The sequence below is a fragment of the Hylobates moloch genome, unplaced genomic scaffold (genome assembly GCF_009828535.3).
Source record: "Hylobates moloch isolate HMO894 unplaced genomic scaffold, HMol_V3 SCAFFOLD_22, whole genome shotgun sequence".
Lineage (NCBI taxonomy): Eukaryota > Metazoa > Chordata > Mammalia > Primates > Hylobatidae > Hylobates > Hylobates moloch.
The window spans coordinates 37,944,908-38,016,996 of NW_026652297.1; positions in this window are offsets into that span (position 1 = coordinate 37,944,908).

The following is a 72,089-nucleotide window of genomic DNA, read 5'->3' on the forward strand; positions in this document are numbered from 1 at the left end:
CTCTGGTGGTGGCCTCACAAATCTATACATGAGATAAAATTTCATACTATACATTTTTTTAGCGCAGAAAGAAACTGGTGAAATCCAAATAAATCCCGTAGTTTAGTTAATTGTTTGTATTGATGTCTTTTTTCTGGTTTTGATAAGTATGCTATACTTTTGTACATTATTGTCATTGGGGAAGCTAGGTGAAGGATACACAAAACTATATTTTCTACTTTTGCAACTTCTATGTGAGTCTAAAATTATTTCTAATTTCTTAATTATTATACAAATTTTTAAAATTTTTTAATTAAAAAATTATTTTTAATGTAAACATTTTAAAAAGAAAACCTAAACTCAGAGTGCAAAGGAATTTTTTGTATATTTTTATAAGTTTTTGATCAGCTTTAAAACCTCCAAAAGGATATCAAGTGGCTTCTAGAATCTCCAGAGAACCAGGCTCTGAGGCCACACAGCCAGGCATAAGGCTCAAATAATCCCACAGATCTGGTCCAATGAAGATATCACAGCACTGCAGCTTCTAACTTTAGCACTGCAGCACTGGAGACCTAACACTGCCACAAACATCACTGCCCCTGTTGCCTCTGGGAGTTGGATGTAACAGCTTCCCTAGATCCCAAATAAAGCTTCTGCAGAGCTGGGCACGGTGGCTCACACCTGTAATCTCAGCACTTTGGGAGGCTGAGGCGGGTGGATCACGAGGTTAAGAGATTGAGACCATCCTGGCCAACATGGTGAAACTCCATCTCTACTAAAAATACAAAAAATTAGCTGGGCGTAGTAGCGGACGCCTGTAGCCCCAGCTACTCGGGAGGCTGAGGCAGGAGAATCACCTGAACCCAGGAGACGGAGGTTGCTGTGAGCCAAGATTGCACCACTGCACTCCAGCCTGGGCGACAGAGTGCAACTCTGTCTCAAAAAAAAAAAAAAAGCTTCTGCATAGTCTCCACTTTTTCACAAAAGTAGCTTCTGACTCAAGGTCTGTTTGTATCTATCTGATGGATGGCCTCTAGGCCATGGGATATAGCCCTTTCTGCAAAGGACAGCGGGAACAGGGTTAGCTAGCACTCTCAGCCTTCATAGTGAAAAGCAGAATCTCCCTCAAAAGGTGGCTGATTCCCCAAATATGATAAGGAAGTGCCAAAGCTGGGTCATCAAAAGAATGACAAGATCAGAAACTATTAAACTACTAGAAGAAAACATTAGGAAAATGCTCCAGGACACTGGTCTGGACAAAAATTTTTTGTATGAGACCTTAAAAGCACAGGCAATAAAAGCAAAAATTGATAACTGGGTTTACGTCAAGCTAAAAAGCTTCTGCACAGCAAAGGAAACAATCAACGAAGTTGAGAGACATCCCATAGAATGAGAGAAAATATTTCCAAACTATCTATCTGACAAGGGATTAATATCCAGAATATACAAAAGTTCAAACAACGTAACAGAAAAAAAAATCAAATAATCTGGTTAAAAAAATGGGCAAAAGATCTAAATAGATATTTCTCAAAAGAAGACATACGTATCTTCTTGGCCAACAGGTATAAGAACAAATGCTAAACCTCATTAATCGTAATAGAAATGCAAATCCAAACCACAGTGAGATATCATCTTATCCCTGTTAAAGTGGCTTTTTATCAAAAAGACAGAGAATAATGGATGCTGGAAAGGACGTGGAGAAAGCAAACCCTTGTATACTGTTGGTGGGAATGTAAATCAGTACAACCACTATTGAGAACAGTATGGAGATTCCTCAAAAAAACTAAAAACAGAACTACTGTATGATCCAGCAATTTTACTACTAGGTGTATATCCAAAGGAAGAATATCAATATATCAAAGAGACATCTACACTCCTGTTTATTGTAGCACTATTCACAATAGCCAAAATTTGGAATGAACCCAAGTGCCCATCTATGGATGAATACAATTTTAAAATGTGGTATAGTTACACAACAGAACAGAATATTATTCAGCCATAAAAATAATAAAATCCTGTCATTTGTAGCAACATAAATGGAACTGGAGGTCATTAGGTTAAGGGAAATAAGCCAGGCACAGAAAGACATATATCGTGTGCTCTCATTCATATGTGGCAACTGAAAAAGAGGCTATGATGAAAATAGAGAGGAGATCAGTGGTTCCCAGAGGCCAAGAAGGGTAGGGGGAAGGAGAAAATAAAGAGAGATTGATTAATGGGTACAAATATTACAGTTTGATAGAAAAATAATAAGACCTAGCGTTTAATAGATCAGTGGGGCAACTATAGTTTACAATAACCTATTGTATATTTCAAAATAGCTAGAACAGAACAATTTGAATGTTTCTAAGTGTAAAGGAAAGACTAGTATTTAAGGTGATGGCTATCCAAATTACACTAATTTGATCTTTACAAATTATATCAATAGATTAAATTATCACATGTACCCTGGAAAAAAATGACAAAGATCTACCACAAATAATAAGTAGAAGCATGGCCTTTCCCACATCATGCCTCTGCCGACTGAGCCAAAAGTTTATCCTAATAAGAAGGTGAGCCTGGTCCACAGGGGTAACTATCCGTGATGCCAGTAGCCTAAGGTACAGCAGCAGCAAGGTCTCTCAACAGGGATGGCTTAGGAGTGGATATGGGGCAAGCTTCTTAAATTTCCAAAATATATTTTAAAAGGATGTTGCTTCTTGAGGGGAAGGAAGTTAACACTTGCATTGTTGGTATGTGTGTGTGCCAATGTGTGTCAGATGTGTTGAATAGGAAAGTCATTTTTCACCCTTACTAACAAAGTAATCAAATCTCTAGCACAGAAGGACTTATAACATTTTTACTTTTGCTGCTTAGATAATTGGTAACAGGTATGATGGGAGATGATGAAAGATGAGATGCCCAGAAATTTAGATGTAAAGCAGAAAGGGAAGAAGCAGCAGCTTAACTAAAGTGCTAAGACTTAAAGGGAGCAATAAACAATATTATTGATGGTGGGACTGAGACAAAAATCATTAAAATACAGTGTTTGTTTTGCAAACATGAATGACCCATATGAAAATTATTCGAGCTTAATAGCACAGAAATGCAAATATAGAAGTCTGAGTTTCACTGGGTTTCATAAAAATCCTGTCCACTTTTAGTCAACCATCAATCCCCTTTACAAATATGACCTTGCTTAGTGCAAATCCTCTAATACTAAAGCAATTAACAACAAATACATTTTCATTGATATTTCTAAAATAAATAACCTGAAGAATTGCTGATCTTAATTATTTTGTACAAATAAGTGAACTTCACCAAAACTATTACTTCCATACACTGTCAAATAATTAACATTGTGCCACTATTTGTCTCTCCTTCTGTAACTAAAGATAGTACCCCACTGAGAACTAACTGAGAATTTTGACATTCGGGGCAAACGTGTTGCCATACTGAGAATATAAATAACACATATGTAAATATCTTTAGGTAGAGGTTTTAGGAAAATCAAAGAACTTTCAAACTCTTTTAATGTTGTAGTGATATCTAAATATGTTTTGTCTTTTGTTTTAAAATTTGCCAAGAATATTTGCTAAAGGCATTTGCTTCTTCAACTTCTTTTAAAAATAAGTTCTGTCACTGCTAGCTGCTCCTAAAGAAAAATTTTACAATTGCTTAAATTATGGAACTATCAGGAAACATAAATTTTAGAAGGACTTTTAAGATACTTGGGTTACATTCATAGCCTAAATGAGGATATTTAATCACTTTCCAAAAGTATCTTTAGAATCACACAACCCTGTGATTATTTAATTTAACTTTAGGGAAAAAAAAAGTTTGCCAGTTGTCATAAGTATCAAGTTCCAACACAGCCTGAGTACAGAATTGGGAGGTTTTAATGAGAAGCTTGAGGTGTTGCTGAGGGAAAGCTTATGGCTAGAGAACAGGTGGACAGCCGAAGAAAGAACTTGGAGTGGGAGTTTGTAACAAACCACATTCTCCAAGGCATTCTTGAGTCTCCCAACTCCCAGTGGAAGAGAAAGGATGACCCAAGTTACTGGGTGATGGAATTAAAGAACTAATTCAGTTAATACACTGCTTTCCCTAGAGGAACCTAAAATTCCGAATCTCTAATCCTAGAGGAAGAAGTCACTTGAGTCTAACTCAGGAGGCAAAAGGAGAGGACAACAGAATGCTCTACAAAATCTCTAGATTCTAAGCCCAGGAGAGCTCTGTAGCTATTCATAGAGATGTGTCTAGGACTATTAAGCCAGCAGAATGGGGTCCTGGGGACCAAGTTCCATTCTTGAGCAGAGGAAGGGCAATAGAGCTTGGGTTCAAGGTTGGACTCCTGTGCCAGGGATGAACTGCATTGGAAACCAATAATGATAGCTGGGTTCAAACGTCACCAGACCGGGCAAATACACGCTTGCAGTAAAGAAAGCAGAAGTGGGTGAGGAAGAGATCATTTGGATTTCAGATGTGTACACAGATCCTCGCCCCAAATATGCCAGGCATATTCTAGATCTTAAGATGCCTCCAGGCCTTGTTCTTATTGAGTCACAAACTGACTGATTTGTATTGCTGTGAAAAGGCAGGTTCATGATTTAGTGTCATTATTCCAGTAATACCTATTAATTGTAGGGGCATTTGAAAAAATACAGAAAACATTTTAAAAAGAAAATAAATATTCCATTATTCCACCATAAAAAGATGAGATAAGCTCCATTAAAAACTTTGGTATTATTCTTTCAGTATATTTCATATTACATACACACATACACATATGCTATTATTATAAGAAAATATATTACACATTCTTCATCAGATGATCACATTATTGCAATTGCTTATTTAGTCATCTCTCCTGCCAAGAAGGCAGGGACAATATCTTCCTTACCATCATATTTCTACTACCCAGCATGATACCTAGCACAGGAAGACAGACATTATATAATACCACTTACAAACTTTGTAGGTTTTGAAAAATACTGCCAAATGGCCCTTGTGGCAGGTTGCACCAATTTTTAAACCCACAAGCAATTATGAGAGGTTCATTTCCCTTCACTCACAACAAAACTGCATCTTATCACGTTTTAAGAATCTTTGCCATTTTGCTGGGATTCACTTGTCTCTCATTATTCTATATTTGCATTTCTAAGCTATTAAGCTTGAATAATTTCCATATGGGCCATTTGTATTTGCAAAACAAACACTACCCCTTCAATGATTTTGCCCGGCTTCTGCCTTCACTAGTATTTATTGCCTCTTTAAAACACTGAGTTAATAGTTTTATTTGATCCTTTGTCAGCCTCCTCTGAAAATGATGACACTTTTCAAACAGTACCACATCTTTCTGCTTATTTCAATTCAATGCTCATACAGGGCATTGGGCATACTGGCTGTCCAAGCTGTGCACTAAGCAGGTGAATCTTCTCTGCCCTTGGAGCGAGTAATAACAGAACTTAAAGAAGGCTCCTGGGTAGGAAAGTCATGAGTACTGGTAACAGAGAGATATGGATTCAAATCCTGGCTTCTCTACTTAGTCACTCAACAAGACAACCCCCAAGGGTTTCAAATTTTTACTTAGGAGGAATAATACCCATTTGTCTTGCAAGGTTATATCAGTGAAAAGAGTCAAACTGTGTAAAATATTTGAAGAGATTTATTCTGAGCCAAATATGAGTGACCAATAGCCCATGACACAGACCTCAGGATGGCTATGGCTTGGTTTTATACATTTTAAGGAGACATAAGACATCAATCAGTACATGTAAGATGTACATTGGTTTGGTCCAGTAAGGTGGGACAACCTGAAGCAGTGTGCCATGGTTTGGCTTTGTGTACCCACCCAAATCTCATCTCAAATGGTAATCCCCATGTGTCAAGGGAGGGACCTGGTGGGAGGTGATTGGATCATGGGGGCAGTTCTTCCCATGCTCTGCTTGTGATGATGAGTTCTCATAAGATCTGATGGTTTAAAGGTGTGGCACTTCCTCCCAACCTCCTGCCACCACGTAAGATGTGCCTTGCTTCTCCTTCACCTTCTGCCATGATTGTAAGTTTCCTGAGGCCTCTCTAGCCATGCAGAACTGTAAGTCAATCAAACCTCTTCTGTTTATAAATTACCCAGTCTCAGGTAGTTCTTTATAGCAATGTGAAAACAGACTAATACACGGAGGCTTTCAGGTCATAGGTAAATGTAAATATTTTCTGATTAGTAATTGGCTGAAAGAGTTAAGTTATTGTCTAAAGACCTAGAATCAATAGATGGGAATGTCTGGATTAAAATAAAGGGTTGTGGAGACTAATAAGGGGTTGCAGAGCTTTATCATGTAGTTGAAGCCTCCAGGTAGCAGTCTTCAGAGATAATAATAATAATAGATTGCAAATGTTTCTCTTTTTTTAACTTTTATTTTAAATTCAGGGGCACATGTGCAAGATGTGCAGGTTTATTATATAGGTAAATGTGTGTCATGGGGGTTTATCATACAGATTATTTATCACCCAGGTATTAAGCCTCGTACCCATTAGTTATTTTTCCTGATTCTCTCCTTCCTCCCAACTTCCACCCTCCAGTAGGCCCCAGTGTGTGTTGTTCCCATCTATGTGTCCTTGTGTTCTCATCATTTAGCTCCCATTTGTGAGTGAGAACATGCAGTATTTGGTTTTCTGCTCCTGCTTTAGTTTGCTAAGGATAATAATGGCCTCCAGCTCCATCCATGTCCCTGCAAAGGACATGAGCTCGTTCTTTTTCATGGCTACATAGTATTTCAGGGTGTATAGATTGCAAATGTTTCTTATCAGAATTAAAGAGTCAGTTCTATCAATCTTAAGGTCTCTGTGTTGATGTTAATTCTGGTCATCTCTGCCTGACTTCCAAAAGGGAGAAGAGTATAAGGAGGCATGTTCACCTTGCTTTCCATCATGGCCTGAACTAGTTTTTAAGGTTAGCTTTGGAATGCCCTTGGCTGAAGGGAGGGTCCATCAGTCAAAAGGGAGACTTAGAACTTTATTTTTGATTTACAGTTACTGCAAAGACCAAATGATGTAAAATATGAAAAAACACTATATAAATGAAGGTTATATTGTTGCTCTTGTTATTGCTTTCCTTGGGGATAAGTATTATATCCATCACCTGTTTTGAGGCAAATTGCCAAAGACAGTTTCCTTGCCAAGGCTAAAAATAAAACACAAGAGACTCAGTGTTGCCCAGGAAAGCATATAAAGCTATTGAAGTTTGTACTTTCTATGGAAACTAATAAACCTAAATAAGAACTTATTCCATGGACACCTTAATGTCATTCTTAGTCATAACTCAATTTTCTCTACTTGTCTTCCTACAGAAGTAGAGATTGCAAAGGGAAGCACATTCGACTTCCTCTTGGGGTTATTCCAACATGGTGGGGCATTGACTGACATGAAAAAGAAGCCTAGAGCTGAGGAAAGGACTGGGAGAGAATCTTAAATGAGCTAGAGCACTTGGAAGTCTAGCTTTCTTGTTTAAAATTTTAGCAAGCCAAAAAAGAAACTTTTAAGAAGTGCCTCTTGTATCCTGTCTTCCTCTCCAGGCTTCATACAATTCAGACAAATGCTGCCATCTCAATGACTCTCACCCTAGGTATCCCTACTACTTAGGGAATTCTCTAATTATCTCAAATAGTATCGCATAGTTTCTCAAAATGCTTTAAAGCAGATTATGTTTATTTTGTATTCACGTTAAAATACTTAAAAATATGTCTTACAATATTTTTAGAGGAAATAAAAGGGCATTTTGAAATCAATTCGTGAGATGCATTTTTTTCTTATCCAACATGGGGACTCACTTGAAAAAAAAAATCTAGATGATTGTTAAGAAAGATCATCTACATCAGTGTCCTTAAATTATAACACTCAGACTCTTAGAGCCCTATTGTTAGATTATGTAGATGGGCAGATGTGAGTAGGGCAGGATGGAGCCCCAAAGAATGTCAGGTGACTGTCAGGTGATTCTCAGGCAGCTGGTGACATGAAGGGGAAATTTTCCTAACAGGAGACATCTTGAGTTTGTGGGAAACCACTTCCTAATAAGAACTTTAAATGATGGAGTTTGACCTCCTTCTGGGGACATGCCCAGGAGTGTGTAGTAAGGCATAAAATGGCAGAGTTTGACCTGTATATGACTTTCCTCTAAAAGTGCTTGTGATCTAGTGCTAGCAGTAAGGAAAAATTGCCCTAAGAAAGCATGTGCATAGCTTCAACCACCAAATGCCACATGTGGTCCCTCCCAGATACTGGCAAGACACTGCACAAGCAACAATTAGCTAACAACCCACCCCGGGGGAAGGACAAGAGGAAGAGACCAGGAAAAACCAGGAAACAGTAAATCTGTAAGAGCCCTGAGCTAACAACCAGGCAGGGCACTCAATCTTTTGAGTTGCCTGCTTGGTTCCTGATATAGTTTGGCTGTGTCCCCATCCAAATCTCACCTTGAATTGTAGTTTCCATAATCCCCATATGTTGTGGGAGGGACTTGGTGGGAGGTAATTGAATCGTGGGGGCAGTTACCTTCATGCTGTTCTCATGATAGTGAGTTCTCATGAGATCTGATGGTTTTCTAAAGGGCTTTTTCCCCTTTTGCTCTGCACTTCTCCTTGCTGCTGCCATGTGAAGAAGGATGTGTTCGCTTCCCCTTTTACCATGATTCTAAGTTGAGGCCTCCCAGCCCTGCAGTACTGTGAGTCAATTAAACCTCTTTCCTTTATAAATTACCCAGTCTCAGGTATGTCTTTATAGCAGCGTGAGAATGGACTAATACAGTTCCTTCCAAGTGTACTTTTCTTTGCTTCAATAAACTCTCATTTCTACCTTAAACCTACTTTTGTCTTTTGGCTAAATTCTTTCTCCCAAGAAGATAAGGATGAAGGATTATGAAGCCCACCCAAACTTGCCACTGGTAACACTATCAGCTATTTTAAATAGAAATGTGATATTTATATGCCATTAGACTGCCCCAATAATTTTAGCAGAACCTTAATATCCTCTTAGTATCCCCCTCCCTATTTGATCAGACACTCTGTTTGGCTGATAGAATTAATGTAAAAATGGATAATTACTATTCATAAAATTAAAAGTTAAAATGTGGTGAATAACTCAGAAGTCATTCTTGTTGGCTAAAGGGTTGGAAAAAACAATCAAGATCATTGAATTTTATAGAGGAGGAAATTTAGATTCAACGTCACTCAATGAGTTAGTGGCTGCCCTGGGATTGGGATCTCCCGGCTCCTAGTACAGCATGTTTTCCCTCCAGTCAAAAATCAATATTTATGTAGAGTTGAAAAGGGGCTCTCTAAACAACAACAGTAATAATAAATAATTAAAATTCTCAGTCTTTATACCTTTGACAGACAGATATGAGACCCCTACAGTATGCATGCTATGGCCATGTTTGCCTTTGCTGGGGGATACAAAAGTGATTAGGACAAATTCTCTGCCCTTAGAGACCTTTGCACCGAGGGGAAATAATGCGTTGACTACATGAATAAGGAACACAAAAAATTAAATGGTAGGTGCTGTCAGAGACAAAGATGATGCACGACAGAGATTAAGAAAGTGTGAGGTTTAGACTGTTTTGATTTCAGGCCAAAAAATTGATTAGCATATGACAAAGAATGTCCTATCAGGGTGCTGAGCTATACCCAGTATTGGTTACTTTTCACCCATCAGTGAAAATTTCACTCCTTTCATCCTTCCCTTCAATCTCTCATATAAAAATATATAACCTTAAATTGAGGCTCAGTCCAAATATCATTTTCTCTATGTGTTTTTCTTAATCATTGCAGTCCTAAACAACCTCTAAAAATTCTGGGAGCACTGAGCATTTCTATTGCATACATAATAGTTTATTCTACAAAGCCTGATGTTGTACTTATGTCCACATAGGTTTTGTTAAAAGAAAAAAGAAAGGATTCATGACACTTGTTAAAGAAGGTAAGGACAACTTTATTCAGGGGACTGGGAAGTACTACAATGGAGTTTTGTAGTAGAGGAGAGACAGAGGAAATGACCCTCAATTCTAAATGCAAGGACAATGAAGATTTATATCCAAGGAGCATGGTAAGGGGTCAATAGATGAAAGATTACTAAGAGGAAACATCAATGCTAGGGGGATTCTTGCCATACCAACTCAACAGGATTCTTGCTGAAGGCAGGCCAGAGTGACAAGATACCAGAGGTGAAGGATTTTTCCTAAACAGACTCAGTAGGAGTCTTGCAAAAATGAGACTAAATGGGCCAATGACAGAACCCAAGTTTGGGGACTAGTCAGAAAGAGGACTCAGAGGAGCTTGACTCAAATGTGGCCAAAAGAGAGAGTTTTAAACTGTGTTTTGGTCCTGCTTATCTTTCTGACCTTATATACTAGAACCCCACCATATTCTGTCTACATTTGGTCAAAAATAAATAAGTGAGATTCCCAGGTATTTCATCTTCTTCTCATTTTCTTGCCTTCATCCTTACTATTCTTCCTTGCTGGAACACCTTTTCTCCTCTTTGTTTTATGAGCATTATTTCCTCCAGCAAACCCCTTCTAATACCCTACCCAATTCCCCAATTCCCTGTCTGATGGGGTCTGAAATGAGGCAGAGCTCTCTGGCCAATTACATCAGGGCCAGGGATGCAGAGGCAGATCTCCTCTTACGGTTGTCATCATGGCCTGAAGTAAAGCGCCAGGTCACAACCTGGAAATCAAAACTGAGATAAGTGGAAACTGGGTGATCATCACAGGGGAGCGAGCAGAAAGGAGGAACCAAGGAACTGAGCTGAAGTCAGTAGTATAGAAGACAAACCCACAAGGAGGAACAGACAGGGAAAATGTTAAGTATGATGAAGTGAGAGTGAAAAAGGCCCCCAGAAATGGTTCTCCAGTTTTCAATATGAACAATGTGCTTAAGCTGGAGACTAACTAAATGACAAGCACCCTTTTTATGTCCTTCCTCCAGGACATAGATTAGGATAACAAAATCCCATGACAACTTTTGGAATTCCGGAGTTTTCCCCAGAAATCTCTTGGAACACTAATTTCTTCTCAGTATTGGCTAATTTCTTTGGTATGAGGGATACAAGCAGGTACAGGGAAATAGCTGTGGCTGCTGTAAACGGAAGGGATGGGGTTGCCCTGAGGGTGGGTATTAGGCAGGGTTCTCTAGCAGGACAGAATTAACAGGATAGATGTCTATAAGACTGGGAGGTTTTTGTTTTGTTTTGTTTTGTTTTGTTTTTTGAGATGGAGTTTTGCTCTTGTTGCCCAGGTGCATCTCAGCTCACTGCAACCTCCGCCTCCTGGGTTCAAGCGATTCTCCTGCCTCAGCCTCCAGAGTAGCTGGGATTACAGGTATGTGCCACCATGTCCAGCTAATTTTGTATTTTTAGTAGAGACAGGGTTTCTCCACGTTGGTCAGGCTGGTCTCGAACTCCCAACCTCAAGTGACCCACACGCCTCAGCCTCCCAGAGTGCTGGGATTACAGGCATGAGACACCGTGCCCGGCCTGTGATGGGGAGTTTATTAAGGAGAATTGACTCAAACAATCACAAGGTAAAGTCTCACGATAGGCCATCTGCAAGTTGAGGAGCAAGGAAGACAGTAGTGGATCAGTTCGAGTCCTAAAACCTCAAAAGTAGAGAAGCTGACAGTGCAGCCTTCAGTCTGTGGCCAAAAGCCCAAAAGTCCCTGGCAAACCACTGGTGTAAGTCCAACGTCCAAAAGCTAAAGACCTTGGAGTCTGATGTTCAAAATCAGGAAGCATCCAGCATGGGAAAAATATGAAGGCTGGAAGACTCAGCAAGTCTGCTCTTCCATCTTCTCCTGCCTGCTTTATACTAGCTGCTCTGGCAGCTGATTAGATGGTGCCCACCCAGATTAGAAGTGTGTCTGCGTCTCCCAGTCCACTAACTCAAATGTTAATCTCCTTTGGTAACACCCTCACAGACACACCCAGGAAAAATACTTTGCATCCTTCAATCCAATCAAGTTGATACTCAATATTAACCATCAAGTTGACACTCAATATTAACCATCACAGGGTGTTTATGTAGCAAATGAGAACAGGCAAAAGTTGTAGTGTTGAAGTAGGTGAGGCCAGGAGAATCTTGGTGACAAACAGAGGTTCTTCACAAATAATTAATTTAAGCTGTTAAATTAGAAATATGAGATTTATATGATGTTGACTTGAAATGTAGAGGAGTTTTTGTGAATCTAGCTCAGCATGAACACATCAAATCATCTGGAATAGCTCTCATAAAATTAACTCAGGAGAGACCAGGTGTGATTGCTCATGTCTGTAATCCCAGCACTTTGAGAGGCCGAGGCGGGCAGATCACCTGAGGTGAGGAGTCTGAGACCAGTCTGGCCAACATGGCAAAACTCCATCTCTACTAAAACTACAAAAATTAGCCAGGCGTGGTGGTGGGCCCCTGTAATCCCAGCTACTTGAGAGGCTGAGGCAGGAGAATCACTTGAACTCGAGAGGTGGAGCTTGCAGTGAGCCAAGATCACACCACTGCACTCCAGCCTGGACAACAGAGTGAGAGAGTCTTATCTCAAAAAAAAAAAAAAAAAGTATTAACTCTGGAGGATTCTGTTCCATTAAGTAAATTAGGGAAGGATCAAATGTTTACAACTCTGAGGAACAACCACCATTTTTCAGTTCAAATCAGAACTCAGCTAGTAGAGCATCTAAAAGACAGACTGCTCAAGTTCAATCCATGTCTCACTCACTTTCCCAGTGTGCCTGTGATTTCGTCTAGTAAATCTATTGCCAAGCCATAGATATGCACTATTTAATAACCTGCCTGTGAAAGTTGGGTAGACACCTGACTAGGTGTAAGCCATGGAAGACCTCAAATGAGTCCTCTGAAGCTGAAATAAAAGCCACCGATGGAAACCAGGACCTGCAAAGTCTATGAAGGTAAAAGATTCCTTTGGTGAGCAGTCATGGTCATGGGCTTGAAAGACTTTGACCAAGCACTCATGTCTATTACCTGTGCTTGTGTTGGCACAACAGAATGAAGTTTCTATGTGATTGCTTATTTACCTCTATCAAAAGTCAGTGATGAGTGGGAATTTAAGCGATGAAAAATTTCATCCAGTTTCCTGGAGGCAGGGCAGATTTGGGGGTGGCAGGAAGGGAAGTTCCCATAGAGGGTGTGTTCAAACACAGAGGTAGGTGAAGAAGATCAGAATATGCCACCTTAAACTATGCCACTGGCATATGAATTATTTTTATTTCAAGACGATTGAGAAAAAAAAGCAAAAGCAGAGAGAACTCTCTTCCCTCCCCCATCTGCCTAAAAGCAGAGCCTAAGTTTCCCTTTGTGAAGGTGCCCCCTTCCCCTCTCAGATACCAGGAGGAACAGGAGGACCACCCTTATCACCAGAGATAGAGACAGAACTGAGATGAATCTGCATAAACAAACCTTACTAATTAACGCTTATCTATCATTAGTTTCCCCCATATATTTACCTTCCCACAATTTGCCACTCCTGGAAGCCTAAAATCCCATATCCTTTATTTAGTCACTTCTTCACAATTTATCACCTTTTGTTAAAATGATATATAAGGCCAGGCATGGTGGCTCATGCCTGTAATCCCAGCACTTTCACAGCAGGGGTTGCAAACCCTATCTCTGATAAAACAGACTTTAAACCAACAAATATCAAAAGAGACAAAGAAGGGCATTACATAATGCAGCCATAAAAAAGGATGAGTCCATGTCCTTTGCAGGGACATGGATGAAGATGGAAACCATCATGCTCAGCAAACTAACACAAGAACAGAAAACCAAACACCACATGCTCTCACTCATAAGTGGGAGTTGAACAATGACAACACATGTACCAGAGGTACAAAGAGGAGCTGGTAACATTCCTTCTGAAACTATTCCAAACAATAGAAAAGGAGGGAATCCTCCCTAACTTATTTTATGAGACCAGCATCATCCTGATACCAAAACCTGGCAGAGACACAACAAAAAAATAAAATTTTAGGCCAATATCCCTGACGAACACCAATGTGAAAATCCTCAATAAAATACTGGCAAACCGAATCCAGCAGCACATCAAAAACCTTATCCACCACGATCAAGTGGGCTTCATCCCTGGGATGCAAGGCTAGTTCAACATACGCAAATCAATAAGCATAATCCATCGCATAAACAGAACCAATGACAAAAACCACATGATTATCTCAATAGATGCAGAAAAGGCCTTTGACAAAATTCAACAGCGCTTCATGCTGAAAACTCTCAATGAACTAGGCATAGATGGAACATATCTCAAAATAATAAGAACTATTTATGACAAACCCACAGCTAATATCATACTGAATGGGCAAAAATTGGAAGCATTCCATTTGAAAACTGGCAAAAGACAGGGATGGCCTCTTTCACCACTCATATTCAACATAGTATTGGAGGTTCTGGCCAGGGCAGTCAGGCAAGAAAAAGAAATAAAGGGTATTCAAATAGGAAAAGAGGAAGTCAAATTGTCTCTGTTTACAGATGACAGGATTGTATATCTAGAAAACCCCATCATCTCAGCCACAAATCTTCTTAAGCTGATAAGCAACTTCAGCAAAGTCTCAGGATACAAAATCAACATGCAAAAATCACAGGCATTCCTACACACCAAGAACAGACAAAGAGAGAGCCAAATCACGAGTGAAGTCCCATTCACAATTGCCACAAAGAGAATAAAATACCTAGGAATACAACTTACAAGGGATGTGAAGGACCTCTTCAAGGAGAACTACAAATCACCGCTCTAGGAAATAAGAGAGGACACAAACAAATGGAAGAATATTCCATGCTCATGGATAGGAAGAATCAGTATCGTGAAAATGGCCATACTGCCCAAAGTAATTTACAGATTCAATGCTATCCCCATCAAGCTACTATTGGCTTTCTTCACAGAATTGGAAAAAGCTACTTTAAATTTCATATAGAACCGAAAAAGAGCCCACCTAGCCAAGACAGTCCTAAGCAAAAAGAACAACACTGAAGTCATCAAGCTACCTGACTTCAAACTATACTACAAGGCTACAGTAACCAAAACAGCATGGTACTGGTACCAAAACAGATATATAGACCAATGGAACAGAACAAAGACCTCAGAAATAACACCACACGTCTACAACCATCTAATCTTTGACAAACCTGACAAAAACAAGCAATGGGGAAAGGATTCCCTATTTAATAATGATGTTGGGAAAACTGGCTAGCCATATGCAGAAAGCTGAAACTGGACCCCTTCCTCACACTTTATACAAAAGTTAACTCAAGATGGATTAAAGTCTTAAACATAAGACCTAAAACCATAAAAACCCTAGAAAAAAACTTAGGCAACACCATTCAGGACATAGGCATGGACAAAGACTTCATGACTAAAACACCAAAAGCAATGACAACAAAAGCCAAAGTAGACAAATGGGATCTAATTAAACTAAAGAGCTTCTGCACAGCAAAAGAAACTATCATCAGAGTGAACAGGCAACCTACAGAATGGGAGAAAATTTTTGCAATCTATCCATCTGACAAAGGGCTAATATCCAGAATCTACAAAGAACTTAAACAAACTTACAAGAAAAAATCGAACAACCCCATCAAAAATGGGCAAAGGACATGAACAGACACTTCTCAAAAGAAGACATTAATGCAGCCAATAAACATGAAAAAATGCTCATCATCACTGGTCATTACAGAAAGGCAAATCAAAACCATAATAAGATACCATCTCATGCCAGTTAGAATGGCAATCATTAAAAAGTCAGGAAACAACAGATGCTGGAGAGGATGTGGAGAAATAGAAATGCTTTGGGTTTTTTTGTTTATTTGTTTTTGTTTTTTTTTTTTTTTGAGATGGAATCTTGCTCTGTCACCCAGGCTGGAGTACAGTGGCATGATCTCAACTCACTGCAAGCTCCACCTCCTGGGTTCAGCCTCCCGAGTAGCTGGGACTACAATCACCTGCCGCCATGCCCAGCTAATTTTGTTGTTGTATTTTTAGTAGAGATGGGGTTTCACCATGTTAGCAAGGATGGTCTCAATCTTCTGACCTCATGATCTGCCCACCTTGGCCTCCCAAAGTGCTGGGATTACAGGCGTGAGCCACTGCACCTGGCCAGGAACACTTTTTCACTGTTGGTGGGAGTGTAAATTAGTTCAACCATTGTGGAAGACAGTGTGGCAATTCCTCAAGAATCTAGAACTAGAAATACCATTTGACCCAGCAATCACATTACTAAGTATATACTCAAAGGATTATAAATCATTCTACTATAAACACACATGCACACCTATGTTTATTGCAGCATTGTTCACAATAGCAAAGACTTGGAACCAACTCAAATGCCCATCAATGATAGACTGGATTAAGAGAATGTGGCACATATACACCATGGAATACTATGCAGCCATAAACAAGGATGGGATCATGTCCTTTGCAGGAACGTGGATGAAGGTGGAAACCATCATGCTCCGCAAACTAACACAAGAACAGAAAACCAAACACCGCATGTTCTCACTCATAAGTGGGAGTTGAACAATGAGAACACATGGACACAGAGAGGGGAACAAAACACACTGGGGCCTTTCAGGGGGTGGGAGGCTAGGGGAGGGATAGCATTAGGACAAATAGCTAATGTAGATGACAGGGTGACGGGTGCAGCAAACCACCATGACATGTGTATACCTATGTAAAAAACCTGCGCGTTATGCACATGTACCCCAGAACTTAAAGTATAATTTTTTAAAAAATGTAGTTCCAAAAAAAAAGATATGAAAATCCCCCAAGTTTAACCACTTCTTTGGGGGTTTCACTTCTTTTCTATGAAGCCCTCCCAAAACACATATAATTTTAAAAATATTAGTATCAAATATTTTTTATATGCTTTTTCTACTGTTAATCTTTGACAGTTTAATTTGCAGGTCCCAGGGGAAAAAAAAAAAACATAAGATAGAGAAAAAGTTCTCCCCTCTTCTACACAGAGATTCCCTCCTCCAAGTAATTTTCTACCTTGGCTTCACATTAGAATCACCTGGGAAGCCTTAAAGAATTCCAACACTCAAGTTGCAACTAATATAGAACAATTAATATAGAATCTCTGTAGTGACCTAAGCATCAGTTCATTTTAAAACTTCCTAGGTAATTCTGTACAAACAAGGTTGAGAACTAATGCCTTATCTGTTTGGTGTGTGAAATTGTGGAGCAGTGTACAGTTGGCTGGAGGGAAGATGAATGTCAAAGCTAGAAAGCAAAGCCTATGTTTGGTGATCGATTCAAGGTTCTCATTCCAGAGTGGACGCCAAGAGTATCCGGGAAAGTGTAAACACACGATGAAGTGTAGCAGGGTGGACTAAAGCAATGTGGCCCAGAGCATTTCCAAAGGTGGAGTGCATTCCCATACGCTGTGCTTATAGATAGCTGTCACAAAACATGTGCAGGATGCCAGCAAGTAGGACACCTTCCAAAATCACTCTCCTTCTGACTTCCCAATATATCTCATGTTTGTTTGCTTATTCTGATGCCTATCAATTGTATTCTAATTGCTAAGATGCCTGTCTTTCCTACTATACTAGAAGTTTTTTTCTTGAATTAGAGGCTTTTTTTTTTTTTTTTTTTGAGTTGGAGTCTCACTGTGTTGCCCAGACTGGAGTGCAGTGGTGCGATCTTGGCTCACTGCAACCTCTGCCTTCTGATTTGAAGCAATTCTTCTGCCTCAGCCTCCTTAGAAGCTGGGATTACAGGTGCGTGCCACCATGCCTGGCTAATTTTTGTATTTTTAGTAGAGACAGGGTTTTGCCATGTTGGCCAAGTTGGTCTTGAACTCCTGACCTCTGAGGTGATCCACCCACCTCGGCCTCCCAACTTTGCCTACCTATAGTATTTCGCAATGTAATAAATCTTTGTTGATAAATGAACTATTTGTTTGCATGTTACGTAGTATCTTAGTTTGTTCACACTGCTATAACAAAAATACTATAGACTAGGTGGCGTAAACAACAAACATCTATTTCTCACAGGTCTGGGCACCAGGGAGGCCAAGATCTAGGTGTCAGCACATTTGGTGTATGATGAGGGCCAGCTGCCCAGTTCATAGCTAGCTGTCTTCTCACTGTGTCCTCACAGTGTAGACAGCTCTCTGAGGTCTCTTTGATAAGAGGACAAATCCCATTTATGAGGACTCCACTTTCATAACCTAATCACCTCCCAAAGGTCCCATCTCCTAATACCATCTCCTTGCAGGTTAGAATTTCAACATTTGAATTTTGGGATGATATAAATATCCAGTCTATAACACATAACTTTTAGATACAGTATCAAAAAATACTTTCTTTTCAAAGAAATTTGAAGCCCTTACATCAAGGGCATAAAGAAAATGGCATAGGTATTTCTTATTGAGAGACTACAGAAAATCAACTAAAATCCTTCTCTTTAATTAGCTCAGCTTACATAAGGTAAATGCATGTCCTGTATCAGAAGAGGGAGACATTATGTTCAGATGAGGCATGTTTTGGTGCCATGTAAGCCCAAAGGTTAATGACCAGGCAGGAAGATATTTTAATTCTAATCTATGATTTCTAATTAATTTACAAAGAAAAATTTCCATTTTTAAAATTTGCTCTGAAAAATGATCTGCTTAAGGAAGGTGACTACATGAGATAAATGAGAGTGAACAGAGAAATGATTCTGGGTTGAAATATTTTCCAAGGCTGCCTCAGTCATATTCCAGTTGTGTTGGTTTTCTGTCAGATAAAACTAATGTGTGCTCATAAAAAGAATGATCTGCTTACCTGGTTGCTGTCGTTAAATTCAACTGCTTTAATAACAAAGATTGTGTGTATAGAATAAAACTCTGCAGCTACCTGCTTCAATCAGCTAAAGTTCAGTCTGCTCATTCATCCACTCAACATTTGTTGATCCCAAAACAAAGAAATGATAAACGTTTGAGGTGATGGGTCACCTAATTACTCTGATTTGATCATTACTCATTATATGCATGTATCAAAATGCCACATGTACCCCATATATACAATTATTACATATCAATGAAAAATTGAAGAAAGTGTTTGTAGAGAACTCACCATGAGCCATATCTTCACATCCAGCATGCCCAAATTCAAATGAGTAGTTACTACATGCTGTCATAGGTCTTGTTAAAGGGAATTCAATAGATTAGGCAAACAGATGTTAGACTTAAGTGGGACTTGATGCTAGAATTCATTTATTCAATCATTCATTCAACAAATATGTGTAAGAACCTACCATGGGCCATGCATTGTATTAAATAATAGGGATTATTTAATGGGGATACAGGTCACTACAAGATAGTCTTGACTTCTGCTTTAATGGAGTTTACAGTTTAATGGGGGAGAGGGAGACAGAAATTAGGTAAAACAACAAAAAAAAGCAGTAAGTGTGAACTGTGATAAGTGCAATGAAGGAAAGCAAACAGGGGTCTGAAAGATAACAGAAGAGAAACTAGCTTAGACTGGGTTTTCAGGAACAGCTCTTCTGCATAAGTACTACTTCAACAGAGACATGGGAATGGAACAGACCATGGGGATGGGAAGTAGATAGGTCAAAACCGAATCCTTCTAGAGGGTATAAAAGCAGCCAGTCAGTCTGTCCCTGAAGAATGAGCGGAGAAGGCAGTCTTGACATTGACTATGAATTGGATTCAATACAGGGATCAGGAGTCAAGGCCAGTGCAGGGCTTGACTGTAAGACAGAAACACAGCCATAGAGAGTCTAAGGCAGAGTGGAAGGCTGACTCCAGTGACAGATTCAGTGAGCTTTTACTTGATTGGAAACTTGAAAGAACAAGCCTCTGGTCTTCCTCCAGAGACACCTTTGCAGCATGGTCCCTTCTTGATCTCAAAGAGACCAATTCAGTTAAGACTTTGATACTCCTATCCAAAGCCCTGTCTTCATCTACCCAGAGGCCTTCAGAACCCATGTTGGCCAAGAGCGTGACATCCCCTCTGCAGATTTGGAGATCTGCTGGGGAATTCAAGTTCCCTGCAGTCTGGGGAAAGCTGGTCTTCTGGTTCAATGGACTCTCCCACTGGTCTTTCCCCAGAGTCCACATTAGCCTTTACCTTTTGCACTGTAGCATCTTCAGCAGAGATTGTGACCACAAGGCATTTGATGTAGCCTTGTTAAACCAAAGGGAAAGAGAGCTCTGAGTGCTGAAATTGCAAAACTCTAACCCAAATATTACAAGCCCACAGAATAGCATATCAGGTACCTGAATATTTCAATAAGAGTTATTTTTAAAATATTCTGTACAAACAAATGGATGACATTGGATGTAGTTATATGAGTTGAAGAGAAATTTAATGTATTTAAATACACAGCTTTTGGCTTAACTAAGCACCGGAGCACATTTTCTCAGGCTATACTTAGGCTGTGAGTTTCCAGGTTTAAGGAACTATGAATTATTGAAAAGCACTTTGCAAAAATTTGGCAGCAATCCCTGAGCCACAGACTGAATCTGATTTTCAAACTTCTAATATTTCTTCAGTGTAACCATCTATGAAAGGAGTGTTCAAGAGAGATCAGAATGTTAAATGGTATGAGGGTTTTGTAATAACCAAGCCAGTGACATGGTAAAATACAGAAGGAATACAGGCTAGCAGTAAGAAGATCTGTGTTTTGATTCCAATTTTACCTTGAAAGCCATGAAGCCTTGGGTAGCACTGAATCCCTCTGAGTCTTGTTTTTTTTTTTTTTTTTTTCATTTATAAAATGGAGAAAACAATGTCTACCCTTCCTGGACTATTGGCCAGAGTAATTTAAGAAACCAATGTGTGTGTGTGTGTGTGTGTGTGTGTACATATAAACTAAAACATCAAAAATTGTAAAGAATAATAATTGGATGATAAAATATGGAATCAACCTAAGTGTCCGTCAGTGAATAAACAGATAAGGAAAATGTGGCATACATACACAACAGATACTGTTCAGCCTCAGAGAAGAATGAAATTCTCATTTGTGACAACATGGATGAGCCCAGAGAACATGATACAGAAAGATTAATACTTCATGATCTCATATGCGGAATCTAAAAAAGTCAAACTCATAGAAGCAGAGAGTAGAATGGTGTTTACCAGAGGTTGGGGGCAGGGAGATGTTGCCCAAAGGATACAATATTTAAGTTAAGAGGAATAAATTTGATAGATCTATTGTACAACATGGTAACAATAATTAATAACAAAGTATTTTATGTGCGAAAATGGCTGAGAGTATTAGGTTGGTGCAAAGTGTGGCTTTTGCCATTAAAAGTATTTTAATGTAATTTACATTAAAACCACAATTACTTTTGCACCAACCTAACAGCTTTTTGGTGTTCTTAGCACACAAAAAAGCATGTGAGGTAATGCATATGTTAAGTACCTGGATTTAGTCATTGCACAATTACATATTTTAAAACATTATGTTGTACATAATAAACATATGCAATTTTTGGCCGGGCGCACTGGCTCACACCTGTAATCCCAGCACTTTGGGAGGCCGAGACGGGTGGATCACGAGGTCAGGAGATCGAGATCATCCTGGAGTGAAACCCCATCTCTACTAAAAATACAAAAGAATTAGCCAGGCGTGGTGGTGAGCGCCTGTAGTCCCAGCTACTTGGGAGGCTGAGGCAGAAGAATGGCGTGAACCTGGGAGGCGGAGCTTGCAGTGAGCCGGGATCGCACCACTGCACTCCAGCCTGGGTGACAGAGCAAGACTCCGTCTCAAAAAAAAAAAAAGTATATGCAACTTTTATTTGTCAAATAAATATATAAATAAATAATAGGGGAGCTATAAGAAAAACATCAATCTCAGTGGAAGCCTAAAGTTTGGCCAGGCACGGTGGCTCTCATCTGTAATCCCAGCACTTTGGGAGGCCGAGGCGGGTGGATCACTTGAGATCAGGAGTTCGGGACCAGACTGGCCGACAGGGTGAAACCCCGTCTCTGCTAAAAATACAAAAATTAGCCAGGCATGGTGTTACATGCCTGTAATCCCAGCTACTAGGGAGGGTGAGGTGGGATAATTGCTTGAACTCGGGATGTGGAGGTTGTAGTGAGCCAAGATCGCACCACTGCACTCCAGCCTAAGCGAAGAAGCGAGACTCCATTTCAAAAAAAGAAAAAAAGGAAAAGAAAAATATCAAAGACATGCTTCCTTTACTTTAATATTTTCAATTTCAGAGGTGAGTAACCGCCATCATACTTGGTCTCCAGGTAATTTTCAGGTGTGCCCTCTGGGCATGACAGGTGAATAAAGCTAATTTTTTTTTTTTTTTTTTTTTTTTTTGAGAAGGAGTCTTGCTCTGATGCCCAGGCTGGAGTGCAGTGGCGTGATCTCGGCTCACTGCAAGCTCCACCTCCCAAGTTCACGCTAATCTCCTGCCTCAGCCTCCCAAGTAGCTGGAACTATAGGCACCTGCCACCACGCCCGGCTAATTTTTTGTATTTTTAGTAGAGACGGGTTTTCACCGTGTTAGCCAGGATGGTCTCGATCTCCTGACCTCGTGATCCACCCGCCTTGGCCTCCCAAAGTGCTGGGATTACAGGTGTGAGCCACCGCGCCCGGCCAAAGCTAATTATTTCTCTTGTATGCCATTTCCTGAATTGCACAAAAGTTTGCTTTTCTGGCAGCCTTTCTTCATAGTTTCTTTCTTGATCTGTGTAAATCCATCTTTAGTTCTAGAGTATGACTTGAGATGTTTTCTGCTGCACCTAAGAATCTCACATTCACCTTCAACTTCTTGGCACAGAGACTTTCTGTCCCTCCAGGACCCTGCTCAAATTCTGAGAAACAGATAACCCCTTCCCAACATGATAACTTTCTCCTAGTTCTACTACCAGGGAAATCTGTCACTTGTCTCCACCTGTCTCGTGTCCTATGTGTTGGGGTTCAATCAGGCTGGTGGGAAAAATATTAAAGATAGTTATAGTAATAGTCAAAAACTCTCTTGGAAGGCCTGAGAGTTTGCATAGCTTCAGATTGCTTGCCTGAAGGCAGCCAGGTTCTCTTTGCAGGAGCCAGAAACATTAGGGTGCAAGTACAAAGGAATGTGGGAAGTTTATCTTACTAACCTGTTTACTTATATGGGCTTAAAACTAACCTTCGTCCTACTGCGGGTACTTTACTGCCTCCTACTGCAGGGGCGGCCAAGGGATGGGGGGGATCGGGCAGAATTGTATTACCTGCAAATGGTGTTTGCTTTAGGCCTTTAATCTTTACCCTCTAGTGGTGCTTACTCACAACTTTTGTTATTTAGTCTTACTGATTAAATGCAAGCCTGACTAGCGGATCAGGGCCGAACCGCAACTGTTTACAGAGCTTAACTTGGCTGTAAGCCGCTCGGGCCCTCAGCTGGACTGGCAGAACAGAATATCTGTGTGTCAGTGTACTTTATTCATCCATTGTCGAATCAGGAGTCTGCAGGAACAGAGCCCCCCCATCCTCCCCCCCAACCTGCAGCTACTGCCCCCGCGAAAGGAGCGCTGCCTCACTATGTATTTCTAAAGTTGGGAGTCAAACTTCCCATGCTCTGCCTCTCAACTATTAGAGGGATCACATCGTGGATGGCTTCCTGAACAGTGCCTTCATCAGGTGAGAGATGAGCCGTATAGCACACATCATTCTTTATGTGAATGGAGATGTTCTTTCCTTCAGAAATCTTCCTACAACATTTTGTATTCCCAAACTAAGTGATGATAATTCGAGCTTTAAAGAACTGGTATTCAAATTTTCCCTTGTTAAATTCTGCATATATCGATTGGTCTTCCATCCCCTTTGTACCTGCTTATATCACATTGGTGTCTTTTGCCAACATCCTATTACAGATGGAAAGGACCATCCCAGATTTACCTCTATATTAGGTAAGAAAATAATACCATCAGCACTGTGACATTCAGATTTATACTCCTGTTCCTTATGTATCATTTTTTCCCCAAATGAGCACACAAATTGTGCTATTGAATTGTCAGTGTGAAACTGACTTTGAAGGCATTGAATTGTGACTGCCCCAAGGTCAGACCATTTGAAAGATCTCAGAAAGGACCCAATTCTTAGATCATAACTTTGAAGACAACAGTCTTTTCTTCATAAAATTCCCCTTTTCCTCTCTCCTCACCTCCTTTTACTTTTGCATATACAAATTTCATCAACTGCTGCTTTTTAAAATCAGTCAAATCTGGTCTAGAAACAAAACAACAAATTGAGCCTGAAGCTGATTAAGCCTTTATATCTAACTTCCAAATCACAGGAAATGCAGGGGACTGAAGACCATGTTAAACAACATTATGAAGATGCAATAGACAAAATGCATATGTGGGAAATGTCACAGGACAAAAGACCTAGTTTCTTAAACAACGATAACAACAAATTACAAGGATAAAAGGGGAGAAATGGAGGTGAACTTACAGAGTAAGAAGGATTTTGAAAGACTATCAAATATTTGCAATATATGATCTTTATATCCTGATTCAAACAGGATGGCTGTAAAAAAGAATTGTGAGACAATCAGATAAATTTGAACACCGCTTGATATGCAATATTAAGAAAATAATATTTTAAGGGTAAAAATGCTTTTTGTAATTATGTTTTTTAAAGGCATACTTATCCTCCAAAAATCCATTCTGATACATTATAAGGGAAATTATACATCTGAAATTTGCTTCATAATGATACTAGTAGGGTGAAAGTAGTAGGATTAGAAAGAAAATAGTATTGTCCATGACTTAATAATTTTGAAGTTGAGTGATGGTACAAGAGTGCTCATTAGACTATTCCATATATATATTTACATATATATATTTGAAATTTTCCAGATTAAAACACGTTTAAAAGCCAGCTGAATATTTTACTAACCAGATGATTGAATAAACACCATTTCAACTGGCTGTGTTGATGTAATGTAGACTTGGTCTGAGTAAGGTATTTGATTTATTCTTTCCCTTATTTACCAAGAGTATAAAAACCAAAAGGCCCAGATGTGTAATGCTAATGGAAGCTCTGCAATACCTACATACCACGGAATTTATTTGCTTTGTGATGCACTACAAAGTGAGTGGAGAAAATGCATAGCATTGTTCTTTGATTTGAGCAGAGAGGGCTGCTTTCTTCTCTGTAGGAGGAATTAAGAAAAATGCAACATAATCATCCACCCTTGCTTTGAAGTATAATAGCTTTGTGTTGTTACTCAGGCCCCTGTGAGCAAGTGTGATGGATCCTATGTACTATGGGGAGATAAACTACAGCTAGAATTTATTAGAATGCCATCTAAGCTATAGAAATAGAGACTGAGAGGGGATTCAGAGATGACTTCAATAGATTTTGTTACATTTTATGTCTTTTAAAGAATGTGATACAAACAGGATGAGACTTTAGCATATTTGTTCTCTGTGTCAAGTATATGAATATTTGTTACATTTTTCTCCATTTTTCCTTTTATGATAAAATATTTTAGTATAAAATATTTAAGGTTTTTCTGAATTTGCTTTGACATGCAGCTTGAGAATTAGAAGAATAAATATAATCAATACAGTTTTGCACTCTGGATGGACATCAGAGACAGACTTTTACAGGAATTGTGATTTACAATATCATGGAAGAGGCTCTTTTCTCTCATTCCCCTCACACCACCCCTGAAAAGAGACCAAAGATGTAATCAGATTAGTAAGTGTTATGTCTTAAAATGCAAACACTGTCAGGAAGTTAAGATATTGGCTGTCACTCAACTCTTTGTGTAATCATCTAAGATGTGTTCTTTCTGTGGCCCATCTCATTCATTCCAAACACGAGGACTATTAACTCCTTAGAAGCTGCAAAACTCATTTTTCATAAACCCATATATATACTAAACATTGCATTTAGACTGAATAAATAGTATGTCTCACAAATATATGTGCTGTCATTTTTCAAATAAATATAGTAATGTTGGGATTAATAAAATACAAATTTTTCAAAAATGAATAGAATCCAAAAAGTTTGGGTCATCATATATTTTCTCAATTGATGGGTTAATAAAATACAAAATCCATCATGAAGGGTGTCAAAATTTGGAAAGCCCTCCAAATTATCTGAGAGGGCTGTATTTCATTCTTTCTTTGGTCACATAATAGTCCATGGCATAGATGAACTGCAATTTATTTAGTCAGCCTTTCCTGTATTGGTGAGCTTTCTCTGTATCCAATGCTTGGCCAATACTAACAATGGTACAATAAACATCCTCTGACATATGATCTTGCAAATAGACACCTTTGTTTCTATGAGTTAGATTCCAGTAATGGAATTGCAGAATTAAAGAGGAATTGTATTTTAGGTTAAAATAGATGCTGCTATATTGCCTTCTGGAAAGGATGTAAGGCTTTGCAATCCTACAACGTATAAAAGAGCCAGGTGCAGTAGCTCATGCTTATAAACCCAGCTACTCAGGAGGTTGAGCCAGGTCAGGAGTTTGAGACCAGCTTGGGCAACATAGTGAGACCCCCATCTCCAAATAAACAAACAAACAAACAAATGAAAATGTACAAGAGAATCCATTTCCCCAATTCCCCACCAGTAATGGGTTTTATAGTTATTTTTAATTTTGCCAATCCAATGGATATAAATGATATTTTGTCATTAATTTCATTTTAATTTTTCTTACTACTTGTGAATTCAAGTGTCTATTCATGTTTAGTTGACCATTAAGTTTTTTTTTAATTTGAATTGTTTATTCAAACCCTCTCTGCATTTTTCTATTGTGTGTCTTTTTCTGTCACTCTGTAAGTAATCTATATATTACAGAAATGCTTCATATTTGATGTCTCCCTCTCCTACCTCTCAAGTCACTTTCTATCATACTGATCTTTTTCATTTTCTCCATAGTAATTACCACTATTTGAAATTATTTTATTAGTCATTTGTTTCTTGTCTGTCTCTGTCACTTTCAATAGAATATACATTGCATGAAAGCAGAAAATCCTTTCTTCTTCAATATCTCCATCACCTCTGATAGTGCATAACACAGGACAGGCCCTAAACAATTTTTGTTGAATAAATAAATGAATTAATGATGCCAGTTAATTATGCATAGATTCATAAAATATAATGCTTGATTCAAGGTACTAGGGATAAATGTCATAATTATGACAACAATATATCCCACATTTTCTGGAATCACTTTGATTATTCTGTTCCCTTAATTATACTTGCACTTGTGACACCATGTGTTTGAGTTGGTTCATACATACATGTATAAATCATGTGTGGACACAGAAGAGAAAGCAATGAATAATTATTGAGGGGCTGTTAGGAATGGGAACAACATCACTAGTGATAGCAAGAGTTTGCCATAAAACCAGGAGGAAAGGCATGAAGGCGGAACAGCATGGTCATGAACAAAGAGGTGGGAAATCAAGAGGCATTTATGAGCGAGTAATCTGGTGTCATTAAAGAATGTAATGTGTTATTTGAGATAGAGAGAAGAGTGAAATGAATTGTAAATGGAAAGATGATGGTGATCAGGTTATAGAAAATTTACATGTTCAACTGAGGAGTTTGCTCATCATTCTTTATAGAAAATGTAGAGTCATCAGAAGTGTTTTAGCAGGGGAAGTGACATAAATTTATAATATAGAAAGAACACGCTGGTGGCAATGCTATGAATTAATTAGAAGGGAAAGAGAAGACTTTATTAATAACAGTCCTTCTCACAGCTCTAAAATAACTTGTGCCAAGCTAGTCCAAGTATATTTTATGGGCAGCATTTTTAATAGAACTAGCAGAGTCAGCACACATTTCCCAAATCAGATGACAGAATAAGCTCTCTAAATTTTATCCATTAGCTTTTGCTGCCCAAGTTTTTTATGCGAAAGAATCAAAAACATATGAGTTGCATTAATTTCCTCAATAAAATGGATGCTTAAATTGATAGTTATGTTCATTTTCTGCCAAACTATATCAGTCTCCTAGTATAATCCAATAGTTCTGAAATGCTTTAGAGGAATTTTGTGTGCCAAGTACTGTGCTTCATCTTTACCTAGAAATGAGTTTAAGACTAATTGCTTAGATTAATGTTAAGAAATGTCATCACCTAGACTTAGCCTGTCGCCTGCCTTATTCAGGATAGATACATCTACATGGTAAAGTTATATTTATATTAGGCCAAGATAAGAGGAGATATATTTGTCTTCTTTTGTTGGTTTAATAAATGTCAGAGAATACTCTTTGGCATGAATTTCCCAATCTGGACTAGATATTGATCAACTAAAGTGGTTAATTGGCACATCTCCCTTTGGAGAGGTAATAGCTCTATCTTTGAGTATCATTAGGTTCTCCTTAAATAATTTTTTAAAATGGCTCCTCTGAAAAACTGAACAAAACTTTATTGACAGGGTGTAGTATAGTTAAAAGGATGTGGGCCTTTGGAGTCAGATATCCCTAAATTCAGATCTCTACTTTCCCACTTACTAGTTGAGTAACATTCATTCAATAAATGGTTGAGAACTATTTTCTGCCAATTATTAGTCTAGACACTAGAGATTGAAAGGCTCTGCCTTTAAGAAACCAGCAATCTAGAAAGAGAGATAGACAATAAAATAAATAATGTGCAATAGAATAATGAACAGTGGTAACACAAACCAATAGGTAATATGAGAAGGTAGCTAAATGAAAAGGAACCCTGGACCAAAAGAAGGTAACAAAGTGTCAAGACGTGCCTAAGACTGCTATGTTTGGGAACATAAAGATAGTAAAGTTTTTTTTTTTAATTTATTTACAAAACACTGTGTGAACAAAGAACTTATCTGTTTATACCACTGTGATTTCTAGCACCTAAAAGAGTAACTGACCCATAGTTTGAGCACAATACATATTTGGTGAGAAAACAAATAAGATAAAAAATGTGTGGGGAAATCGTGAGAAATTAAACTAGAGAAACAAGCAAAGAACAGATTAGGTTGGGTTTGTATTCCAAGATTAAAAATTATTATTTTTATTCTGTATCTGAGTATTTTCCAAACTTAGCTAAGCATTAGAATTCATCTGAATTCTGGGTCAACTGTTAAAAATGTGGATTCCAGTCATCTTCCCATAACCAAATCCTAATCTCTGGGAAATGAGCCTGGAAATGTGTAGTTTAGCTAATACTTTATCTGATTCTAATGATTACGTGAGGAAACCAGATGAGGCAAAGAGGATAAAGGCTTGAACCAAGACAATAGGATTAATAGAGGAAATGAGGAAATACATAAATTATATCATGTGCTAATTAGGTTAGCCTGTCAAAGCTCATTAATCATTGGAGAATAATAGAAAGACATTTATTTTCTGATTTTTGTCCCTGGGTTGATACCAAGAAATACAGTAAAGAATTCCAAAACAGAAAATGATTGGGAAGAAAAGATCATGAATTCTAGAAAAGTCAAATTTGAAGTGCTTATGCTAAAACCAGGGGTGGTTCAGAAGGTAATCTCAAGAGAAAAGTCTAAGTTTGAATCACGGGGCGGATATCAGCACACACACACACACACACACGCGCGCACGCACACACACACGCAATGTCTTAATCTGTTCAGATTATCCCAATAATTCATGCTATGACATTTTGCCTTATGACGTATCTCCAATAGTGTACAGGCAAACATTTAGTAACTGACTCTCAGGGAGTGGGGGGAAAGCCCTGATCTGTGGCATCTGCCAAATTTTGTGATGTAAATACACCTACTGTGGTAGATTCCAATTTACCAAACACATCACAAAATATGGGTTTGGGAAAAGATGTGCATAATTGTTTCTCAACAGCCAGAAGAAGCTGGTTCCAGTACACCATTGCCATCTCTGTGTCCCTCGGAAATTCACTTGCAATATCCTTAGGGCCATTCCTCCCTAATGGGTCCATACTCTAGTAAAAAAATTTCCGGCCGGGCGTGGTGGCTCACGCCTGTAATCCCAGCACTTTGGGAGGCCGAGGCGGGTGGATCACGAGGTCAGGAGATCAAGACCATCCTGGCTAACACGGTGAGACCCCGTCTCTACTAAAAATACAAAAAATTAGCCGGGCAAGGTGGCGGGCGCCTGTAATCCCAGCTACTCAGGAGGCTGAGGCAGGAGAATGGCGTGAACCCAGGAGGCGGAGCTTGCAGTGAGCCGAGGTAGCACCACTGCACTCCGGCCTAGGCGAAAGAGCGAGACTCCTTCTCAAAAAAAAAAAAAAAAAAAAAATTCCATCCTAGCAATAAACATAATACAAAAAAAGTCAAGTCCAATATATTCAAATAAAGTGATTCCTTTCCAAACATCTCATCTGTTCTTCCCAAATCCTCCCAGGCTGTAGCACTCTGCTCCACGCCAGCAGGCAGTACTAAGCAGTTAGGTAGAATCATTACTCATTGTCCAGATGTATCATAATTTGGTCAGGTCTGGGTCTTTATGAACTCTTCGGCCTCTTCAATCCCCATCAAAGAATTCACTTAAGTGGCAATCTAGATCTACTGACTTAGAGCCCAAGTTCCAAGATAGTTGGATTCTGATGGCCAGTTAGCTGGGTTTATAGTTCCTAGAGTCATCTCACCTGCCTCATTCATATGTGTGTCTTTATTCTGCTGAGGAAGTTCCACATCATTCATTTCCTTCTACTATGCAGTCTGGCAAAGGAGGCTTTGTAATCACTTCCTGAGGGTCGGGGGAGGAAACTTGGATGAGGCAGCAAGAGTACAATACTGCTCGAATTGGTTCGCACTTATAAGGAAACTGCAGCTATCTCCAGCATTATCTGGCAGGATGCTCAAAGTCAGTCTGATGTTTACCAAAATCTCCTATCACACTACCTCCACACTGCTTGTCTTTAGGACAAAGCTGGCGGATTACAATTTGGCCTTCTTGATTGCCTTTCTTTTTTTTTTTAAATTGAGTGCTTGTTGTGTCATAAACTGCAATGTTTTCAACACCTTAAAATTGGCATTTCTTTTTATTGTAATCTGACTTGCACCATTTCCTTTGGGATATCAGCTGTCAGACTAACTCTTGATTCTTTAAAAGTAAAGTGCTATTTTTTTCCTCTAGCTACTTTTAAGGTTTTGTCTTTTATCATTGTTTTAGCAGCCTTATAATGATGTACATAGGTGTGTTTTCTTAGTATTTATCTTGCTTGTGGTTCAAAGTATTTCTTTAATCTGTGGCTTTATTTCTTCTATCAATTTTGAGAAATTCTCAGCCATTATCTCTTCAATTATTGTTTCTGTTCCATTCATTTCCTCCTCCCCATATATGTGTCTATGATTACATTTATGTCAGGCTCTTTAATGTCCTACATGTTGCTTATGCACTTTTTAGAATTTTCATTTCTTACAACATGCAGCTTATGCATCAACAAATGAGAATAATGATATCAGATTCAGATTTTGGACTTGCCTTGCTAAATTTTCTTCTCTCTGAGATCTCAGCCACTCAACACCTGGCTGCACTGATAGCTCTCCAATGCCCTCAAATTGATTTTCTTTTGCATCTTATCCAGGTTTTCTAGTTGGTCTCTGAAGAAGGGTTGTGTGGCTGTAAGCCAATTCATCATAGCCAGAAGCAGAAGTCCAGGACAGAGAAAAGTAGCTGTACTCTGGATATACATGGAAAGTACACACTGAACGTTATACATTGAAGGACTTGTTCTTTCATACAAAGTAAACTCTGAAAGACGAATTAAGTCACACTGAGGCCTTTGGCTTGGGCTACTGGAAGGATTGAGTTGTAATTTATGGACACAGAAAGAGGGCATGAGGAAAAGGCTTGGTAAGGGAATATCAGGAGTGAATTTTGAGATAACTGTTAAAAAATAAACAGCAGAAGGTGTCCAGGAGGCATTAATATATGAATCTGGAGTCTAGAGAAGAGATACAGCCTGAAGATATAAATGCGGAAATCATGGGCATATGGATGATGTTTACAACCAAGAGAGTAGATGAAGTCACAAAATGTAGGAGTGCAGATGAAAAAGAGAAAAGATCTAAAGAGTAAGTCTGAGAGAAATAAAATTTATGTAGATGTCAGAGAGATGAGGAGAAACCACCTAAGGAGAATAGAAGAAGGAGCAGAAGGGAGACAAAACAAAAAACCAGATTCGGGAAGAGAGATTTAAAACAAGAATCTACTCCTCCATTTGTATTCCAGGAATGTGATATATGTATAATGTTATATCCTGGAATCCAAATGGAGAAGCTATTCCAAGAAAAAGACAGTCAGTAGTGCGTCAAATGCTACTGAAAGATCAAATAAGATGACTGAAAATTGACCACTGAGTTAGAAACACGGAGTCATTGGTGACATTTATGAGAATCATTTCAATGGAGGGGTGGAAGATGTCTGATTACAATGGGTTTAAAATAAAATGGGAGGAGAATTTATTATCATTCTTAGTCAATGTATTAGTCTGTTTTCACACTGCTATAAAGAAATACCTGAGACTGGTAATTTACAAAGGAAAGACATTTCATTGACTCACAGTTCTGCATAGCTGGGGAGACCTCAGGAAACTTATAATCATGGCAGAAGGGAAAGAGGCACATCTTACATGGCAGCAGATGAGGGAGAGGGAGCAAGAGCAGGGAAAACTTCCTTATAAAACCATCAGATCTTGTAAGAACTCACTCACTATCACGAGAACAGCGTGGGGGGAACCTCCCCCATGATCCATGACCCAATCACCTTCTACCTGGTCCCTCCCTTGGCATTTGGGGATTATAGGGATTACAATTCAAGATGAGACTTGCGGGGGACACAGAGCCAAACCATATTAGTCAACTCCATCAGGAAATTATTTCTTGCTGTCTATGTAATTGAAATTTCTAGACAAACAATTCATCTAAAATCATCTGATTTCCTGGAACAGATTGGCACGATCCATGCATTCTCAAGTCTGGTTATTTGAGTCTTTAAGCATACCTCTTTTAAAGTTATCTCTAGGATCTCTTCATGGTTGAAGACCTTTTATGCACTAAATATAGTTAATAGTCATGAGTAAGTTGTTAAGATTTTGTGTACTCTTCACACACCACAAACTGTTATCTGAAATGCTGAGGCAATATTGCACAGTGATGAAAATGTAACTTCTAGAACCTGAACTCTAACAAACACTTGCCCCTAGAGGCTTGTTAGCAGCTGCCTCCGCTTTCTCAGTTCTGGAATTACAACATTTCCATGGACGATTCCAGCCAACATTCAGAGACATCCCCACAATGAGAATAGCACATTCAAGAAACACACAAACACACACACACACACACACACACACAGCTTCTAGAGGCCACTTCTCAAACTATAATATTTTCTGTGCTCAAGCTTCAGAGCTCAGAACCACACACAGACACACACACACACACACACAACTTCTAGTGGCCACTTCTCAAGCTATAATACTCACTACACAAGCTTCAGAGCTCAGAACCACACAAACACACAAACAACTCTTGTGAACTTTGGAAAGAAAGGGGTACCCTTTACTCTAACAATTCTGGCACATGTATATGTCATATTCCTTCCTTCCTCCTCTAGACAAAATTTATTTTCCTAAGACCATTGAATTAGGTTGGTAAACTCATTGATTTATTTTTATGTTCACCCTTCTTCAGATACCTCCTTTGAAATCTCAGAGGACTCCACCACTGACATAAATTCCCAGAGCACCATCAGCATTAATCCTCCTGAATATCTCACTAGTATTTTGAACTCATTCAGAGTTCAAGGTTATTCTGAAGAACAGAATGGGAAACTCTGACATCTCTGACAACAAAGATGCCATTTTAAGTGATTACTCACCATCATCACAATATACGACGTGGTATATTCTTCAGGATGTGCTAACTGCTAGAACTAACGTTCCCAAAATCACAATCACTAAACATTAGCACAGTGTTCTCTTGCTTATGTTAAAAGATAAACTTAGGCACGTTAAAAATGTAACAAGTTTGAGCATTAAACAATTCATGGACTCATGAGAACAGGAAGGCAAGCAGTTCAGTACCCCACTGGGAGGGGCAAGTGAGAGAGGAAACTTTTATGAGATGTTTATGAAAGAGAGACAAAGAAAATATATTTGGTTAGATAAAATAAAATGTTCCTAATTAGAGGTTAGTTGGAGATCTCTGATTGGCAAAGTCTCTAGTTAGAGGATAGTTGGTTGTATCTGATTGGCTAAGCTTAAAGTTTATTTTACTGTTTACATTAAATTGGGTTTGGATTTGCTTAAGTAGGAACCCAAGGCTTTGGAGCTGTCTCAGTCTAGGTGCCTCTCAGTTAATCATTTTAACACTTATATACCCCAAGGTGAACATTCCTGGTCAAGTGGTTCTCCTGGGCACCTCGACACTAAACAAAACCTCAGGAACCCAGGCTGTTTCCATTCTGTGGCTTCGAGGTCCTTCTGACGTCTTCAGCCATCCAATAAAGGAAAGAGAGAACAGAGGTTTGCACAAAGGGTTTTGAAGCCAGTCTTGGAAATTGCATATCATCTCCACAACATTTCATTGACTAGAAAGTACTCATGTGATTTTTATCCAATTCCAAGGGAGATGGGGAAATGTAGTCTTGTGTGCTCAGGAAGAGGAAATATAAATTCTGAGCCTCCAGCCTCTCTCTGCCATAGACTTCCTTCTGACCACCAAATTTTCAGCTCATTCTTTGTCCTATGTGCAAATCACTCATCCACTTACCTATGAAGACAACTCAGAGTCACACCCAATCACGACATCTTCATCAGAGTTCAGGATCTCCACATGATGTGCAGTCCTTCCATCAGGGCTGGATATGGCTCCTTGTTTTCGGGTAGCCTATGAATTAAAACATCACTTACCTGCCTGTAACCACCACCACACACACAGGAGATATGCAATAGTGGAACAGAAGCAGGACAACAATAATAAATGATCCCAGTTACAAAGGAAACAAGTGGGAAAAGCCTAGAAATCAATGATCTACAGCAATTCTCAAGTCCATTTGAGTAGAAAATGTGAAGAGCCCTGATGTCATGATAGGAAAAGTTGTTTGAGAGGGTGTTGCTGATGCCATCCGGGAGGAAGGTCCTTGTCCAGTTAACATGGTTTGCCTGTGTCCCCACCCAAATCTCATCTTGAATTGTAGCTTCCATAATTCCCATGTGTTATGGGAGGGACCTGGTGGGAGATCATTGAATCATGGGGGCAGTTTCACCCATATTGTTCTCATGGTAGTGAATAAGTCTCACAAGATATGATGGTTTTATGAGGGGAAACCCCTTTCGCTTGGCTCTATTCACTCTCTTGCCATTGTAAGGTGTGCTTTTCACCTTCTGCCATGATTGTGAGGCCTCCCCAGCCATGTGGAACTGTGAGTCCATTAAACCTCTTTTTCTTTATAAATTACCCAGTCTCAGGTATGTCTTTATCAGCAGTGTGAAAACGGACTAACACATCGCTCTTCTTTGCAGCTGCCTTCATCTTCTGCAAGCTCCATCTTGTCCCTTACTCCTCTTGGTCATACATGAAGTGGGAGATGGAGAACGCCTTTTGAGACTCTTGGAAAACAGCCTCATGCTTATGGAATTTTGGAGTTCGAATGGTTGTCTGAACTCTAAAATGGTCAAAACTGGTGTTTGGGGGTTTTTAATTTTGTCTGTTTGTTTAGTTTATGGCTTATTGGTAGACAAAAATTCCTCAAAAACTTAATAGGCTTCTGATCAATTTACTTCCAGGTAGTCGTGTGTGCCAGAAACCACATTCATAGATCTTTCCTAGACATAATTCTTAAATGTGTTTTATCTCTCTGCTTCCTTGCCACCATACTAGTTAATCTCATTCAACTTAATACCAGGTACCTTGAGGCTATAACTTCTGAATGGGAATACCTTATCCTGAAACTGATCTTTTTTGTGTGTGTGAATCAGTTTATTCACCTGAAAATATTTACTAACCTGTTAGTGGCTAAAGTTTTTTTTCTTTCTTTTTCTTCCCTTTGTGTAATTTCATTTCTCACTGTTTGCATTCTAGAAACAGCCAACTTTTTCAATACTGCAAAACCTGAATTTCCAAACTCTCTCTATTTCCTCTAATTTATGCTTGCAAACTGGCCAATTCCTTCCCAAGCCTTTTCTTGGCCAAACACAGCCAATAAAAACCATACACCATTAAAATCATGCTTCTCATTTCTTTTCCTAGAGTTCAGTTTCAATAGGCACATATTCTACCTTCCAAGTGTTCACAGAAAATAAGTTTTACCAAATGTTTTGCCACTGCTTAAGAAGATCACCATTTTTCCAGCAGTCAGTTTCAGTCTACTATTGTTCGCCACAAATTACTAAGCCAATTCCACATATTATAAATTTTTATTTTGAAAGCACTCCATGTCGACATACAAACATCTCTATTAGAATAGGCTAACTGCTATAGCAAACATCTCAAAACCTTATTGGCTTAATGAAATAAGGTATATTTTTAATTCAAGTTTGATGGTTCTGTTAAGTGGTTCCTCTGCAAACTGTGACTTAATAACCCAAGTGGCTTCTATCTTATGGTTTTGCCATTTTACAAATTCAAGGCAATCTTGGAATAATCTAGTCAGCAGATGAGGGAAATGAGAAGAGTTTAACACAGAAGATTTTATAATGATGTCTAACATTGATATACATAAATTCTGTATATGTTTCTTTTTCCAGAACCCAATCAATGGTCCTACCACATGATTAGGTATTAGGTCCTAACATGATTAGGTGTTCAGAGGTGATTAGGTCCTAATTACCTAATACCTGAAATAGCCAGGAATTAAAGTCTTCCCATGTGTGAATGTAGGATTAGTGAGCATCTAGCCACTTTTAGAGTAAAATTCAGCTACAGCCACAGATTATCCTAATATCGGCAAGTAAAGATCATCCATTTCTAAAACATGCAACAAAAATGTATGAAAAACCCAGCCAGAGTCCTGACAATTTACTTTGTTAATATATTAACTAAAATGCATTGAGAATTTACTATTTGCCAGGTATTCTTCCAATTGTTTCATAATTATTAAATTATTGTCCTTAAAATAATCCCATAAGGTAGTTGCTATTATTATACCCATTGTATAGATGAGAAAACTGAGGCATAAGTGGATTCAGAAACTCATCCAAGATCTCACAGCTAGTAAGTGGCAGAAGCAGAATTTGATCCCAGGCAATCCGGTTCTAGAGCATGGACTCACCCATTGTATTGTTCACCCTTTCTGATTTCTCCATGAGTTTCTCAAGTGACTAGTTTAGTTACTATTGTCTAATGGCACATTCTCTATTCCCCTCTCCTGCCCAGAAAGGCATTTTCAGTCTTGTCTGCTTGTTTCCAATGCTTTAGTGGTTCTCTAAAAGCCTACTCTTAATGTATTCCTGTACTGTTCTAGAGCTGTATTAGTGAACACTTTGGGAGATTATCATCCAATTTATAAAGTGACAAGGGAAGAGTATAAAGGGAAATTAAGAAATACATTGAAGGGGTAGTGAGGAGAGCAAGGCAGCCCACATCTCACATATGCAGAGCGTGAGGCAAGAGCACAAACAGAGGCCCACATTCCATATGTCTAACACTTAAAAGTTATACATTAAGCCAGCACGATGTTAAATAAAATATACTTCATCCTCCTACCATGAAAAATATAATATCTTGGAATGCCAGGCTGAATACAGAATTATGGAACTCAAAATTTCATGCCTGAATGTGTTAGCAATGGGAAGGAGCTAGCTCCTGATCCCCTGCCTTCCTTCTCCCTCCTGTGGGTTCATCCAATACTACAAAAGGCCTCTCACACATATGGGAAGACATCTCAGTGCACACTTTTGAGCTCTGTCCACACCACCGCAGCAAATAGCCACTCCTAAGTCTTCCACTAAGAGCGTAATTCCAGAGAAGAGGTAGGGACTGGAAGCCAGGCTGGCTGTTTAATAGGAAATTTCAGGTTCCTGACTATCCACAAAATAAGTCTAGGTGGAAAGGGAGATAGATTCTGGGTGGGCACATTTTCTTGGCCCCCAGAATTCTCACACTGTGGGAAAGGCCATATGAGGCCCAGAGCTGGGCTCTCTGAAGAATGGGACTGAAACTCCTGACTTTCCCTTCTGACCATAAGGGAGTAACAGAGATCAGATTTGCCCTCCAGCCTCCAGCAGCTGACGAATTACAAATATTGTTAAAGAAAGTTCTTCAGATATAAGAAAAATAATAACAGATGATAATTTAGAACAATGTAAAGAATTAAGAATTCCAGAAATGATAAATATGTGGCAAAATATAGAATGTATTTTTCTCATTTTTAACCTCATTGAAATATAACTGAGCATTTAAAGATATACTCTGAAAACACTCATCTACCAAAATATGGAGTGGATAATATTATCATGCAAGTAGCATTTAAAACAAAACGTATTTATCAGATGTAAAGAGAAACATTTCATAATAATAAAGGCACTACTTAATCCAGAGGACATAATAATTGTAAACTTTTACACACCTAATAACAGAGCTTCAAAATACATGAACCAAAATTGATAGGATTAAGAGACGAAACAAAGAAATTAACAATAGAATTGAAATGGGAAATAAACAAATTATGATTGTAGTAGGAGATTGCAACACTCCTCTAGCAGTAACTGATGGACAGGCAGATGGAAAACCAGCAAGAATATAATGCCCTTCAATAATAATTTCAAATAATTTAACCTAATTGACATTTATGAAACACCTCACAAAATAGCAGCAGAATACATATTCTTTTTCAGTGAATGTAGTACATTTACCAAAATAGATCATAAAACAAGTCTCAAAAAATGTAAAGGAATTAAAACCATACAAGGTATGTTCTCTGACCATAACAAAATTAAACTAAAAATAACTAACAGAAAGATATCTGGAAAATTCCCCCAATACTTGGAAATTAAACAACACATCTCTAAATAACATATGGATCAATAAAAAAAATTGTAAGAGAAATTAGAAAATATTTTAAGCTGAATGAACATGCAAATACAACATATCAAAATTTGTAAGATGCAGCTAAAGTAACATTTAGAGAGAACTTTTAGCATTACATGGTTATATTAGAAAAGAATAGAAGTGGCAAATCAATGATCTGAGATTCCACTTTTAAAAACTAGAAAAAAAAGAGCAAATCAAACTCAGATACATTGATGGAACAGAATAGAGGCCAGAAATAGACCCACACATTTTTGGTCAACTAATTTTTGACAGTGGTGCCAAGGTGACTCAATTCATAAAGGAGATAGTCTTTTCACCAAATGGAACTTGAACAATTAGACACACACACAAAAAAAATTAAACTTGATCCTTACCACCTCTGTATATAAAACTTAACCTGAAATGAATCATAGACCTAATATTAGAATTAAAACTATAAAACTTCTAGAAGAAAATCTTATATCCAGAATGTTTAAGGACTCTTAACAAATTGGTAAAACAAAGAAAACAACCCAGTTTTTATAATGGACAAAAGATTCTAATAGACACATCACCAAGAAACAATGACAAACATACACATGAAAGGGTCCTCAACTTCATTAGTCATCAAGGAAATGAAAATAAAAACCACAGAGTTATCACTGTGCATTCTCTAGAACGGTGGAAGTTTAAAAGACTGAGTACCAAATGCTGGCAAGAATGTGGAGCTATGAGAACTCTCATAGATTTCTGTTGGAAATGCAAAATGGTGTAACCATTTTCCAAGTGTAACCACTTGGAAAACATTTTGGCATTTTCTTATACAATAAAGCATCCAATTATCATGAGACCCCCCAATCCCACTTCTGGGTATTTACTGCAGAGAAATAAAAACACGTCCACACAAAGACTTGTATTCAAATGTTTATAGCAGTTTTACGTATAATAGTTCAAAACCGAAAACAGGACAAATGGCCATAACCTGGTCCTCAGATGATAACTGTATTCCATAATACTCAGCTATAAAAAAAGAGAAAATACTGACCATCCTGGCTAACACTGTGAAACCCCGTCTCTACTAAAAATAAAAAAAATTAGCTGCGTGTGGTGGCAGGTGCCTGTAGTCCCACCTACTGGGAGGCTGAGGCAGGAGAATGGCATGAACCCGGAGGCAGAGCTTGCAGTGAGCTGAGATCGCGCCACTGCACTCCAGCCTGGGTGACAGAGCGAGACTCTGTGTCAAAAAAAAGAAGAGAAACTACTGATATGGAACAACATAGATGAATCCCAACAGCACTCTGCTCTGTGAAAGAAGCCAGACACCAAAGACTGGCTACTGTGTAGTTTCCATTTATACACAATTTTAGAAAAAATAAAATTATAATGACAAAAAGAAGATTAATATTTGCCAAGAATCAGGAGTAGAGGGAGAAGATTGATTCCAAGGAGCACGAGGACAGTTTTTGGGGTGGTGGGCATGTTCTACATCATGATTATGGTGGTGGTTTCACGACTGTAGAAATTTACCAAATTGTAGAAATTTACCATGTATCTGTAGAAACTTACTAAATTGGACTCTGACAATTAATGAATGTTTTATTATGTACGTTAAACCGCAGTGCAACTGATTTAAAGAGGGTGAACCCTACAGCAGGGATCCCTTTTGCCTGAGTATAAAGGCAGAAATGAAGAAAAAGAAGAATAAGCAAAAGAAACTGAAAATGTTTAATATATAAGGTGAATAGACCCTGGTCATTGTATTAATAGTAGCCAACAATCACCACTATGTATCAACAACATCTCATATTTAATGGTGATTCTTATGTGCTAGGCACTCTTCTAAACTTCTTGAATTAACTCTTTTAATTTAGAAAACAATCCTGGTAGTAAGTCAAGCCTTTTAGTGAGGACATGGTCAGCACTGAATGCTGCATACAGAGGAGGACAAGAGTGGCATTGGTTTTTGTTTGTTTGTTTGTTTTGTTTTACTTTAAGTTCTGGGATACATGTGCAGAACGTGCAGGTTTGTTACATAAGTATACATGTGCCATGGTGGTTTGCTGCATCTATCAATCTGTTATCTAGGTTTTAAGCCCTGCATGCCTTAGGTATTTGTTGTGGCATTGTTTTATGCTAAAGCATGTACATAGCAATTAGAAGGATGGGTTAAAGCTGCATTGCTATAGGTTAACCGTGAATTAGGAAAATTGAAGAAGCAGAAACAAAGAATGTAGACTGTTCCTTTAAGAACTTGGCTGTGAAAAAAAGAAGTGATATCGGATTATAGTCAAAGGAAAATTTGTATTTTTAGGATCTGACATTTTTAACGTGTTTATAGAATAAGAGAAAGGAGCTAGAAAAGATATAGATTCTAAAAATATAAGTGGTTGGGGAGATACTTGGTGAAAAAGGAGAACTTGGGTTCTTCACTTCTTGGAGCCTCACCTATTTCCTTTCTATAAAAATAAAAATCATAATCCCAACTACAAAAATTTCCAAGAGAATTACATGAAATAAAATATGTATTCTAGCCACTGTAGTTATTTTACTTTCTTTTTCATGTATTATTATACTACTTACTCTGTAAAGTCCCAAACCAGCTACAAGAAGTTAACTTGCTATAATACCGTCTTTCTGGGGTTTTCCATGAATCCTATTTAAAAGAGCAGGGGCAGAAAGAACTCAAGAAGTTTCAAATAAGTTATCATAATAGATATCAATGGCCACGTCCACATACTGAATAGGAAACGAAGCATAGGAATAAATGTGACAATATTTGGAAATAGAGAGGAAGAGAAGACGAAAGACTGAAATAAGAAAACACATGAACCCCAAGGAAAAAAATTTATTGAGCACTTAGCCATTGGAGTAAAATAACCAGTACTTTGTATCTCAGATGATTGTAGCATTAAACTAACCAGACAAAAATGTTTATAAGCACCCTTGATTGCCTTCCATAAGAGGTATTAGCAATGTAGATCAACAAAACAGGTGAACTACGTGGGATTAACTGAACTATGAAAGTGGGGGTAAGAATGAATATTGAATTTTTATTTTTTAAACTACAATAATCACCCAAGGGACACATAAAAGCAGTCAGGAAATGTCAAAGATAAAAATGTTAATTAGAACATTTGGTTTCTTCTTAAAGCAAGCTGCAGTGTTGTCCTTTTTTTGACATTTGGAAGCTTTAAATTCTTCTCTGCCAACTCACCCTTGACTCATATACTCTTTCCTTTAAGAAAAAACAAAATCAGCTAAGATATTTATTTTTGGAGTTCATAGATTATGACCTCACTGGAGAGGTAGGTATCATGGAATCAAATGGCAATTCAAAGGTAAAATCTGTAGAAATATGTTGCTAACATCCTGGAGAATATTCCGTATCCCTCAGAGTAATATGCAGGAAGTCACTTTACTGTTCTCTGTGCTATCTATATTAGCATTTAGGTAAGAAAGGAAACCAGAGTTGGTGGAATGAGAGTATGTTTTAGGGAAGCATAGAGCAACCATATTTCAGAGAATGGAGAGGTCTGCATGAATCCCATGCATAAGCAACATCCACTTACATGCTCCTCACACAAAGAAAGCACACATACATATAGACACATGTATGTGTCTGTGTTTGGCATGTGCATAAGAATCTTTTGAAGAGCTAGTTAAAAATACAGATTCCTAGCTGGACACAGTGGCTCATGCCTGTAATCCAAGCACTTTGGGAGGCCGAGGCAGGTGGATCACTTGAGGCCGGGAGTTCAAAACCAGCCTGGTCAACATGGTGAAACCTCAACTCTACTAAATATACAAAAATTAGCCGGGCGTGCTGGTGGGCACCTGTAATCCCAGCTACTTGGGAGGCTGAGGGGAGGAGTTGCAGTGAGTGAGGTCTGTCTCGCCTGGAAACAAGTGAAATTCATCTCCAGGTGTGGTGGTGCACACCTGTAATCCCAGCTACTCCAGTGGCTGAGGCATAAGAATCTGCTTAAACCTGGGAGGCGGAGGTTGCAGTGAACCGAGATTGTGCCACTGCACTCCAGCCTGAGCAACAGACTGAGTCTCTAGATAGATAGATAGATAGATGATAGATAGATAGATAGATAGATAGATAGATAGATAGATAGATAGATGATAGATGATAGATAGATAGATAGATGATGGATGATAGATAGATAGATAGATGATAGATGATAGATAGATAGATAGATAGATAGATAGATAGATAGATAGATGATAGATAGATAGATAGATTCCAGCCACACACAACCCAACTTCCCACTCTATCCACTTTCGTTAAGTCTAGGGTTATACTCAGGAGTGTGCATTTTTAACCATCACTCCCAAGTAATTTTTATGCAGAAAGTCTGAAGACCTTACTTATAAAAACACTATTATAGAGAAATTTTTAAGTTGTTCACACAGAGGAAAAGAATGCTACTGTAATTAGTACCTTTAGCTAAGCTGCCCTTGCCTTAAGCAGAGTAAGAAAACCTAAGTGATCAGATTTCTGGAGCTCTGGATTCCTTGAGGTGACACAGTCATTCCGTAATGAGAGGTCACACTGAATATGCAGACTCATCCTCTACAAAAGTAATGCATTGATTTATATGCACATCCAGAGTGGAATACCCATCTATGCATAATTTGGCACTGTCTATTACTTCTGTGCTAGAGATGCAAAGCTACAGGAGACAGCACACAGAAGGTCCTGGCTTCTACGTTTCTTGATCAGTTTCATCTCTAGTAGGCTTCACCTTAACTACACTTTATTATTCCACTCCTACATGACCACATCGTACATAATTTAGCTTCACTTAAAACTCCTGGCTGGGCGCGGTGGCTCATGCCTCTAATCCCAGCACTTTGGGAGGCTGAGGTGGGTCGAGCACCTGAGGGCAGCAGTTCAAGACCAGCCTGGCCAATATGGCGAAACACTATCTCTACTAAAAATACAAAAAATTAGCTGGGCATGGTGACAGGCACCTACAATCCCAGCTACTCAGGAGGCTGAGGCAGGAGAATCACTTGAACCAGGGAAAGGGAGGATGCAGTGAGCGGAGATCGTGCCATTGCATTCCAGCCTGGGCGACAAGAGTGAAACTCCATCTCAAAAAAAAAACAAAAAAAAACTGCTGAAACTCTGAAATATTTCCATCAAATATTCTCCTCAATAACCTCAAAGACTTATCCTTCCAAGCTGGGCTTCGCCGAGACCTCTGCTCCTTGGTTCACCTCCCTTTGCCAGGGTCCTCCTGCCTTCTTTTCTGGTTCATTTGGATTTCATCATCTTAACAATTTTCTTGGCACTAAAAGCCACTGCCTTTTTCATTCTTTCTTTTTTTTTTTTTTTTTTTTGTGTTTTGTTTTGTTTTGTTTTGTTTTGTTTTGTTTTGTTTTTTTATGGAGTTTCTCATCACTTAGGCCGGAGTGCAATGGTGTGATCTCAGCTCACTGCACTCTCCGCCAACCGGGTTCAAGCGATTCGCCTGCCTCAGCCTCCTGAGTAGCTGGGATTACAGGCACCCGCCACCATGCCTGGCTAATTTTTGTATTTTTAGTAGAGTTTCACAGGGTTTCAACATGTTGGCCAGGCTGGTCTCGAGCTCCTGACCTCAGGAAATCTGCCCACCTCAGCCTCCCAAAGTGCTGGGATTACAAGCATGAGCCACCACGCCTGGCCATTATCTTTCTATCTCGAAGAACACATACCCTAGACCAATCCAAGGAAACATTTACTTGGTAATCACTCTGGGATGTTGGGCTTGGTTACAGACACTCGCAAAACAATGCAGACGATTGCTACTAAGAATTCATGACCTATAAACCTCAAAAGACTTCTTGAAATTTCTCAGAAATTCTTTTGTATTGGCACACTGTCTGCCATTCTTTATCATAGCTATTTTCAATCATTGCCACTCTCTTCAAACTTAATCCTTCACCCTCAGGGGAAAATTCACCTGCTGTTTCACAGAGAAGTAGAGCACACCAGACAAGAACCATTAAACTTTCTATCTCCAAACAACAAAGGTGCCTGCACCTGCTCGTGTAATCGTGGATAAAATACTGCTTTTTCTGTTCCCAGAGAACCCACCATTGTGCTCCAGATCCCTTTTCTTCTTTTGTTTCTCAGAGTATCACCTGGGAAACACCAGCATGATTACCACCTAGGGAGCCTGGCCAGGTACAGAAGCCTCAGTACAACCTTCAGAATCAGAACCTCTAGATTTGGCATCAAATAATTGTGCATTTTAAATTTTTTTTCAGGGGTGATATTTGTTCTCCCCCAAGTATACAATGACTGTCCTCTAGTCTCGTGACTGGGTCTTTAACATCTCCCATCAATATTTACACTTGTACAGTTCTCCCTCATCAACCTTGAGTACCTGTCTTCTGCCCCACAAGACTCATTTTTCTCTTCTGCTTCAGCAACAAATTTCTTGAAACAGTTGCTGCTCTTACTTTCTATGCTTTCTAAGTTAATATTCCCTTTTCATTTGACTGCTCCTACCACCACCACCAAATCCCATCTACTGAAACTACTTTGAAAGTCACTAATCTCCTTATTGCTGAATCCAGGATGCACATTTTTGTCCTTTTCTCACTTGACCTGCTGATAGTATTCGACTCAGTTGGCCTCCCTCCTCAAAAACTCCCTTCCGTGGACTTCCATAATATTGTACAAGCTGCTGCATCTCTGTTATAGCCGACTCCTATTCTTTGCTCAAGTCTTTTTTTTTTTTTTAGACAGAGTCTCACTTTACCACCCAGGCTGGAGTGCAGAGGGAGCGATCTTGGCTCACTGCAACTTCCACCTTCCGGGTTCCAGCAATTCTCATGACTCAGCCTCTGGAGTAGCTGGAATTACAGGTGCGTGCCCCCACACCCGGCTAATTTTTGTATTTTTAGTAGAGACGGGGGGTTTCACCATGTTGGCCAGGCTGGTCTCGAACTCCTGGCCTGAAGTGATCCACCCAATTCAGCCTCCCAAAGGGCTGGGATTACAGGCATGAGCCACTGTGCCCTGCCTGCTCCTCTCTTAAATTAGAGTACTCTAATTTCTTTTCTAGAATCTCTCTTCTTTTAATTTACATATATATATTTCTGAGGAAATTCCATCTACTTCCAAATCTTTAAATATTATATACAATCTGATGAATAATACCAAGATACACAGATGGCAAACAAGCATATGAAAACATGCTCAACAGTATATGTCATTAGGGAATTGCAAATTACAGCAACAGTGAAATACCACTACACACCTATTGAAATGGCCACAATCCAAAACACTGAAAACACCAAAATGCTCACAAAGATCTAGAGGAATAGAAACTCTCATTCATTGCTGGTGGGAATGCAAAATGGTACAGCCACTTTGGAACACAGGTTGCCAGTTTCTTACAAGGCTAAACATAAGTGTATTATACGATCTGGCAATCATACTCCTTACCCAAATGAGCCAAAGATTTATATACACACAAAAACTTTCATAGGAGTGTTTATAGCAATATCATTCATAATCACTAAAAATGGAAAGCAAGCAAAATGTCCTTCAATAGGTAAATGGATAAACTGTGATATATTCGTATAATGAAATATTATTGTTTAAAAAAAGAGCCAAGGGAATATGGGAAATCTCTGTACTTTCTACTTACTTTTGCTGTGAACTTAAAACTGCTTTAAAAAAATAAAATAAAATCTATTTTAAAAATTGAGCTATCAAGCCACCAAAAGACTTAGAGATACATTAAGTACCTATCACCTAGTGAAAGAAGCCAGCTGAAAAAGTTCTGTGTACTGTAGATTCTAACTCTATTACATAATGGAAAAGTAAAACGCTAAGTAAAAAGAGCATTGGTTTCAGGGGTAAGAGGAAGGGAGAAATAGGTGGAGCACAGGAGATTTTTAGGGCAGTGAAACTATTGTGTATAATACTATAATGGTAAATGCATGACATTATGTATATGTCAAAACCCAGAGAATTCCACAACACAAATAGCAAACCTTAATGCAAACTATGGACTTCAGGCAATAATAATGTATCAACAGTGGTTCATCAGTTATAACAAACATACTGCACTAATGCAAGATGTTGATAACAGGGGAAACTCTGTGTACCTGATATGGGGGGAAGGTCTATGAGACTCTGTACAATTTTTCTGCAAACCTAAAACTGCCTTAAAAAATAAAGCCTACTTAGAAAATAACAAATTGGTTTTTTAAAAGTCTATTTAAAAAATCTATCCACATTTTTCCACTGCATTTTTCATATACTTGTTCAGGCCACATCCACATTTGCCTTTAATTTACTATAACCACCTCCTACTCACCTTTAAATTCCCCCTCTAATCTATACATTACACATAGTCCACTCTGCAGCAAGTGTGATATTTTATAACTATATAAAAATAATCAACAACCCCATCAAAAAGTGGGCAAAGGACATTAACAGATATTTCTCAAAAGAAGACATGCATGCGGCCAACAAACACATGAAAAAAAGCTCAACATCACTGATCATTAGAGAAATGTAAATCAAAACCACAATGAGATACTATCTCACGCCAGTCAGAATGGCGATTATTAAAACGTCAGGAAACAATATATGCTGGTGAGGCTGTGTAGAGATAGGAATGCTTTCACACTGTTGGTAGGAGTGTAAATTAGTTCAACCATTATAGACAGTGTGGCTATTCCCCAAGGATCTAGAACCAGAAATACCATTCAACCCAGCAATTCTATTACTGGGTATATACCCAGAGGAATATAAATCATTCCATTATAAAGATACATGCACATGTATGTTCACTGCGGCACTATTTACAATAGCAAAGACATGGAATCAACACAAATGCCCATCAATGATAGACTGGATAAAGAAAATGTGGTACATATACACCATGGAATACCATGCAGCCATAAAAAGGAACGAGATTGCGTTCTTTGCAAGGATGTGGATGAAGCTGGAAGCCATAATCCTCAGCAAACTAACACAGGAACAGAAAACCAAACACAGCATATTCTTACTCGTAAGTGGGAGGTGAACAATGAGAACACATGGACACAGGGAGTGGAACAACACACACCGGGACCTGTCAGTGGGGTGAGTGGAGGGAGAGCATCAGGATAAACAGCTAATGCATGTGGGGCTTAATACCTAGGTGATTGGTTGATAGGTGCAGCAAACCACTATGGCACACGTTTACCTATGTAACAAACCTGCACATCCTGTACATGTATCCCGGAACTTAAAATAAAACTTTTAAAAAATCATCATCATCACCATGTTGCTCTTTAGCTTTTAATACTTTAGTTGTTTCCTATTGCCTTCAGAATATGATTGTGAATTCTTAACATGGATCGTTAGTGTCTTAGGACCTCACTCGCGTCTCAACTCCCCACAAAACCTGCCCCCTCCTCTGCTGAATTGCCTGCAAATTCCCAAGCCCATTCTGTTTTTACTCCTCTCTACCTTGCTCAGATAAATCCTGTTCTTTTTCTAGTCTCACCTTAAACATCTTTTCCTCTAAGAAACCATCCCAGTTTGGCCAAAAATAAGTCCCGACAACCTTCAAGTTTAGAAACAGAATTTTATGAATTTCCAATTTATACATCCAATAACTCACTTGACTGCATTTTAGTAAGACCCTGAGAAATGCATTCCAGCCTAGACTCTGGCTTTAATGGGTAAAACAAAAGCATCTGAGAACAAAAAGAAAAAATATTCCACTCAGCCATATGTGCGTGATTGGCTTTCCAAGTACAAATGTATCTGGACTGGATATCAGCCTGGATCCAAACGAGGACTCCCAGGCCCCAATCCCACGTCACAACCAAAATAAAGTTAAAGTGACCCCTGGGAAATTGACAGGTCATCACAGCTGTTCTGGAGTGCATGTGGGCAGATTTCTCTAGGTGATAGTGGTGATTGCTCTGGAGTCTTAAATATTATTAAAAAAAAAAAACACTCCAGCTGCAAAGGAAGAGTCACTTGGGCCTAGAAGGAAGAGGTGAAGGGTCAAAGCCAAGGTGAAGGTCTGAATTAAAAACATGCTTGGTCCTCAAAGCTACAAGACAGGAGAAGAGGCAAATGTTTTCTCAAATACTGAAGCCTAAAAGAGTAAACAATGGCTATGCATTTTCCTCCTTTTTTCAAACAAAATTCAATAAAGTGACCAGTACCTCTGCTAGAGGTGGTGATAATTGCATCCAATCATCTTTAAGCAACTGGGCTTGGCTTTGTCAAAAATGTGTAAATGGCAGGCTCGGATTTTAATTCTTTGAAACTCAGGTTGAGAGGCAGAGGTCCAGATGGGGGAAGGAAAAGGGAAAGTGTAAACTGGAGAGTGTCAGGCAATGCTGGGAACAAGAGAAGGTGATAATAGTCCTACACCTCAGCCTCCCCAAACACCCAGGGTGGCCTTAAGCTGAGGGAGGTGGAGGGGGTGGGACAGTTGTATAAGGAACAACAGCCAGCATTCACTTCTACAGCTGCCTGGACACTTAGTTAATCTGCCCTCTGCCTTAGACCCTCCAATACAAGTGATTGATGCACTGCCCTTGGAATGCTGGTTCATGCATTCATTTATTCATTCATTTATGCACCATCCATTCAACAAATATTCACTGGAACCAGGCACTAGAGATACAGTGACAAAGGAGACAGACAAAATCTTTGATCTCATTGAGCTAACATTCTGGTTGGGGAGAGAGACAATAAGTAGATAAACAAATGCATATGCAAAATAGTGTCAGAGAGTGATAAGTATAATGCAGGAAAAAAGCCTAGGTTAAGAGAATAGAGGGACAGCATTAAGAAAAAAACAGTAAATGCATGCTGGGCTTAATACCTAGGTGATGGGTTGATAGGTGCAGCAAACCACCATGGCACACATTTACCTATGTAACAAACCTGCACATCCTGCATATGTACTCTGGAACTTAAAATAAAGAAAAAATTTAAGATAATAGAGGGACAAAGGGTGCTGTTTTAGTAAAGTGGCCCAAAAATTCCTCCTGATGGTAACATTGAAATGGAGGCTTACAGGAACTGAGTGAGTAAGTCAGGTGAGTGTCTGTAGGAAACAGGTCCAGGCAGGTGCACAGGCCCAAAGTGGAACAGGCTTGGGGACACTTCAAGAAGAGCCATAAGTAAGGTAGAGAGGGGACATTGGTCATCAGGGAATCTTAGCCAGGCCACAGCCTTGTTGACTTTTATTCTCAATGTGATGGGAATCTCTAGAGGATTGGGTGCAGGGAAGCAAATTTAACAGATTTGTTTATCTGTTGACAGTAAAAGACACACACAATCTTCCATCTTAACAATTTTTGAGTGCACAGTTCAGTGGCATTAAATGCATTCCTGTTGTCCTGCTATCACTATCATCCTGCCGCAGAGCTCTTTTCATCTTGCAAATCTGAAACTGTACCCATTAAACAATCCCCATGTGCCTCCTTTTCACAACTTCTGGAACCCAACATTCTCCTTTCTGTTTCTACTCATTGGACAACTCTAGGAACCTCATAGAAGTGGAATCATACAGTCTTTGTCCTTTGGCGACTGGCTTATTTCACTTAGTATAATGTCTTCAAGGCTCATCCACATTGTAAAACATGCCAGAATTTCTTTCTTTTTTAAGGCTGAATAATATTCCATTGTATAAATATACAGTTGTTCCTCAGTATCCATGGGAGATTGATTCCAGAAACCCCGTTGAATACTAAAATCCAAGGATGCCCAAGTCCCTGACATAAAGTGACATAGTATTTGCATATCACCTACATACATCCTCCCATAGATTTTAAATGATCTCTAGAATATTTATAATTCTTAATACAATGTAAGTGGTATGTAAATAGTTGTTATGTAGTATTGTTTAGGGAATAATGACAAGAAAAAATGTCTTCACATATTCAATATGAACACATTTTTTCCCAAAATATATTCAATCCATGGTAGTTTGATTCCATGAATGAAGAACTCACTGATTCAAAGAGCCAACTGTACCACTTTTTGTTTTTCTATTCATTCATTGTTGCATCCTTGGTTTATGTCCATTTTTTGGCTATTGTGAATAATGCTGCTATGAACACAGGTATACAAATCTCTCTCTGATCCCCTGCTTTCAATTCTTTTGGGTAAATACCCAAAATCAAAATTGTTAGATTGTATGGTAATTTCATTTTTAACGTTTGAGGAAATGCCATATCATTTTCCATAGCTGCTGCACCGTTTTACACGATTGAGTTTATATTTTTGAAGAAACACCCTGGCTACTTAGTGGAAATGGAATCAGAGAACACAGTTAGGGGCTACCGCAGTATTACAGGCAGTCAGTGCAGTGTTGATGACAATGTTCCACTGGCTGGAAGCTTGGGAAACTGATGATGGTGATGCTGGACTTGGTTTAGGCCACCAGACCTACAGCAATAGGAGCACAGCAAGATTTGTGGAGGACCAGATGATTCCATCCACAGTCTCTTCTCAGTCAATCTCTATGGGAACTTTGCTGAATTTGGCTAGAGGCTGACGTATGAGTGATACTACATACAACATCTCACACACATATATATAGCTAAAGAAAGCTGGGAAATGGTGGCTCACCCCTGTAATCCCAGCACTTTGGGAGGCCAAGGCAGGCAGATCACAAGGTCAGGAGATCGAGACCATTTTGGCTAACACGGTGAAACCCCGTCTCTACTAAAAATACAAAAACTTAGCTGGGCATGGCAATGGGTGCCTGTAGTCCCAGCTACTCGGGAGGCTGAGGCAGGAGAATGGCGTGAACCCGGGAAGTGGAGCTTGCAGTGGGCCGAGATCGTGCCACTGCACTCCAGCCTGGGCGACAGAGCTGGGAAACAAGGCAGGCACTTCTTTTGGAAACCAGTTCCTAAGGGAAGACTGAAAACTAAGAACCCCAGAAAGGCATCACTCTTCACCGGGGTTCAGCGGTCCCTTCTGCCACAAATATGACTTCAGGGCTAGATTAAGGAATGCAGGTTTGTTCTGTTTAAGAGCAAACTGCCACATCTTATTTGTATTTATGCACAGGGACCTGGAAGGGTTTGGAGATATGAGAAGGGGTGGGCTGTGATTTCTCAACTTCACGGTTCTTTCTAACAGTGTTCAGTTATTTTATTTTTGAGGCAAACCAGCGTACATTTTGCTCAGTAGATCAAAATATTCATCATAATTGTTTTGTTAATAATGACATTTAATAAATAGCTCTGTCTCACCTTTTTAGGATATGATCTACAAATCCTTCCCAGGACCTAACGAGTTTTTGAACTTTTAAAACGACAAGCATTTTATCTCAAATTGCTAGGCTAAAAACACCTCAGATAATAAGCGTGTGTTTATTTTAACAGTGACCTACTCCAGACTAAAGAGTTCAATATGAACAGCCAGAGGGGTTAAGCCTTGATGAAAAATAAGACAAGTCTAATTCCCTGCTAGCCAATTAGCAGTGTTTCATTAGCAGAGCATTAATATTCCACCCATCTAGAAGAGTCTTCCAGCCAAAAACCACAAAGTCACATTGCTGATTGTCTGCTGAAATCCACTCTCCCGCCAGCTTATACACAATCCCGGAGGCTCAGAAGACAGACAGTGCACAGGGAACTCTCACGAAAAAGGTAACAGAGATAAGTAAATGTATAAGTGGTCATGAGGGAAAAAACTGGGACCTGTAAGGTTTTGGGGAGCATTTCCTCACCTAAGATTTTGTTTTTCATCATACAATATTTTATAGCATATTCATATGTTTCCAAGATTGTCTCATACAACAATAATCATTTGCATTTAAGTGTTTAGTTTACACAGTGGTTTTATTATACAGTATCTCTTTTAAAAACCCAAAACTTCTTTCAGTGTATTGAAAATAAAAATACACATAGAATTATGAAAATATATGTTTACTATTTCCACCACGTAGGTTGACGCTGCTGTTGAAAGGCTTACACACTGGTTTTCAAGTTTTTAAAGCTCATCTCAATCCCTGAATATAGTACACCTATATTCACGGGGTGTTAATTTCTGGAAGGAGCTCTCAGGTGGACAGCTTGCTACACCCTGGGCTTGCTCTCCTGGGGCGATATCGGTTGGGTCAGGTCCGTGATGGAATTCTCTGTGCAGTTTTCCAGAATGTAAGTCAAATACGAATTGCTTGAGTTTTCCAGGAATTAATACATCTTCGAAGTCTCTAAACACATACATATGCCGAAAGCTGTCAATAGCGATTACAGGACAATCTGCTGGAGTTTTCTCCAGCATTTAAAGTGGAGAAGATCTCCATGAGGTAGGTGAACCCAATTCCATATGTGAGAAGTTCAGGTGACTTACTTAATTAAGGTGCACACCTCTTTGACTTAATTACCTTGTACAGTAAACACCCATGAGTGTCGGGGGACACTCATGTAAATGATTTTGGTTTGGTGTTAGGAACATAGAAAGAAAGATTTTAAAATAAAGACTATATTTTTTATAAAAAGAAAGAATGGGTGTGCATATTGTAACTTGAGGGTGTGGCGGCTGCCTGGGTTCTATATTTGCACATCATAATAGTTTTTGCTCATGCTCAGACATTAGATGGCCCTAGCTTCTTAACCCAGATTTTCCCTTGATGTACTCTGTAATCTCAGGGGAGCTAAATAACCTACGCCCCAGTTTTACCAATATGTAATGTGGGGAAAGTAATACCATCTCCCTCTTGGGGGTCATGAAAACTGAATGTCGTACTCTGCATAAAGTGGGCCTCCCAGTGCCTGGTACATACTAGGTATCACTGAGAGGAAGCTATTGTGATGATTCTCGTCCATAGCTCCCAGAACCACAGAGAATACAGCCTTTGGGGTGGGGAGGTCACACAGTTCAGGTGGAGCTGCCGAGTTTGAGTTTAGGAGTCTACTTATTGCTGCTTAGTAGGCATCAAGGGCTTGCAATACCGAACATGGCCGTGCCAAGGAAACAAGTTGAGATAGCTCAGAGAATGGAGTTTCTTCTCTTCCTGGCCTTGTAAAAGCTGCTGTTGGAAAACACCTTTCTGAGTTCCCACAAAATTCTCCACTTAGTTGTTTCTCTGTGGCTATTAGTGAAATGCCCTCTATTTTATTAATTAATTTATTTATTAATTTATTTTAGAGATGAAGTCTTGCTCTGTTGCCCAGGCTGGAGTGCAGTGGCATGATCATAGCTCACTGCAGCCCCAAACTCCTGGACTCAAGCAATCCTCCTGCCTCAGCCCCCTGAGCAGCTGGGACTACAGGTGCACACCGTCACGCCTAGCTAATTTGTTTTTAATTTTTATCTTTTTAGAGACAGGGTCTCACTATGTTGCCCAGACTGGTCTTGAACTCCTGGACTCAAGCAATCCTCTCACCTCAGCCTCCCAAAGTGCTGAAATGTTCTTGAAGAAGAGAGTATTATTTTTTGACCATTTGGTTTCCCAGTCTGTTTTTAGAACTGAAGCCCTCTTTCAGGTTCTCTTAATTCACATTTTATTTGATCAATTTTTTCAATCACCTCTCTTATTTAAAAAGTCTTGTATAACCTATAGTTTATTTTTAACTGTAATAATTTCAAATACATTTTATCTTGAACCTTTGACATTCTTTGACTGTTTTATATCTAGTAGCTACATTTCATAAACACCAGGTACCCAATAAATGTTGATCAATGAATCAATGTGAGGTATACAAAGGTGTAGAAAAGTTGAAGTTTCAAATTACTAGCCAAGAAATGTATGCTGCCCCATGCAGTTAAAATATCTACCTGTGAGTTGTCAAGAATGGTAGAAAGTTTTACCTTTAGGAACATTGAATATGGTCCCATGATGGGTGGGTCTTTTATTTTTTTTTTTATTTTATTATTTTGTTGAGACAGAGTCTCACTCTGTCACCCAGGCTGGAGTGCAGTGGCATGATCTTGGCTCACTGCAACCTCTGCCTCCTGGATTCAAGCAATTCTTGTGCCTCAGCCTCACGAGTAACTTGGATACAGGCATGCACCACCACATCTGGCTAATTTTTATTATTTTTTTTGTAAAGACATGGGTTTGCTATGTTGCCCAGGCTGGTCTTGAACTCCTGGGCTCAAGCAATCCTCCTGCCTCAGCCTCCCAAAATGGTGGGATTACAGGCATGAGCCACAATGCCTGGTTGGGTGAGACTTTTAAGCAAACCCCACTGCAGAGAAATACTTTCTATTTCCCTTTTTCTCAACCTTCCCCCATTCCCTTCCTCCACTCCAATACATACCACTGAGAGAGCATATTCATATAAGTAATACTGGTGTACTGCCAAAATAGTTTTTGTTGGAGCTTTTTGAATAGCACCCTTCTCTGCAAAATTCTTAACAAATTCAGGAATAAGACAGAGGAGAAAGGCAGATGGAAGGCCAAAGTGTCATATGTACTACTGATTGCACAGATGCCACTAGCTTCCCCATCTGTTCTCTCTCTTTGGGATTACATTTCCAAGGCTCCCTTGAAGTTAGGTGAGTCCACACAGCTGTGTTCCCTGCAATGGAATGAAAGTGGCTAGGATGTCTCCATTTCCATGCATCCTTCTATTCATGATGCTTCACTCCCTTTTGCCTTTCTGGTGAACAGGAATGGATATTCAGGAAAACCCTGAAAGTTACACGTTGAAGGGAGCAGAGCAGAATGACTGCATGGAGGAGTGGCATCCCACTTACCTGAACACCACTCTTGGACTGTGATGAGACAAAGAAATAAGCTTCCTCCCCTTTGGTTACCAGATTTGTCGGTGTCTTCTCTTATCATAGCTTAACCTAACTTAATTCATGATGAGGCTGATGTTGGAGACAGTATCTTACGTCTGCGTGTAGGCAAATCTCAGTATCAGGCAGACTTCTCCATCCAGCCCCTCTGACCAGGGTTTCCTCACTTTCTCCCTGCTCCTCATTCCCCAGGGCTGGCAGGATCCCAGCAGAAAGCTTGCACCAATGACCCTCCCTGGGATTATAAATAACATTCTGGATAGCTACTTCTGGAAAACACTTTGGATAGTTTTTTATGGAAGGGTGCGAGGAATAGGATTGGGAAGTGGAGATAAAAGGGAATAAATAAATAAAAGAAGAAGTGGGGAAATAAGCTCCTTCTGTATTAGCCTGGAATCTGACCCTGGTCCACAACCAACTCTAATTCTCTTTCATAAGCTACATTTTGGCATCCTGTCCACGTGCTCCCCTGAATCCAGTCTTGGCTTGCTTAGATTGGTTTTTCTTTCCCATCTCAGCCCATACAGCTGGGAGTTCTGCAGAAGCAGAAGTCTGCCAAAAACAATAGTTTTCCTAAATATCCAAAAACAAGGGAATTGTTATATAAATTATGAAGTATCTGGTCAGTGGAGTATTATTCAATCATTAAACATGATAAACATGAAGCCTTTGTAACAACATAGAAAATGTCTCGAAATCATGTTACCAAAGAAAAAAAGCAAGTCATCAAATTGCACATGCAAGGTCGCCACAACATAAAACAATGTACTCATGGGAAGAAAGCTTTGGATGAAACACGGAGAAAATAAAGCAATGATTGGGTTAGAATAGTGTGCTAAAAATGTTTTTATTGTTTAATTAAACTTATTCTTTTTAAATGATAAAAGAAACAGTATTTTGCTGTCCCTACTCAATGATGCTTCAAAGGGGTAGTACTCCTACCCCTCCTTACCAGCCCTGGGAATCACCCCAGTTGAGAGCAAAGAGATGCCTGGCAGAGCTCCGAGAGGGGCCTGACTCCAGACACCTCGTGGTCTGCACCAATTCAGAATCTGAACACAAAGCCTGCTGGTGCTTCCATATGTCTTTGCTTTATTTTTAAGGCTTTTAAGATTCTAAGCATTTTGATGGTGCTGTTGTCTCCCTTAGTAACTAGACACCCAAATAGAAATACTTCTAGCCTCCCTCCTCTCTGATGATCATGGTTAATGTGACATTGTTACAGAGGGCTAATGGAAAATCTATGTCCTTAGATCATTTGAGCAGATCAATATAACTCTCTGCTGACAAAATTTATGAACGTGGGATTTGCATTCCTTTCACTGTTCAGGAAGGTATTTATAACAGGGTCAACTTTTAGCTATTTTTGTCGTCTTGAAATCTATGTAACGAATGCATATATGAAAAGTACTCAATGCCAGTAGGATGCAAATTAATGCACACTGCACATATTTCTTACTTCAAAACATTTCATATCTCGGAAAGCTTAGTAGTTTATCACTGTCCTCCCCATCTCTATCCCAGCAGCTGTGTCCTCTTGGTTGAAGGCAAAAGACAATGTGCAGTTGTCATTCATGCGTACCAAGCCCTTGTCTTGGCCTCCCCAGTGTGAAATCTACGAGGGAAACTTTCCATAGATATGAACTCCTGGCTCCAGGCTTTGCAAAATGCCCACAGAGTTCAAGCAGCTTCAGATAGCGCCCTCAGACAAAGGAGAGAAACCACCCTGGGAGCAAATTAGACAGAAGGATAGAGAATATGACAGCTGAACAAACCATAGGTATTCTTGCTCAGGGGGATGAGAATTGAAAAAAACATAAGCAGCCATTGGATGAGATTAATAAATTTTTGACTAGGGAATTTGACCCTAAAACTCATTTCTCAGTTCAGTGGGGGCAGGAACAAATCACAGGCAGCTGACAGATGCATGCAATATACTGTGAGGCCGGGTGCAGAGAAGCAAGGCCTGCCCCAGGCAGCAGTCTCCTCTGTGGTCTCCCACTCAGCCCCTGATCAGGGTTAGCCAGAGTTGGTCTTGGCCATAGAAAACCACATCACCCCTTTCCCAACCTCCCTTCTCACCTCCAGCCCTCTTTTTTCATCTTGCCTCATGTCAAATACAATTGCCTAAGTTTCTATTCTCTTCTTTGTCTTCTGCAGAACTTTCTTTTTCCCCTATATTATTACTTATCACACTTTCTAGTAACTATTTATTGTGCTTGTTTCCACCATTATGCTTTGAGTATTCCTTGAGGACAATGTCTTTCTCCTATCTCTGTATCTCTGTATCCAACAGTGCGTAGGAATGGACCTAGCACCTAGTAGGTGTTCAATAATCTTTTGTCATATTAGTATTGACTTTCTAACCTAGAGACAACCAGATTGCTCTCTTTCTAGACTGGAAGGCCTATGAGGAGAGAAAAGGGCTTTGTTATTCACCACTCTTATTCAGTCCTCAGCAAAAAGAAGTACCCATTAAGGATATATTGAAAATCAAATTATTCTTTACAATACTCTTTCCAGAGATGTCTGCCTTCCACGGCCCCTTCACAGATACTTCTCCAGAAATAGTAGGCGAGAGAGAGGACGAGCTATAATGTTGTTCACCATAAGAAATAATCTTTGTAATTACCCTCTGCTATAATGCTGATTCTATGTGGCATGCTCTGGAGTTTGAACAGCAAACACAGGACTCAGTGTCAGGCCCATCACACTGTAGCCTCCTAGATGTGCTTATACAAATGATGGGGGAGGCATAAACACATCTAGGAGGTTACAGTGTGACGTGGGGCATGATACTGAGTCAAATAATAATGGATGTTATTAAATCTGAACACCTCTGTGCCAAGCAAAGATGAAGATGTTCACTATGAGCTAGAATAGTGATGTGGTTTGGCAGTGTCCCCACCCAAATCTCACTTTGAATTGTAATAATCCCCACTTGTGAAGAGTGGAGCCAGGTGGAGGTAACTGAATCATAGGGGAGGTTCCCCCATACTGTTCTTGTTTTAGTGAATAAGTCTCATGATATCCGATGGTTTTATAAAGGAGAGTTGCCCTTGCACACACTCTCTTGCCTGATGCCATGTAAGATGTGCCTTTTTTCGCCTTTGCCTTCTGCCATGATTGTGAGGCCTTCTCAGCCATGTGGAACTGAATGCATTAAACCTCTTTCCTTTATAAATTACAGTCTTGGGTATGTCTTTATTAGCAGCGCTAGAACAGACTAATACAAATAGGGTGGAAAGTTTTAACATGAGCTTTAAGCTGCATTTTCCATGTAACCATCACACCCCAAAGGACTTTTTTGTTTTTTTTAATTGAAATGGAAACTTCTTATTTTATACTTGGAAATGCAGCATTGTCTTCTGAATTCATTAAAATTTTGTAGTCATACTTCTAGTTCAAGGTATAAGAATGTAACAAGAAAAGGTTTCTCCCTTTCTTTCATGTTAACGAATTTGAAAATATAAAAATCCATACTGAGGAATCAAAAGTCTTCTAATAAAACTCTGATTCCACCAAAGACATATTGCTGAGACATTTTGAAATGATATGCAAATTAACACCACAGGCCAGGCGCAGTGGCTCACGTCTGTAATCCCAGCACTTTGGGAGGCTGAGGCAGGTGGATCACTTGAGGCCAGGAGTTTGAGGCTAGCCTGGCCAAGATGGTGAAATCCGTCTCTACTAAAAATATAAAAAATTAGCTGGGCATAGTGGTACATACGTGTAATCCCAGCTACTTGGGAGGCTGAGGCACGAGAATTGCTTGAACCCAGGAGGCGGAGGTTGCAATGAGCCAAGATCGTGCCACTGCACTCCAGCCTGGGCGACAGAGCGAGAATCTGTCTCAAAAGAAAAAAAAAAGAGAGAGAGAGAGAGAAAATGAACGCCGTGATGTTTACCACTTTTCAGAATTCCAGTGTTTTTGCTGTGTTTATGAGTTAAATTTAAACAAGCTCTTGTATCCTATTTAAGTGGGTAAAAAAGGAAACTTTGACCAAGAAAGCAAGCCTTATCAGTATAAGGTCACTAATCTTAAACAGGATATTTTAGAGAAATAAAGTGTCTTGACTCAGTTGAAATTTGGACAAAGAGAAAAGTAGTGAGTTACGAAAAAGTCCTAGTATGTTAAAAATAAGTGGTCTTAAAATTCACTGATAGACCAAAGAAACTAAAAGGCTTTGGACTAGTCACTGTTTTTCTTTCCAACAAATGTGTATCAGTATTTTAATAGTTCTTCAACTGAAGTGTTTTATAGAAATATTGAATAGAACTGAAGTATTTTATAGAAATATTGCAAAGCTCAGAAGAGGCAATAAAAGCTGGACAATTAAAGGAAAAAACAAGAATTTCAGATTCTTGCAAATTTGGATTCACTCATAAGGCAACTAGTTGTCCTGGTTTGCATGGAACTGAGGGATTTCCGAGGATGCAGGACATTCAGGGCTAAATCCAGCATGGTCCTAGGCAAACTGGGACAGCTGATCATCCTAATTTCTAGTTCTAAAACTTTCTAGCCAAAGGAATTCATTCCAAATACTACCCCAAATTCTAGTTTCCTCCTCTCTAAAATGGGAATCATGGGTTGTTGTGAAAACTTAAGATAAAAGTACAGGTCCTAAGATGTTCAACTTGTATTTGGCAATCAGTTCTAATGGTAGAAATATTAAGTAAGATTAAAATCTCACCCAAACTCTATTTGACCTTCTTTTACCCATCAGACAAAGAATTTGCATTATTTTACCATATTCTTCTTCATGTAGCCAAGTATACTCTTCGTATTTTCAATTCAATGGGGTTGTGAAAAACTGTAAATCTTCCCAAATGTCGAGAATCTGAATAGAGCCATTGATTTATTTTAAGCTTCTTTAGAAAATTGATTTTATGTCAATTCCAAAAGGAGTAAGTTTTCCCTCTTTCTGAAACTCCAGATATTCTGAGAACTCTTCAATGAGCCTAAAGCCATTTAACACTTGGGCAGGCTGGAAGTCATCTTTGATGATCGTGAGCTACTAACAAATCTAGATGGATGTCAATATCCAAAGACTGCTATCGGCCAGGGGGCATTGCTGTGAGCCACTAAAGAGTCTGTCCCATGCATGTTTGAATTGTAAAAACAAAGCAAAGTCCTTTGGGTCAATATGAGAGATGTCAGAAAGTAGATCCATCTCGGAAAGGAACTTTCAGGAATTATGTGAAGTGTCTTGGCCCCTGCTGACTGTCTGGGACCAGGGACAGATTGTTGTCTCAATAAGGTATTGGACTGGAAATCAGAAAAAAAATTCTAGACTCAGGACAGTCAAGTATACCAGCTTAAATTATAGTGACAATCTTCCCAATCAGACCAAACATCAAAAACAAAAGCAGAAAAATAATTGTTACTTACTACCTACTGGGCAAAGTAGTTGCTGAAGTGAGGCTTCCGTTTGTGTTTTTTTGTTGTTGTTGTTGTTATTGTTTTTTTCTTGAGACAGAGTCTTGCTCTGTCGCCCAGGCTGGAGTGCAGTGGTGCAATCTCGGCTCACTGCAAGCTCCGCCTCCCGGGTTTCCGCCATTCTCCCGCCTCAGCCTCCCGAGTAGCTGGGACTACAGGTGCCCACAACCACGCCCAGCTAATTTTTTGTATTTTTAGTAGAGACGGGGTTTCACCATTCACAGGATGGTCTCGTCTCGATCTCCTGACCTCGTGATCCGCCCGCCTCAGCCTCCCAAAGTGCTGGGATTACAGGCGTGAGCCACTGGGCCCAGCCCCGTTTGGTTTTTTTATCTGTACAGAACTGAGCCAGGAAGGAGCAAGCTGTTGCTGCTGACAGCAAAGGAGGGTTGAGGCAGACAGGGACTAATATCGTGGTACCAGGTGGTTTCTGAAATTTGATGTTTTTCAAAAGATGTTCCTTAAAACTGAATGTGAATGTCACTAGCTATTGTTTAATTAAATAGTGAATTTGTCAGAGGAGTATAAAGCTGCATTTCTTTTTTTTTTTTTTTTTGAGGTGGAATCTCGCTCTGCCACCCAGGCTGGAGTGCAGTGGCATGATCTCAGCTCACTGCAACCTTTGCTTCCCAGGTTCAAGCGATTCTCCTGCCTCAGCCTCCCGAGTATCTGGGATTATGGGATTACAGGCATGCATCACCATGCCTGGCTAATTTTTGTATTTTTAGTAGAGACAGGGTTTCACCATGTTGGCCAGGCTGGCCTCGAACTCCTGACCTCAGCTGATCTGCCCACCTTGGCCTCCCAAAGTGCTGGCATTACAGGCATGAGCCACCACACCCGGCCTAAAGCTGCATTTCTAATAAAAGTTTCATTTTTTGTGTTGTATAAAAATTGTGCTTTTTAATTAACCTCATTATGCATCTGAGCAAACAAGATGGAAGAAGAAACCTCTAAGTTCCTTCCCCTATGCCCCTTCACGATAAGTCATGTCTATCATGATAGACATGAAGAGGATTCATGAGAGCTGGCCAACCTTTAAAAATTATATACTGACAATGAAGTCACAATGATCCCAGTAAGAAGCAAGGGTAGAATATCACTAAAGAGATTAATGTCCTTGATTAGGGAAGTCTCTAGAAACTCAAACATCAAGAGATAAAGAGAAGGCTGGGGGAAAATAGCATACAAAGAGAAAAAGAGAGGAAGAAAGAAAAGTGAAGGAGTTGGCTTGAATCTCTAAGCATAATATTAAAATACCTAAAACTCTCAAAGAGCTAAGAAATGTGAAGCATGCTAAGACAGCAAACACACATTTTGGAAAGTAAATATGTATTTTGCAAGTAAAAATGTATTTGTCAGGTGCCTGGGTTACTGATGTAATGTTAACAGGTGACAGGGAGATAGAAGGGAACTCAATTTGGATTTTGCATTGGTCTGCTTTGTCAGCAAGCATGATTTTAATTCTGAAAAGGATAGAATAAATATTGATAGATGTGTAAGGTCTAATAAAGCAGCACCTGGCCTCACTGAAGTGGTTTGGTTCCCTGGCTGTATAAACACACATCCATGGTGGAGTGTGCTTCCAGAATGTGCGGTACTTTGTGGGATTGTGGAGACTCGATAAATGTGTTCCCACTTATCTAAAAAAGATGCAGATGGATCCTGTCATTTATGGACTAGTGAGCTTGACATCAAATCCAGGCAAATCTCTGGGATGGAATATTAATAGGTTGATTTGTGAGCACGTACAAGGGGAAGTGGTGAACACTAGCAGACACCACGGGACCCATAAAGAACAAATCATGCCAAACTGATTACACACACACACACACACACGCGCACACACACACACACACACACAGTCTCTAGAATAGTGGAAATAAATGCTTCAGATGAATCTGGATTGCAGAAAAGTCTTTGACAAGGTCTTTCATGATATTCTTATAGAAGAAGTGGAAATATATATGGAGAGAGAAAACAAAGGTAAACTCCCATTTCCTGATTATTACATCTGGCATCTCGCCAAAAGGCTACAAAAATTAATGCATTTTGTCTGCATTTGGGAGGTCTTTTTTAAAGTTAAATTAATAACAAATGATACCATTTCAATCAGATGTGTAAACTACATGGAAAAGGGAGGAATACCTAATATATTGAATGGAAAATTGTTAAATTGTTTTGTGGAGGTAAGTAACTGGAAGTCATGGTGCTTTCTGAGAAAAAGTATTTTACTATTTTACTTGGTCAGTTCAGCACAGTTAAACAGGTGGCACCAGATATAAATATGTGAGGAAAAAATATGAGTTAAATCTGGAGAAAATTCTATGAATTTAACTTATTCTGTGAATTGATAAGAAAGCACATCAATTAGTTTTAGAAGTATAGACTGAAGAACTCCAGGTTCACTTGGAGCATAGTCTGAAAAGCATTGTATCCAGATTTATTTTTCTAAGTATCCAGATTTATTTTTCTGGAATCAAGATTTTTTAAAAGATGAGAACAATTGATTGATATTTAAATAAGATACAGTTCTACACTAAGAAGGGTCCAATTATAGAAGGATGAGGTATGTCTGAACAGCAACATGGAGAGCTTTCTGGATTTTCACTAGTGTAAAACATTCATACTAATGTTGTGAAAGAGAGGCCAGAATTTAAATGTGAATTTAGGCTCTGTTAAAGAGGTATGTTCATTCATGAAACAAAAGGCATGATGGTACCTTCAACTCTATGCTGATTTGTGTTGTTCTGAGAATCACACACTGTAAGGGATATTGACAAGCTGAGTGCATAACGTAGAGAACGTTCAGGATGGCAAAGCCATAAAATAATTGTCATATGAGGAATAGATGCAGGAACGAGAATTGTTTAGCAGGAGGAGAGAAGTTGCAGGGAGACTGTTGTCTTCTATTTCTCTGGGTGTGGGCTAATACACCTATAACCAGTGGGGCTGGGAAAGAATAGTGTTGAGCGAAGCCCAGAGCCAATGTGGAATAATCTCAAGGGTGACCACTATCAGAGTTAGAACAATTTTTTTCATTTTTTTACTTTTTCAATTTCCATTTTTATTTTAGATTCAGGGGGTACATGTGCATGTTTATTACAAGGGTCTATTGCATGATGCTAAGGTTTGGGTAATTTTTTTTGTTTTTTGTTTTGTTTTGTTTTTTTAAGTTTTCAAAGTCCAAGGTTGCAATTCTTTAAAGGAAAGGGGTGGTGGAGCCATGGCACAAAGCCAAAATAATCAGAGAGAACTGAGAAGCCAATGAGCAAGGTATAGCAGACACTCCAACAATAGGAGTGATGGGAAGGGGGAGGGTAAGAGAGTAATTGTTGAGCCACTGGATGGTAGTGACTTTCCTTAGTCATGCCTCCTGGCCATAGGCATGCCTTGTGCATTTTAAGGTACTAAAACTGAAAGCACCCATCAACCCAACCTCCCAAACAAGTGAGAAGATAAGGAGCTTGGTATCCATGGTTTCAGCATGTAGAAAGGATGATTGAATTTTAAAGTCTTGTACCAAGAGGGAATCGATTTTTAATTCAGAATATATTGCCAAAAAGAGACTCAAGTTCAAATCACCAAAAGAAAAGTCAGAACCAGAATTCAGAGTCAAAAACAGGAAGGGAATCCAGAAGAAGGAATGTGCAGAAAGGATAATGGTGTGAGCAGAGAGAATGAAGGGAACCAAGCTTGGAAGATGAGAAATCATGGTGCCAATGCCCACAGTGGACTTTTATGTAATTTTCCCGTCACTTAAGTGGAAATGCCATGTGAATTTCAAGGGACGAAAATTCTCAGGATAGAGATTGTTCTGGGGAGAGTCTCTTTTGGAACTACCCATTTCAAGGAGAAGGCACCAACCCTACAATTGTAGCTGCTTGGCACATACTGTTTGGTAAAATCTAACCACATGAGGAAGGCAGCCAAGCTGAGCTGGGACGGACTAACCTTGTATGTATGCCAGCAGCTTTGAATTAGCATGGTCAAAGCACTTCCACCAAGAAAGACAAGATCTTCTCAAGGTAATGTCCCCAAAAGTTAATGGAAAATAATTTTTGGTTATTTTTACTCCTGTAGAGTAGAATTAACTTTGGCTGAGAGGAGCTGAGTGGTAGGCTCAGGTCTCAAGGTCATTGCAATGAGTTCTGTCCAGTGGAATATGCTCCCTTTTATTATAACTGGTATGGCTATTGGCCAGGTTTAGGTAGAACCAGTCAAGTCAGAAATGAACAACACCTTTGGCCTCAGAAAGACCATGGCTATGTGAAATAGATATGCTTCTTCTTTTCCTTCTTGAAATTATTAGGCCTATTTCTGGTGTAACAGTGGGGAATAAATCACCAGTAGTATCTAGCCATCTTTGATTGTTCTAGAGATCTGAGTCTTACAGCAAAATCACTCACATCCTACCTGATCTCAAGAAGTTGCCTTTCCTGGACACAATATCATATTTATGGGCTTCCAAACTCATATCCTTTGGGGTTTTCCCAGAGAGGGAGCCACTGCAAGCTTCAAAATTTGTTCAAGGAATTATTTAATATGATATCCAAATAGATAAGAATCTTTCTGCCCAGGAGGTCCGTGTAGGATCAGATTCATAATCACAGACAGATGTGAAAGAATAACACAAGCTGAAGAGCATTATTATTTGTTCCTCTACTTCAGAAAGCTTTCTACCTTTCATTCTCCCTAACCTATAGGAGATGGTGGGTACATACAACACCGGTTCCATTCACAGTTGTTCACCATGGTACTAGACTAGAAGATGGAAAATCAGCAAGAGAAGGTAGCAGTCTCAAATGATTAAGACTTGTTTATTAATGAGGACCTTGTTTAGAACACAGAGAGGGAGTATTATGCTTGGCAGCTGCACAAGTACCAGTTAAGAATCACTAACACAGCTGTACCTTTACTGCTTCCTGATTAAAAAAAAAAAAAAAATACTTGCTAATAGATGGCCAATCTGGATTGCCAGAGAAAGACGTGGCACAATAGACTATGAGAGAGATCTCCTCAGGCAGGCTGAAAGGAACAGAGGTAGTGCTGGTGGTAGGACTCTGAGAGTCAGTAGAAAGCATGGCTCTTAGTAAGAGAGACATCCTAGTTTCCAGTCGGAAGAGGCCTGATCCTCAGAATTTGCCTGAAACTTTAGGATTTTCGTGTTTGACCTGGATATCAGTGCCAATTCTCCAGGGATGCAGAACACACCCCTCACCTTCCTGGCTGGTGAGCAGGGTACATTGGGATGTGAAATGAACTTTGCTGGCAGCCTGGCGGCGTTTAGCAGTGATGATTACATCTGGCATCTCAGGTGCTTATAAGCAAAATGCTTGTTCATAGGGCTTGCTCTCACAACCTTACTCAGAGAGACCAGAGGTTTGGGTCTGCTGGACAATTTTTAAGACTGCACCCTCGGGTTCTTGAAAAATTGAACCCACAAGGTATGCCTGTTTATTCGAATCACAGAGCTATAACAAAGGGCTGCTGGCTCCCAACTATATCTTTTACCCATGGATGATAGTATTGGCCTCATGTTGGTGGTCAATCTATGTGCCTCCTCCTGCACAGAATTGCAAGGAGTGGAAGGCAGTGCCTACCTTGTCATCTGGGAGTGACTTACGTGTTTGTACGAATGTCACTTGAAGGAAATTTGCTGAAGGGCTAAGCAGGCACTATCATGAGAAAAGTTCAAGATTAGATGGTCTCCAAAAGCTTTCATAATGTTAACATCTATTTACTTTCATATCTGAATTTGAGAAAAAAATGCTTATTAACACAAATATATCTCAAGTTGGTAAAATTTTAGGCATTCTAATAAAGTGAAGGAGGAATTGATTAATTTTTAGGCATAGTAGAGCAATAATCTGCCCAGAAGTTGACTGTTGTTTTGAATGTTTGCACACACGTGTACATATGCACATATGCACGTGTGTGCACGCACACACACACACTTACAAATAGCCACACTGTGTTTGTATAGGATATACAGAATGATGTTTCTATTCTGTCCTTTGCCCAAATAGGTGAGCTTTTAGTAACAAAAAGAATGATTCTGGTTCTTAGCCTTGGAGATAATGGGGAAGTGCCTTGGCAAAAGATAAAAGGGAAAGAAAGCTTTTGTTCTTCTAGATCAATTATACTCAAACAGGCATACAACAAAATCACCAGGGAAACATAATAAAAATACAGATTTCAGAGCCCCTTCCTAACGTATTTCTGAGTCTACACTAACATGTATCATTATAGGCCTGTAGAGAACTCTCTATTCCAATGGTTCTCAAACTTGAGCATGCATCCGAATCCTCTGGAGTGCTTGTTAAACACAGCTTGCTGGGCACCACCCCCAGTTTCTGGTTCAGTAGATCTGAAGCGAAGTTCAAAAATTTGTATTTCTAACAAGTTCCCAGGGGGTGCTCGCACTGTTGGTCTGAAGACCACATTTTGAGAACCATTACTCCATTTAGATCATGAACCAGCTCTTCTACTTTCTGACTAGATGCTACGGGATTAGGTCCCTGATTCAAAGGGTGTCAGAGATTTAAATTTTTATCAAATCACCCAAGTGTTTCCTATACAAGTGTTACTTTGAGAACGCCAATTTAGGCTCCTTGATCTTTGGTTATATTTTTAATATTAACTTCTGGCTATAGCCTTTACATCCTTGGGATGCCCAAGATGATTCAGTAGCCGAGGCCTATCCCAGATGATTCCTACTGTCTTGAAACCCTGCTAAAATCTGACTTCCTCCCTACTTGCTTGCAATTGGCATATCACATGCCTAGACTGACCAATGAATATATTGATTCCACAGTTACCATGAACTACATCTAACTAAAGAAACCAATTGGAGTCTCTGCTGGCATGGCACCGGCTTTGATTTCAGGACCGATTCTTAGTGGCAGGCTTATGATCACCAGGCACTAGCGATGACGAAGCCCTCAGTGAGCACAATCTACTAGCTGTGCTGGGGACTCACTGCAACTGACCCGGAAGGTATCTCTTTAAAAGTAGAAATGTCTGGCTGGGCAGGGTGTTTCACCTCTGTAATCCCAGCACTTTGAAAGGCCAAGGCGAGCAGACCACTTGAGCTCAGGAGTTCGAGATCATCCTGGCCAACATGGTGAAACCCTGTCTCTACTAAAAATATAAAGATCAGCCGGACGTGGTGGCTCACACCTGTAATACCAGCTACTCTGGTGGCTTAGGCATGAGAATCACTTCAACCCGGGAGACAGACGTTGCAGTAAGCCAAGATCGCACCACTGCACTCCAGCCTGGACAACAGAGCAAGACTCTGTTTCATAAAACACAAAAAAAGAGTAGCAGGATCTTTTCTTGTTTACATGCCAGGTGGCTGGCCCATATTTCTTCATTTCTAACCTGCAAGGCATTACCCACCCAACTGTGTGACCCATGGCTGGGCACATGCACATCCACCTGGTGTCCTTTGTGGGAAAAAACAGGACATGTGATAGTGGGAACTCTGTCGAGGAGAGCAGGGGCTTCAGGAAGAGCGGGAGATGTGGCTCTGCTACAAGCCCACAAGGCTCTGAGTGACAGAGTCACTAGCGGAGAGCTGAGCCACTGGAGTAACAGTGGTTGAATGAACGGGTTATCTTCTGGTGCAGGTCTTCCTACATTTGTCCTGTAAAGTAAAAAGTTGCTATTCCCATTCTCTACATAATGTGGATTAGTCCTAGCCCTTCAGTACTCTCCCTAGCTCACTCCTTTGGCCAATGGGACACACTTTCAAAGCAGAGGGCATCAAGTAAGGAATTTTATCTGATGTCATGCAATAATTAACATCATGATATAACCAGACTAAACCAGCCTCCCTCTACTAACCTAAAATCACAAGGAAAGAACATATGAGACATTCACAAGCCCATTCAATGGTTTCATAAACTTACCTGCTCTCTCCTCCAAAAAGGAAGCACAGAGTTTGAATCCTGGCTCTGCCACTTACAGTTAGTTATGGCTTTGGGTGAGTTGAACTTCTTTGAGCCTCAATCTCCTTGTCTAACAAATAAAAAAATAATGTTAGTGCCTACCTCATAGGATGTTGCAGGATTAAATGAGATAATACATGCAAAGCACCAACAATAGTTCTTGCCATTTAGTAACCACTCAGCAAATAGAAGATATTATTTATTGACTTGGAATTTTCTATAAATGGCATTTCTTTCCAGAAGACTTTTTCTAAATCATTACCAGTGACCTCCAGGAAGGAAGAGTTTGTGGGTGACTCAGTAAATGTCTGACATTGATGTATAACAATATTAAGCAACTCGCTGCTAAATCAAGAGATGCGAAGTGGAAAATTTATGCTGCCTAATTTTAATCACTTAAATACAAATAGAGGTATCTGTGCCTCTTCTGATTTCTAGAAAACTGGAAAACCCCAGTGACCAGACACAATAAAAGGTAGAAGTGACTCATCTGGAAGTCTGGGAATTCTCTCAGTGTGGGATCTTCTGGGAAGACCTGGATATTCCCAGCCTTCCCTACACAGGGGCTTTCCTCACCCCTGACCTATTTGTAGACATTAAACTGCAGTTTTGCCTTTTCAGCTGCTACCATTGTATCCCTTCAAAATTTCTACTCGAGGTCTGATAGCAACCATTTACCAAACTTGTAAGTGACACTATGATATCATCTCCAGGTATACCCAAACACCATCACGAGCATCTTGATTGCAGGAAGTAATTGATTTTGACTATGTGTACAAATAAACATTCCCCTTTCAAGCAATACTATGGGTAATAATCTTTTTTCTTGTTTAATATTATCACTTAGTTCTAGTTACCTGGTTCCGCTTTGGACCAATCTGAGGGCCTTTATTTACATATGAATAAGTGTAAACTATCTTGTTAGAGCAGTCTTGCTACATGCCTCTCAGAAGACAGTAAGCTGTCTACTAGTAAACTACAGGGACTGCAAATTATTGGAAGGTTACGTTGGATAAGAACAATAGCAGCCTGTCTCCTCCTGCAAGATTTCTGGTGAGTTGACATCACCTGAATTTTCTCAGCCAGGTATCTGTGGACAACCCATAGAACTTAAGGCATTATTGTATTAACTATCTGGGACTGAGCCTATTTGAAATAATCTTAGCATTGCCACTTTTGTCCGTATTTTTCTGTTGATATGAGCCTCTTAGGTTTCATCTTTTATCTTTGCACTTTATACACGTTGGAGTGTGTGGCTTTGGAAGAATTAGTTATATTGTAAAGGAGCCGCCATTATAGATTTTGCTCATTTTGATAGTATAAAGCCACGCCCCTTAAATCATTTTCCTATCAGGTACCTAATTTCTTGTACTAATCACTGACTCATGAACAATACTGCCACCCTCTGGCAGTCCTGGGAAATGCCTTTCAATGTCAAAAATTGTTAGCATTGGTATGAGACTGGGGTACCCACAAGAAATAAATGAAACAATATTTGTTTGAGTTGCAAGCTGGGGAAGAAAGGACTATGTTGTTGAGATGTCCCAACAATTGTGAGAAGGGAATTTTAGTTGTTTTAACAAAAGCTAAATGAAAGCAGGCATTTTATGAGAGTTCTTGGGGGTTTCCACGAGAGTGGGATCAATGCACCCTCTCCAAATACTTGAGAAGCGACTCACAGATGAAATGTCAGCCGGCCACAGTTTATTCATTGTGTGCTACCCTCGCCTGAGATACATGCTTCACTGCGGAAGTCCCTTTTGTCACCATGCTCATTTTGAGATCCCTCCCTCCCCAGTTTTCTTTTGTGGTTGAATGTCATCAGTGTTCTGATGGCCCCATGTTGGTGTGTGATGAAAAGACATTTTGAACCCACTCAGTTGGGTTACAAATTAATATTGCAGCTCAGAGAAGCCTAGAAGAGAACAATCATGATATTCAAAATCTGGAGGAAGGGCTCTTCTCTTTGATCTCTGAGCAGCTCAAGGCTCCAACACCCAAAGCTAATAGTGGGCACTCTTTCTGCTCAGCTTTCTGCTGGATGAGATGACATCCACTAAGCAAGGTGGACCAGTTTCTATGTTGTGAGAGGAGCAAGCACAGCAGAAGTGCTAGTGACCTGTCCTGGACAGCAGGTCCCTAGCAATCACCCTTGCCACGCTCAGTCAGCTCCCCCTTCTTTCCTCTAGGATGGAAAGCACGAATAAAATGCAAAAGCAAGGTCAGCGCAACCCACATGCAGCTAGAGGAACCTGCCTGCCAGGCTCCCCTCAAATCATAAACACTTTTTCTGCCTTCAGTTCTATGCCTGCAATGTCATAGAGAAAATCAGCTTTCATTTTTACCACTTGTTTACGTGGTTTTCAAAGACTTTGTTTATCAAACTGTGCTTGAGTAATAATACTTCCTCCTTTTATACATCTAAGGCTAATAAAAATGCCAAGCAACTCTTCTGTTTTGTTTAGCTCATTCTGGCATTACCATAGGTAAACATATGTTCTCCTTTGTCTTTTGGTTTTGAAACTGCCTTTATTGAGCCCTAGAAGTCCAAGAACCCCAGACTGCTATAAACTACCAAGTGTCATTTTAGCTTGTCATGATCACTAATTAGAACTGTTTTTGGTTTTGTTTGTTTGTTTGTTTTGAGACAAAATCTCTGTCATCTAGGCTGGAATGCAGCGGCACAATCATAGCTCACTGCAGCCTTGACCTCTTGGGCTCAAGCCATCCTTCCGCCTCAGTCTCCTAAAGCATTAGGATTACTGGCATGAGCCACCTCACCCAGCCAGAACTGTTCTTGAAGGCAAATTCTATGTCAGCATAAAGAAGTTGAAGGGAGAATTCCAGAGTCCTAATGTGCTGGGAAGGGAATGTCTGAACGCAGGGGAACAAGTCTTGGAAGGACTGAGGCTGAGAATGAGGGACAGAGGACTAAAGATGAGCTTATTAAAGTATACTTTCATTAAAGGACATTTTACTCACAGATGTTCTTACATTCAGTGGAAATTGGTGTTTAGAGATTCGTGAAAATATCAGTGCCTA